Consider the following 63,411-nt stretch of genomic DNA (forward strand, 5'->3'; position numbering starts at 1 on the left):
CGCCCGCGCACCGCGGCCTCACCTGCGCCTTTTCGCGGGGCGCTGCAGGAGCGCAGATGACCTCCTGCAGCCGGCAGTGCTGCACACAGATGTGTGTGTGTGCCAGAGGGGCCCTGTCCGGAGAGGCTGCAGGTGCAGCGAGTAGGAACCCAGGCTGTCGGCCGAAAGGGGGTTTCAGAGAGACGACCGGTAACTTTAGTGAAAGCGTGAGCCGTAGCATCTGGGGCCTGCCTACCGAGAATCTGCAGCTATCCAGCGTGCGACCCCACTGATGGGAAACGTCCAGAACAGGCAGATCCACAGGGACAGGGAGCGGGTTCCTGGTTGTCAGGGGCTGGGGAGGGGGTGGGGGTCACTGCTGATGGGGACACGGTGGGGGGGGGCCTTCCTTTGGGGTGATGGAATGTTCTGGAATTAGATAGAGGTGATAGTTGTACAACAACAAATGCCACTGAACTGTTCACTTGAAAATGGTTACTTTCACTTTATGCAAGTTTCACTTCAATGGAAAAAAAAGAACTTCAGGGACCACTTCACGGGGGGAATTTGTCCCGTAAGCCGGGGCATCCGACGGGCCCTGCTCTGCTGGTCGGAAGATGTTCTCCATAGGCGGGGCCATGACACCCCACCCCGGGCTTCACAGAGACAGGGAACCCCTCCCCAGCCCCCCAGTGGGAACAGCCACCACCTCTCAGCCCAGAAAGCCATTCTGTGTGCAAGCGGGGCCCAGACATCCAGCTTCTCCCCTCCTCCCCCCACCTGCAGCCCCAGTTCCAGGAAATACAGACCCCGGGTGGGGGTGGGGATATATTAGGAGACTGGGACTGACATACACACTCTGCTATGCATAAAATAGATAACCTGCTGTAGAGCACAGGGAACTGTACAGAGTACTCTGTAATGACCTATATGGGGAAAGAATCTTAAAAAGAGTGGATATATGTATATATGTATATAAACTGATTATTTTTGCTGTACACCTGAAACTAACACAACACTGTAAATCAACTATACTCCAATAAAAGTTAATTTTAAAAAAAAAAGGAATACAGACCACACTGAGGAAGCGGGCGCAGCCTGGCCCTGAGGGGGCACGGGGTGGCCAGGTACCTAATGCACACCTCGGACCCCCGGTCCCCGGAGGTGCACCAGAGCAAGGACCAGCCGGCGAGGCAGTCAGCCCTCGGGTGTGAATCACGGCTAGTCGCTGGGGTGCGGCCCCTCCACGCACAGCCCCACGTCCCTGCTGTTTTGCACTGATTATGCATTCACCGGAGGAGAGGAAACGCCAACGCCCGGCCTTGTGTTTTATTCATGGATCCCGGCTCTGTGTAACCATTACAGGTTTTTAGCAGGGAGGCCAGGCCAGCACGAGGAGCTGTGGTCCCCACGCTGCCAGGCTTCTCTGGAGGTCAGGGGAGGAACAGCTGGCACCTCCAGGCTGCAACCCCACCGCGGGTTCTGCCCCGACAGCCGGAGGCTCTGGTTGGAAATGTGCAGTGCCTGCCTGGTAACTTCCGCAACAGGCTGATGGGGGACAGAGGGCTGCTTATTAAGAAAAAATAAGGGCTTCCCTGGTGGCGCAGTGGTTGAGAATCTGCCTGCTAATGCAGGGGACACGGGTTCGAGCCCTGGTCTGGGAAGATCCCACATGCCACGGAGCGGCTGGGCCCGTGAGCCACAACTACTGAGCCTGCGCGTCTGGAGCCTGTGCCCCGCAACGGGAGGGGCCGCGATAGTGAAAGGCCCGCGCACCGCGATGAAGAGCGGTCCCCGCACCGCGATGAAGAGTGGCCCCCACTTGCCGCAACTAGAGAAAGCCCTCGCACAGAAACGAAGACCCAGCACAGCCAAAAATAAATAAATAAATAAATAAATAAATAAATAAATAAATAAATAAAAAAAGAAAAAATAAGACTCACCGCTGCCTGTGAGTCTTTGCTCTCCAAGCGTCTCGGAGGTTGGGTCTGCCCTCATTTCTTTTCAGTGCCTTTCTGTAATTTTGCATTTTTTATAATTTTGCACCAGGCAGCTCAGAGGGTTGGCCTGAGCTGGGCTTGGGGGTTCCAGAGCCCCCCTCCCACCTGGTCACCCAGATCGGAGCCACGATCCTTGGTGGTCAGATAATCGCCCCCCGCCCTCCGCCCAAGCCCACCCTGCTGCCAGCCCCTGTCACAGCTGGTCACTGCCTGCACCGTCCCTGTCACTGTGCGTGGAGGGAGACCCCGTGCCCCCGAGGGAAACACACCAATCAAGGGTCAGGACGCTGCTGGGCAGGGGTGTGGCCGGTACCCGCGGAGCTGGCCGGAGGGGCTGCGAGGACCCCTCCCCCGCTGCTCCCCTGAGAGCCCCCCAGGGCCCGGACGACGAGGGTCTGACTGTGACCGCCATCGGCCAAGAGCTGTCACCCCGCCTAGTTCAGAGGGTGGAAAGGAAGGTGTCCCGTATTGTCTCCCCCAAGGGACACACAGAACAGCGACAAAGACAGCCAGCCAGGAAGGGCCCTCGGTCCCCGCTTTCCACAGCGGCTGCAGGGATGGCAGACAGCAGGCGGGGACGGCAGAAAACTCGGGACGACAGTCCGCATTGTGCGCGCGGCTCCTCACCGCGCCACAGGCCGCGGCTTTCTGCAACCGTGTCCATCCGATTTCGGGAGAACCAGACCCCGGGGGGAGGGTTCAGCGGCCCATTGTGCCCCCACCTCCCCTCCTCCCCACCCCCATGCCTGGGGTCCTGCTGAGCATTGGCCCGCACGGCGTGTCCGGGGTTGGACGCCGAGGCCTGGGCCTTGTCCCCGTGTCGTACGACAAGCCGAGCAGCGGCGGGTCACCCCCTCCCCCGGGCAGGTCACTCGGTCCCTCCGGGCCCACCTCATCCTCTCTCAGCCCACCAGGATCCCCCTCCAGGCACCAGTCTGCCCTCCCTTCCACATCGGATCAGGGAGCTCTGCCTGCTTGCTGTGGGTCAATGTTCAGGGGCTGTTCAGGGAGGATTGAATGTAATCTGCAGGAAAATTTCCAGAAGGTTAAAGGAAGCAACATTCTGCTTGCAGCCAAAGGGAAACAAACTCAGAACACGGCACGGAATTTCCTGCCTGGAGTAGTGGGCAGGGGGGCTGGGGTGGTTGGGGGGGGAGGCGGCTCTCTGGCCTGCACGTGGGGCTTCCTGGGCAGGGGGACGGGGTGCGCAGCCAACCTGCCAGCCCCATTCATTCGTCCCCTCCACTTTGCAGATACAGGCCATCTCTGCCCGCAGGGCCCAGGGCCATCCTGGGGCCATTGAGAAAGAAGACAGAATGTCCTGCCACCCCCAGACCACACCGCTCAGCACCGCCACACCTCTCTCCCACCATCCAAGCCAGATGGGAGAGCTCAGCCCTGGCCAGAAGGAAGGAGACAAAGACCCAGAGGAAAAAATGGACCAGAGACAAGGCAGCAGGTGTCAGAAGACACACAACCACTAAAGATACCCGGGGTGGGGGGAGAAAAAAGGATCGCATCGCCCGTGATCGCACACAAGTTAAGAGTAACCACCTACCTCTGGGGCTTTCTAAATCGACCAAGATGAAAAAGGAGGTCCACCCGGCCTTGCCCGGCCAGCAGGCATGCGGACCTGAGCCGCCCTCCTGGAGGGCAATTAGGTGACATCTGTCCAGAGCCCTCGGGGGGGGCAGGGGCTGCCCCCTGGGAAAAGTCCCAGCGAGCGTCAAGCCACGGCCCTGACCGGAAGGAGGACGGTATAGACACCAAAAATTCTGTCCCAGGAGAACAATCCACGTGGGGAAAGGGCCATGATGGCGAAACATCGTTAAGCTTTAAACGGGTTACGAATCAGCAGGCAAAACACCTCCGATCGGGAAAAGAAAAGTGGATGAGCGTGTGCACACAGGCGCTCAGATACACACACACACACGCACACGCACACACACACACAGACATGGTGGGGCCAGGGGCTCACACCCCACGGTGCCAGTGTGGGTCCTGGGAGGAGAACTTCGGGTGAGTTTGTGGCTTGGTCTGGAGTGCTTTTCTGTGCTTTTCACGCCTTCTCCGACGCTGGTGTCCCACTGTCACAAGCAGTAAGAAGACAAGAAGTGTCTGTAATGGGCAATGAGCCACAGGGAGAGCCGGGAGTTGGCCAGCCCACAGGCGAAAGGGCAGGCATCCAGGAGCCAGCTTTGCGCCCGGCCCGGCACTGACACTAACTCCCTGTCGGAGCAGGGGTTATCACTGCCCTTGCGTGACCCTCCTCTGGGAAACGGTGACAACTGGAAAATCACAGACTGTCGGGTCTGCGGAGACCACGTACAACGACGGCTTCCAGTCACCCATCCGGGCGCTGAAGGACGTGACACACACACACACACACACACAGGCTGCCCAAAATATAGGTGTGTATTTTCCAAAAATTAAAAACTGCTTTTTTTGTTGTTTGTTTGTTTGTATGGTAAAAATACCTCCTTGTGTAAAAACTTTGTAAACATTCAGAAAAAGGAGAAAGGAGACACTCCCCCAGACCGGATGGATGTCACCATCCCAGGAACACCCCATCAGGGAGTCTGTGTGTTTTTACACAAACAGGATCATATTTTTTATGCTGCTTTATTTTTTTTTCTACTGTTTATTTGGAGCTAATGACAGAATCACATCAACATGCACAGACAGCACGGAGAGGCCCGTCTACCCATCACCCAGCTTCCCTCCACGCTCAAAACCAGGAATCTGATGCTAAGGTGCTACATAATGTCGGGCGGGTGTAGACTTCTTTGTATCAGTTGTATCACTGCATCTCCCGTGTAGATTCCTGTAACCATCACCCCAGTCAAGATCCATGCCTCACCGCCCCCCCCACCCCCCCCCGCTCAGCACCACGATTGTTCTCTGTCTCTGTCATCCTGAGAATGTTCTATAGATGCAGCCATGCAGCTTGGAGCCTTTGGAGCTTAGCGCAGTACCCAGGAGAGGCCTGCCCCGTGTCGCCCATCCCCATGGCCGAGGAACATGCCATGGCGTGCACGTCCCAGCCGGCACGGCCAGTCACTTCTTGAGGTCATCTGGGTTGGTTCCCATTGGGGGCTTTCGAAAATAAGCTGCCCTGCACATTTGTACACAGACTGTGTGCAGGACGTGAATGTTCATTTCTCTGGGATGAACGCCAGGGATAAACACGGCAACTGCTGGGGCGCCTCCTACGTGTTTTACATGCTGTTTGGTGAGCTTGACACCAGCATATCAAGGACAATATCCCTCACCGCTGGATACTCTCGTTTACAGTGGCTGCTCGGGATCCCCTCCACACAGAGGTGAGTCCCTGGGTTCCTTGGATATGAACGTGCAGGTCGCTGGCGGGGATGCAGCCCCAGACACACGGCGCCCACTGACTGCTGTGACTCTCAGACTACGCTTTTCTAGAAGTGGAACCACTGGGTCAAGGACTCGTGCTCGTGTTGACATGTGGGGCCACGTGCCCTCCAGCGCATTTAAACTTTTTCTATGTTGCCTTTTTTTTGGTAAATTGAGATATAATTGACATATAACATTGTGCTAATTTCAGACGTACAACCTAATGATTCCATATTTGTGCATATTATGAAATGATCACCACGATGTCTAGTTCACCTCCTTCCACACTTAGCTACAAATTATTTTTTCTTGCTTTTTTTTTGGCCATGCTGTGCCGCATGGAGGATCTTAGTTCCCCCGACCAGGGATTTAACTCTCGCCCCCTGCAGTGGAAGCTTGGAGTCTTAACCACTGGACTACCAGGGAAGTCCCAAATTGTTTTCTTCTTGTGATGAGAACTTTAAATATCTCTATCAACAACTTTCAAACACAGGATACAGTGTTAACTATAGTCAGCAAGCTGTAAGTTACCTATCTTGTAACTGGAAGTTTGTACTCTCTGACCCCCTTCACCCAATTCTCCACCACACCCCCTCGGACACCCACCCATTGGTTCTCTGCATCTATGAGCTTGGTTGTTTTTTTAATTTATTTAATTAATTTATTTATTTATGGCTGGCATGGGCTTTCTCTAGTTGTGGTGAGCTGGGGCTACTCTTTGTTGCGGTGCACAGGCTTCTCATTGCGATGGCTTTTCTTGTCACGGAGCACGGGCTCTAGGCATGTGGGCTTCAGTAGTTGTGGCACGTGGGCTCAGTAGTTGTGGCTCGCGGGCTCTAGAGCGCAGGCTCAGCAGCTGTGGCGCACGGGCTTAGTTGCTCCGCGGCACGTGGGATCTTCCTGGACCAGGGCTTGAACCCATGTCCCCTGCATTGGCAGGCAGATTCTTAACCACTGCGCCACCAGGGAAGCCCTGAGCTTGGTTTTTGTTTCAGATTCCACATTGGAAGTGAGATCGAACAGTATTTGTCTTTCTCTGACTTGTTTCACTGAGCATGTGTTAAACCTTTAAAAATAGATGATTCAGACTATATATAAAATAGATAACTAATAAGGACCTACTGTATAGCACAGAGAACTCTAATCAATACTCTGTAATAACCTATATGGAAAAAGGATCTAAAAAAGAGTGGAGGGCTTCCCTAGTGGCACAGTGGTTGAGATCTGCCTGCTAATGCAGGGGACACGGGTTCGAGCCCTGGTCTGGGAAGATCCCACATGCCGCGGAGCAACTAGGCCCGTGAGCCACAACTACTGAGTCTGCGCGTCTGGAGCCTGTGCTCCGCAACAAGAGAGGCCGCGATAGTGAGAGGCCCACGCACCGCGATGAAGAGTGGCCCCCGCTTGCCACAACTAGAGAAAGCCCTCGCACAGAAACGAAGACTCAACACAGCCAAAAATAAATAAATTAATTTTAAAAAAATTAATCAATAGTCAATCTAAGAAAGAAATAGAAAATTAAAAAAAAAAAGAGTGGATATATGTATATGTGTAATAGATTCACTTTGTTGTACACCTGAAACTAACACAACATTGTAAATCAACTGTGCTCCAATAAAAATGTTAAAAATAGATGACTCAGGACATTGGTAAAAAAAAATGTGTTTTTACCAATATATAACATATATATAATATATGAAGGATACATACAGTGTAGCCAGTTTAAATCTCTATCAGTCATGCAGCCCCGTCCAAAACACACACACACACACACGCGCACACACACACACACACAAAAAGGCACCTCCTTTTGGGTGACGTCTTTGGCTGTTGGGCTGAACATCACTCCCATCGAGAACTGCATTTTCACTGAGTTTGCCCATTTTTCTCCTGGGTTGTTGGTCTTTGTTGATTCACAGCAGAGGTTTGTATATTAAGGATATTAATTGTGTGTCCCAATGGTTACACGTACGTAATTTGTTGTAAACTTTTCAGTGGTCAGATCTCTGAGTGTTTTTTATTGATTGTTTCTGGCATTTAGAGCAGATTTGGACAGGATTCCCTCATCCCAAGACTAAAAAGAAACTTATCTGAAATTTCTTCTGGGACTTTATGGATCTACGAATGACCCAAGGATGTCTTTTTCTTTTTCTTTTTTTTTAAAATAAATTTATTTATTTATTTTTGGCTGCATTGGGTCTTCGCTGCTGCATGCGGGCTTTCTTTAGTTGCGGCGAGCGGGGGCTACTCTTTGTTGCAGTGTGCAGGCTTCTCATTGCGGTGGCTTCTCTTGTTGCGGAGCACGGGCTCTAGGCACACAGGCTTCAGTAGTTGTGGCACGCAGGCTCAGTAGTTGTGGCGCATGGGCTTAGCTGCTCCGTGGCATGTGGGATCTTCCCAGACCAGGGCTTGAACCCGTGTCCCCTGCATTGGCAGGCGGATTCTTAACCACTGCGCCACCAGGGAAGTCCAAGTATGTCTTTTTCAAGTGAACTTTCTACTGTGGAATAATTTGAGATTCTGAGAAAATTTGCAAAGGCAGTGCGTTGTGTTCCGACACCCAGATCCCCATGGGAACCTCTGATGGGGGGAGGGGGTGCATCCCTAACAAGGAAACCAGCCTTTCTTTGATTTCACCCATTTTTCCACTTCTTTCTGCTCCTGGACCCCATCTAGGATTTCACGTTTCAGTTCTCATGTCTCCCCAGGCTTCTCTAGCCAGAAGTTATTGTCATATAAGGATCTGCTTGATTTTCCCCCAGTGGCATTTACACGAAATTTACACAAATTTAGAGTCCATTCTAATCTCTAAAGGTGGGTTTTCTCATCCCTGAGCGTTGTGGGTTGCCTTGTGTTCCCCGGAAAGATAGGTCCACGTCCCAACCCTCGAGACCTGTGAACGGGGCCTTATTTGGAAATCGGGTCTTTGCAGGCGTGATCAAGTTAAGATGAAGTCACACCGGATGAGGGGGGCCCTGATAGCTGGTGTCCTTGTAAGAAGAGGGACACTTGGACACAGATGCACAGGGAGTGGTCACGTGACCACAGAGGCAGAGATCAGGATGATGCAGCTTCAAACCAAGGAACGCCAAGGATTATCAAGAAACCACCAGAGGGGCTTCCCTGGTGGCGCAGTGGTTGAGAATCCGCCTGCCAATGCAGGGGACACGGGTTCGAGCCCTGGTCTGGGAAGATCCCACATGCCGCGGAACAGCTGGGCCCGTGAGCCACAATTACTGAGCCTGCGCGTCTGGAGCCTGTGCCCCGCAACAGGAGAGGCCGCGACAGTGAGAGGCCCGCGCACCGCGATGAAGAGTGGCCCCCGCTTGCCGCAACAAGAGAAAGCCCTCGCACAGAAACGAAGACCCAACACAGCCATAAATAAATAAAAAAAAAAAAAAAAAAAAAGAAACCACCAGACACTGGAAGAGGCGGGAAGGACCATCCCCTGGAGCCTCCAGAGGGGGCATGGCCCTGCCACACCTGGATCTTCACCTTCTGGCCTCCAGACCTGGAAGGAAATAAATCCTATTGGTTTGGGGTTTTTTTTTTATAAATTTATTTATTTATTTATTTATTTTTTGGCTGCATTGGGTCTTTGTTACTGTGTGCAGGTTTTCTCTAGTTGCGGCGAGCGGGGGCTACTCTTTGTTGCAGTGCGCGGGCTTCTCATTGCGGCGGCTTCTCTTGTTGCAGAGCACGGGCTCTAGGCGTGCGGGCTCAGTAGTTGTGGTTCGCGGGCTTTAGAGCACAGGCTCAGTAGTTGTGGTGCACAGGCTTAGTTGCTCCGCGGCATGTGGGATCTTCCCGGACCAGGGCTTGAACCCGTGACCCCTGCATTGGCAGGCGGATTCTCAACCACTGCGCCACCAGGGAAGCCCTACATCCTATTGTTTGAAGCCACCCAGTTTGTGGTCATTTGCCACGGCTGCCCCAGAAAACCGTATACCCAGTCACCCTGCAGAGCTCTGGGCGCACAGCGCAGGAGGACGACCAGGCCAGGGCCAGGGGACGCTGAGTGGCTGCAGCACGTGGGAGCACCCTCCAAAATGCCGCTTCGGAGCTCCCCCTGATGGGGAGCCCGCACGCAGGCCTCTCTCCAAACCGGCTCTCCTACAGAGGGAGACACCACAGAGGCCGGTGCCCCACATCTGCATTTATTATGAAAACAGCAAGTAAAAGCTCAGTGACCAAATATAGCATCTCTGCCACAACGCAGAGCAGCCAGGCTGTCTGGGTGCTGGTTCATGGCTGATGGAGCATGTCACAGGCAGCCGCTGTGCAAAACAGGATGGCGGTCCCCCAAAATTAAACATTGACTCACCATGTGAACCAGCAATCCCACTTCTGGGTCACCTTTGGGTGTATGCCCAATAGAACTGCAAGCAGGGTCTCAAAAAGATATTTGCACACCCATGTTCACAACAGCGTGCTTTACAACAGCCAAGAGGTGGAAAGAACCCAAGTGTTCATCAATGGATGATGGATAAACAAATGTGGTCCATACACACAGTGGAATATTATTCAGCCTTAAAAAGGATGGAGATTCTGGGGACTTCCCTGGTGGTCCAGTGGGTAAGACTCCGTGCGCCCAATGCAGGGGGCCTGGGTTTGATCCCTGGTCAGGGAACTAGATCCCACATGCATGCTGCAACTAAGGAGCCCGCCTGCCACAACTAAAGGAGCTGGTGAGCCACAACTAAGGAGCACGGCTGCCTCGAGTAAGACCTGACACAACTAAATAAATAAAAAAAAAAAAAAAAAAAGGGTATCTTGGAGGTAATTAAAAAAAAAAAAAAAAGGATGGAGATTCTGACACCTGCTACAACGTGGACGGACCCTGAGAACACGATGCTCAGTGACAGAAGCCAGACACAGAAGGACACACAGTGTGTGATTCCATTGATAGGAAACGTCCAGAACAGGCAGATCCACAGAGACAGAGAGGGGGTTTGTGGTTGTCAGGGGCTGGGGAGGGGTTGGGGGGTTGACTGCTCATGAGGACGGGCTTCCTTTTGGGGTGATGGAATGTTCTGGAATTAGAGGTGATGGTTGCACAACCTTGTGAATGTACAAAATCCCACTGAATTTTTTGCCTTAAAATGATTAATTTTATGTTGTGTGAAGTTCATCTCAATTAAAAGGTTACCTTCCTAAATTCTGTTCTTTGTATTGCAGAAGTCAGGCATGGTCACTGCTAACTAAAGCCGTCGTAAAAGTCTGTAGCCCGCCAGGAAGCTCGCACCTGTGTTCAAAGTTCTCTCCGGGGAGAGAGGTCTGTGCAGACAATGCCGTTTTTATGTAACAGTGAAAAAGTAATGTCAGCCACGGCTGTGGTCCCCAAGCTGAGGGCAGCTCACGTCCACCCCTGCTGGCTGCGAAGGACCTCAGAGCCCACAGAGTCAGAAGTGGCTGCTGATGAGGGTCCCAGGCCCACCCATCCTTCTTGGGGGGCCTTCTCCAGCGGGATCGCTGCTCTCGGGTTTGCAAACCTGAGCCTCGCGTCTGCTTCAGACCCAGAGGGGCTGCTGGGTCCCTGCCCCAGGCCCAGGAAGTGGGGAAGGAGACCCCTGGCCTCTCCCAAGCCCCAGCTCATCCCCCCGGGCACTGCCCAGACAGGATGCACTCGTGGGAGACTGGGATGCCAGCCAAGCCCCAGGCCCTGACCGCTGTGTCTGAGCCGATGCAGGGCTCGGGACTCTGCAAGTGACTCCATACCAGCCCAGGCCAGGGGAGGGTCCCACTGCTCCCACTTCACAGCCAAGAACACCGAGGCTCACGGAGGTCTCAGCAGGCCCCAGCCCCAACCAGGGCAGGGCTGGGATCTTCCCTGTCCCCACGTTCCTCCCAGGGCCCCCATGCCCCACCTCGCTGTGCTCCAGCCCCCAGCCTCCCGAGGCCCCCTGCCCCCAGAGCTCACAGCCAGGGCCCTCGCATGGGGCACCTCGGGGAGGGGAATCGTCTGTTCTCCTTAAGCCTCCATCTTTAAGCCGGCCGTTGCCTTGGCAACGGTCTGTGGCTGACCTTTGTGCAGGAAGAAAGGGTGACCCTCCCAATGCAGCCCCCCTCCCTGCCATCCCCACCCCCCGCCCCGCCGCGGTTTAAAGGCATCTGTCTGAACAATACATTATGGATTTCTCTGCCGGTGCTCACGGCCTGAGAATTTCAATCCAGGTGCTCCACCGTGTCCTAAACTTGAGGAGGGAACGGTGTCCTGGGAGAGGGTGTTAGAAATGCATGCTCTGGGCTGGGCGAACGCTGCCCGGACGGCCCAAGACGCAGTCGGGCCAAGATCGGCGCCCCAGCCTCAGTCTCCCCCTCCATACACTGGACACGGCAGGACCCAGCAGGTGGAGGTGACTGGCTGGCCGTGCTGGAGCCCGTAAGGGGCAGTTCCCCAAGCAGAGCCACTGCCACGCCAGGCACAGGGACGCGCTGGTCAGTGTGCAAACCAGGCCCCCCTCTATTGCCCAGGACGGGGAGGAGGCTCCCAGGCTGCAGCCGGTCAAGGCCCGGGGTCATCACTGGGCCCGGTGCTCCCTCAGGGGTCAGACAAGGGCTGAGGGCAGGAAGGGGCGGCTAGCTCAGCTGGGCCACCCCCCCACACAATGGAGAGTGGCTTCGGGCACCAGGACCCTCGCCACCAGGCACAGGAACCCACCCCCAGGCCCTTCCCTCCAATTCCTTAAACAGTGAGGGAAACAAGGAAACGAGGTTGGGGAGGAGAAATTTTCCTCCAAGTTCCTGTTGGCAGGATTTCTGCCCTGGGCTCCTTCCCCCACCTCCAGGCAGCCCTCCGTGCCTGGCCCTCCTGATGGGCCCACCATCGGATCATGTCCTTCCCCTGCTCCAAACTCTGCCATGGTTCCCCAGGGACCTCGGGGGGAAACCACACTCCTCCCTGAGGTCCCCCAAGCCCTCACTGGCCTCCCCACACCAGCCTCCCCCACTGCCCATCACACCAGCTGCCCAGAGGACCTGCAAACACACCTGGCTGTGCCCCACCTCAGGGCCTTTGCACTTGCTGTGTCTTCTGCCTAAAGTCACCTCAAGACACTCCTCTCCTTTCAGCTCAAATGACACTTCCTCTGAGAAGGCCTCCTGTTCCTTCCCTTAGAGCTTGTCGAGACAGACAGGGAGAGATTGAGGCAGAGAGAGATGCAGGCAGCTTTTGGAGCTCACAGACTGCCGGCTCCCTGAGGACAGGCACCAGCTCTGTCTTCATTTTTATTTTATTATCTTTTAAAATTTCATTTCATGTTCAGACACAATGCACGTGGATTCTGTGCCACACACTGTTCCAGGCGCTTGACAAATACAGACTCACTGGACCCATAACCACCCAGTTACCCCGATGTCTGAAGGTGGAAACTGAGGCCAAGGGAACAGGTCTCTCTTTTCCTGCTGCTCCCCTACACCCAGAGCACAAAGTCGGTGCTCAATGAATGCACACGTATTATGTGTTATGATACCAGTCATTGGATGAGGGTTCACTCTATTGACCTCATCTTCACTTGATCACACCTACAAGGACCCTATTTCCATACACGGTTCCATTCCAGGGGTTGGGACTTGGACACATCTCTCTGGGGACACGATTCCACTCATAACAGCACATCAGTAGGTCTGGGCCCTCCCTCCTCTGCCCCCTCTGCACCGAACCCTCAGCCTCTCACCCTTCCCTTCGAGGTCTGGGGAGATGCCGTGAGCGTGCCGAGGGCAGTGCCTGGGGCTCCACCATCTGAAATATTGGGACCTGACATTAAGAGGGGCCCCTCTAGAGGGAAGAGAAATGGGAACATATTGTATATGTATAACTGATTCACTTTGTTATAAAGCAGAAGCTAACACACCATTGTAAGGCAATTATACTTCAATAAAGATGTTTAAAAAAAAAAAAAAAAAAGAGGGGCCCCTCTTAGGGGCTACCCTGGAGGTCCAGTGGTTAGGACTCCTCACTTTCACTGCCGAGGGCACAGGTTCAATCCCTGGTCGGGGAACTAAGATCCCGCATGACGCAGCCCCCCAAAAAAAGAAGGCCCCCTCTTAGATCCAGAGTCAGGCCAGGAGGCCCTTCCTGGGGGCCTGGGGCGCTCAGGCCCAGCAGAGCCCAGTGGTGTCTGAGCCCTTTCCTGAGTCCCTACGGCCACGCCTGGCATACGGCAGATGCTCACAGATGGGGCCACCCCGGAGCTTCGGGACACTGGGAGCGGACATGAGGCAGCCCCTAGGCCCCCGGGGGTCCTGACCTGGCGGCATCAGCTCCCCCTCAACCCCAGACTCAGAGGAGTCATGCGGCTGTCCGTCCAAGGCCACAGAACGGAACCACCCGAACAGCCGGGGCGTGGGGTTCGGGGAGCTGCTGGGCTCAGGGGGCCCGGGAGTGAGGCCGCTGGCCTGGCAACATCGTCCCCGGCCCCGGCTCCTCCTGTGTCCCTCTGTGTCTGTCCCTCTCTGTGTCTCTGTGTCTCCCACCCATTGTGTGGCCTTTGGCCCCCGTCCTCTCTGGCCTCTGTCCAGCAGTCTCCACTCTGTCTCTGAGATCTCCTTCAGGAAAAGAAGGAAATGGATGCAAGGGCTGGGACTTATGCAACCCCTCCTCCTTGAGGACTGGAACACAGGTCACCTGGCACCCCAGGCAGAGTGGGGCAGCTTCCAGGGAGGGCCCGGAAACTGCCAGCTGCCTAGCCAGCGGACAAGGGGGCTTTAGTGCCCCCACCAGGCTGTAGGCATCAGGTGGGTGCTACCCACGCCCAGGCCGGGCTCAGGGACCCCATCCCCTGCCCTCCCCACGTCTGCACAGCAGGTGCGAACTCGCTCCTCTGGGACCACCCCTCCAAGGTCGGGGACCAGAGGAGGAAAGTGGCCTTCGTGGATTTCTGGACAGAAAACCGAGGGGTCGTGGACGCTGGGACACCCCCTCCACATGCCCAGCTTGCCCTCCAACAAGAGCGGTGGTGAGGCCCCCATCTGCGGGAGCATGCAAGCCGGAACCCCCTGCGCAATTGCCTTTAAGTGAAAAGCAGGTCTGGGCACAGGCGCTGTTCCGGTGTGACGTGAACACATTAGGTGCTGTTAAAGCCCTTTGGCCAATGGAGACACCGGGGTCAGGGCAGGGCCACCCGGAGAGACTCGGGGTCCATGCCCCTGACCCCGCATGAGGCTTTTTCCCGGAGCTGCAGACGCCCCAACCCACACTATGCTTTTGGCCTTGGTGGGCCTTGACCTTGTGTGAGGGTTTCATGCACAAGGCAAGGGATGATTAAAGGGTTTTCAAGAACAGCATCCCCTTGGGCTTCCCTGGTGGCGCAGTGGTTAAGAATTCGCCTGCCAATGCAGGGGACACGGGTTCGAGCCCTGCTCTGGGAAGATCCCACATGCCGCGGAGCAACTAAGCCCGTGTGCCACAACTACTGAGCCTGCGCTCTAGAGCCCACGAGACACAACTACTGAGCCCACGTGCCACAACTACTGAAGCCCACGCGCCTAGAGCCCGTGCTCCACAACAAAAGAAGCCACCGCAATGAGAAGCCTGCGCACCGCAAAGAAGAGTAGCCCCCGCTCACCACAACTAGAGAAAAGCCAGTGCACAGCAACGAAGACCCAACGCTGCCAAAAATAAATAAATAAATAGATTTAAAAAAAAAAAAAAAAAGAACAGCATCCCTGTCATAAACTCCAACAAAGTGGGAAACAGCCCAAGTGTCTCTCAGTGGTGAAGAGATAAACACCACGTGGTCCCTCCACACATGGGAACATCACTCAGCCATGTAAAGGAGAGAAGCACTGACACTCGCTACCACGTGGACGGACCTTGAGAACACGATGCTGTGAGAGAAGCCAGACACAGAAGGCCACACAGTGTGTGATACCGCTGATGGGAAACGTCCAGAACAGGCAAATCCACAGAGACAGAGAGTGGGTTCCTGGCTGTCAGGCGTTGGGGTGACTGCTGATGGGGACGGGGCTTCTTTTAGGAAGGACGAAAATGTTCTAGAATCGACTGTGTTGATGGACACATAACCTTGTGAATATAGTAAAACAAGTGAATCATACACTTTAAATGAATGAACTGTAAGGTATGTATCTCAATAATGTTGTTAAAACCATGACATGCCCTCCTGCCCTGTGTCCCATTCCTCCCTGACTTTGGAAGTCCACCCCAGGTAAGGCACAACTTCGCCCTCACCCAGGGCCACATGCAAGGAGGCCTTGTCTAGAAGCCTTGCAAGGTAGTGAGCTTCCCGTCTCCAGAGGCGTGCAAGCAGGGAGCAGCGAGCTGCGGGCAGGTCTCCCTGCCCTTGGTGATGAATGGCCTCTGACTCAGGCCCAGCACTGAAAATCCTGGAACTCCTGGCTGCTAAAACTACATGGTATCTCAGACACTGTGCCTGGTGTAGGGGCCCCAGGGGTGAGCCCTCTGCTGACATGGCACCTCAGGGACGCAGCCTCAGGACCTGGTGGGGCCGCTGCCATTGCACATACATACATGTACGTTCACATGCACACATATAAACGTTTGGGGATTTTTCCCTTCTTTTCTTCAAGTAAAGGAGCCTGTCATGGTCACGGGGCAACGGTGACACCGTGGATTTCACGGTGCTTTCATCATCGCCGGCCTGGCTCACAAAGGCCCCTCTAAGCCCTCTCCTCTATTCTCTACGTGGGAGCCTCCTCGTTTCCTATTAACTTCAAAAGTCTCAATCCCATTAGGGTGGGGGCAGAGGGACAGCAGGCCGGCCGGGGGCCCTGGGGACCCTCATTAGGCCGGCGGTGTTCCCGCAGGTCTGAGGGTCTCTGACAACTCCCCTCCCCACCTCAGCACCTCCGGAAGCAGCGGTAGGATGCTGAGCCACCCACAAGGGCCACTCCTTCCGGGCAGGAATGCCAGGCGGGGGGCAGCAGGTTCTGGGCATCTAGGGGTTCAGCTGACATCATTTTGTGCAGCTGAGAAGTGTCTCTGGACCCCAACTTATGCCGCATCCCCTGAATCTCCGTCTCCTTACCAGGAAAATGGGGCCAATCCCACATCCCCCAGCTGTCGCCCACCCTACCCTTCCTATCTGAGCCGGGACCCTCCTGAAGATCAACCGGCCTCACCGGCCTCACCGTGTGGCCGCGGGAATGTCCAACCATGCCCTGGAATTCGGATTAACCCTGAGGGCAGTGGGGAGCCTTGGATTTAGGCAGGGGAGAGTCACGGTTTGACTTGGGGTTTTGAAAAGTGCCCCGGTTGCCCCAGGAAGCAGGCAGTGTGGGGTAGTTAACCGGCCTGACCCAGAGCAGAGTCGCGGATGAGGAAAGGGGCAGATGCCACGTGTGTTGTACAAGATGGGGACAGATAGGGGGGTCAGGGAGGAGGCGGATCCCTGTGGGACCCGGCCTGGGTGTGCTGGCCCACAGGGAGGAAGGAACGAATCAGGCTGCCTACATACGATATTCAGACATGAATCTCATCAGCACCCTGACCAACACGGAGAAAAGGACAGGACAAAATGGGAATATCCACACACGGGAGCATCACTCAGCCACGAAAAGGGGTGAAGCCCTGACACTCGCTACACCGTGGACGGACCCTGAGAACATGATGCTCAGTGAGAGAAGCCAGACACAGAAGGACACACAGTGTGTGATTCCATTGACGGGAAACGTCCAGAACAGGCCAATCCGCAGACACAGAGCATGGGTTCCTGGTTGTCAGGGGCTGGGAGAGGGTGGGGGGTGACTGCTTATGGGGACAGGGTTTCTTTTGGGGTGATGGAATTTTCTGGAATTAGACAGAAGTCATGGTTGCACCACACTGTGAATGGACTTGAAAACACTGAACTGCACACTTTGAATGGATGAAGTATGTGGTATGTGAATTACACCTCAATTAGAAACAAGAGAATCACTGGGTCTTCTGGGTAAGAATGTACCGCTCACTCCATCAGTGTATGACGTCGTCCTTTTTCAAACACATTTGCCTCCTGTACTTGACCGTGACTTTCTGGAGGCAGTGGGGCACAATCCCCCAGCCTCTTTGTAATAAATATTGTTGAACTGAAAGTGAAAACGGGGTCGGCACATGGGGGAGGGTGTGCCCAGTGGGGCTGCCCTTCGCCTGATTGGCCAAGGGTCATCACACACGGGAAGGGAATGGGCCTGTGCAAAGGCCCTGAGGCAGGGACAAGATTCATTTGTTCCAAAGAAGAACAGGATGGCTGGGTCGGAGTGAGCAAGGAGGAGGGGCGGCCTATGGGGCCAGATTCCTTACTCTCAGTGCCGTGAACCTGTATAGAGAAGCGGCTGGGGAGAAGGTTCAGGGGCGGAGCAGGGCGGCTGAAAGATGCTGGAACCCCAGTGCCACCCCACAGCAGATGGCATGCTGGGGAAGGATAAAAGCCGGTGCTTTGGGGGGGACACCTCCCCACAATGAAAACAAGAATGGCTGCCAGGGCAATGTGGCCTTCCTGGGGCCCAGGACATGGGAAATGGCCACCAGATGGGCTAATCATACCGAAGGAGGGACCCAGGTATGCTCATTACACAGAAGGGGACCACAATGTGCTAAATGCACAGAGGAAGCACCGCAGATGTGGCAATTGTACAGAAGAGGAATCCCAAATGTGCTAATTACACAGAGGGAGCTCCATATGTGCTAATTACACAAAAGGGGACCCACATGTGCTAATTACACAAAAGGGGGTCCCAGATGAGCTAATCACACAGAGGGAGCCCCACAGGTGCTGTGAATGACCAAACCCTCTGTGCCTCAGTTTCCTTTTCTGAGAGATGGGTCTTCCAAGAGGATGAAGCTGTACAGCAGAAACTAACACAACATTGTAAAGCAACTATACTCCAAAAAAAAAAAAGAGGATGAAGCCAGAAGCCACTCCTCAGGTGGCAGGTGGAGCTGGCAGAGCCAGGAGGAGGGCACGGGGCAGTCTTGGGGTTCCAGTCAAGGGTCAGATCCGACCCTGAGGCTCTGGCAAGCAGGGGACAGCCTGGGGCCGGTGGCTGACACCTGAGCCCCCTCTGGTTGTCCACAGCTGGAGCCCTGCGGCTCCGTCCCTGCCCAGGCCCCACCTGGACCCCACCCAGCTTCCCCCCTGGCCCTACTGGGCCCCCACTCCTGCCTGGGCCCAGGCAGCCGGAGGGAGCTGGGAAACAAAGTAACTTAGACCATATCACTCTCCTGCCCTCACCCACCATGGCTCCCCAGTGCTCTCTGCACAAAACTCAAGTCCTCCCTACCCTTCGTGGCCTACAAAGGCCTGGGGTGGAGGCAGCCCTGCTCTGCCTCTGCCGCCCAGCCTGCGGTCCACCTTGGGGCGGGGAGAAGCCGCCCGCTCTGTGCAGGACACTCACTCTGCCCAGTATCCCTCGTGCCCCACGTTTCAGCTGCAACGCCACCTCCTCAGGGAAGCCCACCCGGGTCCTTGCCTGGGGGTGAGGAGGGGGTCCTGAGGACCCGAGAAGACCCACCCAGCCTCAGCAGCGCCCTAACTCAAAAGGACCCTCGCAGCCCCTGCACGCCGGCGGGCACCCAGCCTCAGCCTCCCCAGCCGCCTACTCGCGCCGCTGCCAGGCTGCGGGCGTTCGCTGGGAGCTGCCGAGTCTGAACTGTGCGTCCGGCTCCCACACCGGCATCCGCGCGGCGGCCGGGTCAGGGGGTCGGGGGTCAAGGTCGGACGGGTCCTCACCGCGCGCGCTCTGGACCCCGCCCCTTCTGCTCCCGTGCTTACCCCTCGCAGGCTGTCCGGCCCGCGGGCGGCGCTTCCCTCTCAGGGCCGCTGTTTGCAGGGCAGGGGGCTCGAGCGCGGAGGGGTCGCGGGCGTCCACCCAGCAGCGTCCGCTCAGGGCCTCCGCAGCTCCGGACCGCGTGTCCGCCCGCGCCGCGTCTCCACCGGCCTCCTTGCTCCACCTAGCGGCGGCCGGAGCCGGAGCCACGCGGGGCCCAGGGAGGGCGCGGGCCGCCAGGCGCACAGCCGGGGTCGGAGCCCAGGGGGCGCGCGGGGCCCCGGGCGCACAGCCGGGGAGAGCGCGGGGCCACGAGGCACACAGCCGGGGTCTGGGCCCAGGGAGGGCGTGGGGCCGCCAGATGCACAGCAGGGTCAGGGCCCAGGGGGGGTCCCCAGGGCGCACAGTGGGGGTCGCCCCCTGCCAGGTGCACAGGCCGCAGCAGGGCTGCGAGGGTGGGGGGCGGGGTTCACAGCCAGGAGAGGTGGAGCTTCATACCCCCGCCCTTACTCTGAGAGGGAAGAGTCTCCCACAGTCTCTTGTTACAAGGTGGGGAAACCGAGGCACGAAAGGGACAGGCATGCCCCAAGGTCACCCAGAAGGGAAGGCGAGTTCAAACCAAAGTCCACCGACTCCGGACCCCATTTATGTCCTTCCTCACCTCAGAAATTGTGGGGGGCCTGGAGTCCCCGAATAGTGGGGTGAGGAGAGGGGTACATGGATGGGGGTGGGGAGGTGGTGGCTGAGAGTCCACTGCAGAGGGACGGACGATCCCCACCCCCGTCCTGCCTGGGACTCTAGGACAGATCTGAGCTGGGACCAAACCCCAGCTCTGCGCCGTCAGTAAACTTGGCCAGCAGCCCCCCCGCCCCCCGCATGGCCTCAGTTTCCAGATCATAGGGTAGTTGATCATAGGGTAGTTGTGAGGGAGATGAGGCATATAGTAGGCACTAAATAAGTGTTGGCTGTTGATTAGCATTGAGTCATATTGTCACCAGGCTCATCCACACTCCCTCCGCTCCCCGCTCCTTACCTGCTCCTGCCACACAAGTCTCCTCGTGCTCCTCCAGGGCCCTATGCTCCTGCTGCCTCAGGGCCTTTGCACGTGCTCCCCCCACCCAATGCCTGAGAGTCCCCTTACCCTGATTAACTCCGGCTCAGTTTTGTCTACTTTGGTTCCCACTTTGTCCCCAGCATTCCGCCTGGGATCAGACACACAGTTGGCACTCAAGAAATGCAGGAGGTCCGATGAAACAGGCCTGGCCCCAGGCTCCCTCCCCCCATTTCATTATTCCTGGGAAACCGAGGCCCAGAAAGGGGCAGCAACTGCAGAGCCCTCTTGGCACCAGGCGCAGGTGCTCGGGACCTGGTGGGGCAGGCTGAGGAAGCCACCACGTCCCCCTCCCCAACCCCAGCCCCCGAGGAGGGCCAGGCTGCAGAGGCAGAGACCAGGCCAAATTGAAATTGATCGTGGGGAACAGCTCGGCAGGGTGGAACAGACACGCGGCCACTGGGGAGCCCAGGGGCGCCCGGGCGTGCGAATGCATCCCAGCCACCGGTGGAGAATCGTTTAATCTTCACTGAAGGCTCCTAGCAGCGGCCTCCAAGGAGCCGGAAGGCTAAGTCGCCACAGCTGCCAGAAGCAGGGACACCCCCCTCTCCTCATGCCTTCACCCCGTTCTTCCTCAAGCATTTAACAAGCATCTGGTTATTCAGTGTCTTAGTTTCTCCTCAGCCAGCCCTGCCGGATCAGTAGAAGCAAAAAGAGGCAAAATGCTCCTGCACGGTGGCCCAAGGTCAGGACTGGAGCCAGGGCTGAAGTCAGCACCATCCTGAGCTGCATCTATTGAGTGCCTGCTGTATGCCTAGCCCTGGGCTCAGCCTGATTAGTGCAGTTCCTCATTTTATCTTCACAACAACCCTGGTGTTACTATCCCCTGTAACCACCGGGGGAGGCCCAGAAAGGAAGACGGCTCACCCACACCCACGCCCACGGAGTGGGACTCACCCTGGGTGGGGGGAACTGAGATTTGAACCCAAGTCACAGAGCTCAATGGCCAAAGCGTTTGCCACTGTTTCTGTGGCCCTTGTCCAGGTGGGGAAACTGTCTTGAAGACAGTGGGAGTTATGGAGGAGTCTAGAGCAGGGGAGGGCAGTCTGGTCAGAAAGCCTCTCCCACACTCCAGGCCAGGGTCTCCTGGGGCTTTCCCAGAGGGGACACGGGAGCCATCCTTAGCCATCCCCCAGCCCAGAGGGGTACACTGAGGCACAGAGCCAGTTAGAAGCCCAACACCCAGCATGGCTGTGGGATGCCTTCCAAGACGCCCGGGCTGCCTGTGACCTTCCTATTTTCAGGCTCAGAGAGGGCAGCTGCTGGCCTCTGGTCACCAGCCTGGAGGTGGCAGGGCCTGGGGGCTTCCAAGGGCTCTGCCTGCCCTCAGTTTCTCCCACGGGCCTCTGCAGGATGGTGACCAGACACGTGGCCAATGGGGCAGCCGTGTTCCCTGAAGCCCCTGTGACCCTGACCCGGAAGTCCCCCTTGGTGCCTGGGGCGGGGGTCACACCCTGGCCCATCTCTTAGGGCCCTCCCAGTGAGGGCCTCAACCCCGGGATTAGGGGGCCGGGGTCAGGGGTCAACAGCATGTGCCTCAGCGCCTTTCAGGCCTCGAGCAGATCCGTTCTCCCTGCCACCTCGAATTTCCTGGACAAAGGCTCGGTGGAGGGACTGGCCAGAGGGCCGGGCCGAGCACCCCTGGGAAAACTGCGGCAGCTCAGGGAGGGTGTCTGCCCGCCAGCCGCCACTGCCCACACAGCCCCCGTCAATCCCCAAATGACCCGCGGGCAGCCCCGGTGGGCGCGCCCATGCTACAGATGAGGAAACTGAGGCTGGGAAGGGACTCAGCTGGGCCACTGGGCCGCAAGCCGCTCTGCTGAGGGTCCGGTGGGATTTTGTGCCGGACTCACCCGGCAGGGGCCACAGCTGAATGTGCGGCACTGGAGACGGCGTCCGGGACGGCGCGCGGGCGGGGCCGGTGGTGGACAAAGGCCGGCAGGCCGGGCCCGCGGGGGTGCGTTCCGCTCGTCAGCGTCGGTTCCACTTGAGTCCATCCTGGACAGGCCGGAATAATCCCTCCCGCGACCGCTGCTGGGCCGTGACGACTTGAAGGGGCCCCGCGGGCCTGACTGACGGCCAGGCCGGTGCGGGGGGGGCGCCGGGAGCCCGCCAACAGCCCCCAGTGCTGGGAACAGCACCAAACCACCACTGATGACGACATGGGGAAACTGAGTCACAGGAGGCGCACACGACCTCTCGCATCACACAGCCTCACCAGGACCTCTCCGCCCCCACCAGCAACACAGCCTCACCTGTGACCTGGAGGAATTTGGGGCCCTGGGCCCTGCTGAGTCATGGGAACCACTCACCTCCTGTTCATTCCCCAGCACCTGGGCGGCAGGTACACACAGGTGGCTGGACTGGAGCCAGGCCAGGGTCCCAGGGGAGGCCCCCCTGGCTGCTGCCGAGGCCGGTAGACAAGGCTACCTGCCACGTGCCTCCGTCTGTCTGGCTCAGGCCTGGAAGGGTTTCTGCAGGAGGGGACAGATCCTGGGAGGAGGAAGGCCCAGGGGCAGGATAATTAGCAGACTCGTGGAGCGTGAGGGTCGGATGGGGTCTGCGGGAGAATGGGGAGAAGGCTGGGGAAACTGAGCCCCAGGGGGAGGTGTCCATGGGGGTCAATGTTCCGCAAAGAATGCTGGGAGGGGGACGGGGACCAGTTGGGCTAAAAACCCTCACGGGGCTCCCTTGTCACCCTCAGAAGGAAAGACGAACTCCCTTTCTGCCAACCTCCTGCCACACCACCCTCAGGCCTTCCTGGGCTCCGGCCTTTACTGCTTCCACCCGGAGTGCCCTCCGCATTGACCTCCTCCCCCTTTGGTCCCCAGAGCTGCTCCCCAGTGGGCATTTCTCTCCCACCAGACCCCTGGCTGCACGGGCCCCAGTCTCCCTCCCTCTTGTTCACTCTTTGGCCTCAACACTGGGCTTGGCAAACAGTAGGTGCTCAATAAAGCCATTCTGAAACCACAAAGGAATAGGAGCCGCTTAAAAAGGCCTGGGTTCCAGGGACCCTGGACTCATAGCCCTGGAATCCAGCTCCTTCCCTGAGGGGCTCTCCGTGCTGGCCGGGGCCTGGGCTCCAGGCAGCTTGATCAGGACAAAGACCCCGCCTCTTGTCCCTGCTGTTTGACAGCCATCTAGGCCACCTCGCCCTCTGTGGGAAAACCCACCTCGGTGTGCAGGGGGGAACAGCAGTGGGCCATGCTTGGGCCGGGTCCACTGGGGGTGCCCTGGGGCGCATGCCCTGGGAGGCCCCCTTCACTCGGGGTCTCTGAGTCTATCTGGGCCTCAGTTTCCCTCGCTGAAAATGGGTCCTGGCTTCTGCAGAGGAAGCCCTCTCTCCCTCTGCCTGCCCCCCCCCGCCCCCCGGGGATGGCTCCCTTGCAACCCTCCAGGGGCCTCGCTCCGCTAATCCACCAGCCAGCCTGCGCCTCGGTTTCCCCTCCCGGCTGCCTAATCCCAGGATTGTCGGAGGCCGGTTTTACATACATTTAGAGGCTTTTCATAATAGATTTACTGGGCCCCAGAACGGCCCTCGCTGGGTGATTAGCTTCTCCTTAATTGAAAACTCCCTTCCCACTCCCTCTGCCCCTTTGGGCCGAGCTCAGGCAGAGGGATGGGGCCAGGGAGCACCCACGGCTGTGTGGGCCCCACGGGGGCCTCCCCCTGTGCTCAAATGGGGTCTCCCTGGTATCCACCTTGACGGGGGCTGCCAGTACTGCTGCCACCCCCGCCCAGGAGAGGCTGAGCCTGGATTCAAACCTGTTCTGTCCCAGCCCCACGTCCATTGCTACCATGGCTTGCGGGGGGTGGTCTCCCCAGTGAGGATGGGGGGTCTCACTCAAACCTGGGCCTGTAGGACCAGGTTGTGGGCGCCCACCCTGGGGCTCAGAATTCAGGTCTTGGACCCAGATCTCACTCCCTGAGGTTCCCAGGATGCCCACCCCCCGCCAGGTCCCCAGCAGGCTCCAGGGGCGCCAAAATGTTCGCCGATAGAATGAGGGACGGTCGAGGGGCAAGAGCCAGTGACGCATCCCCACCCCCCCACCCCATCCATCGCGGCCGGGTCCCCAGCTGGGCAACTTAATGCCGCCTGTCACGAGGCTGTGGGCCGGGTTATTTATCTGGTGTATATACGCATTGTAATGTAAAGATCTGCCAGCCAGCACGGCTGACTCCTGCGGTGCCCCCACTGCCCCCCTCATCCGAGAGAGGCTGTTCCCCACCACCTCCCCATACCCGGGCCTCCCCCAAGGAACAAACGCTGGAGAAGGAGGCCAGCACCTCCAGCGCTGTTGGTGAGCAAGAGCACTTGATCTGGAGTCCATGTACAGAACACACTCAGTAAGTCATCCAACAAATGTTCGCTGAGGGCTGGCTGATATTGTGCCAGATGCTGGGGCCATGGGGGGAGGGGAGAACCAAAGGTCCTGCCCTTAAGGGTCATCAAGAACCCCCAGGCAGAGTCCCCTCTGTGTGCCATTATAGCTCCATTTTCCAGACTAGCAAACTGAGGCTCTGAGAACAGCGGTGGTTCATCCGTGGTGGGTGGTGGGCCGCCTCCCTCCCCACCCACCTCGTGCTGACGGCAGGGTCCCAGCTGTAGGGCCTGGGGCTCGCCCGCCCCTCCTCTGGCCTCAGCACCTCATCTGTAGAATGGGTCTCAGCTGGGTCTCATCTGCTCGCAGAGAGGTCAACTGAGGCCCAGAAGGGAAAATGCCCCCTCCCTCGGGGGGTCCCAGCGGAGAGAGAGGCTGAGTGGAGGCTGGGACCCAGACCTTGCACCACACCACACAGCTGGGGAGACTGAGTCCCGGGGGAGGGGGCAGCTTAGCCAAAGCTCTCAAACCGGGCCTGTCCTCCCCACCCCAGACCGGAGCTCACACCCCCACTTTGTAAACGGGGAAACTGAGGCCCAGAGCAGGCCCTCCAGGGTGAGATGAGCGCAGGGAACCGCGCCGCTGGCTGGGGGGCCCATCTGGGCGGCAGGGGAAGGAAAGGAGGGAGGGGGGAGCGCAGTGGGCAGGGCCTCACGGGAGGGGTGGGGCCTTGTCCTGGGTACCTGGGGGCCAAGCAGGGATTTGAGCAGGGGAAGGAGTGCGGGATCCAGGACCTCGGGCTCAGCGGCGTTGGGGGGGTGGTGGAGGGGGCAGACGTGCTGGGATGCACCGCCTGTCTCAGGGGCTAGGGCTTTTCGGGTGGAGGCACCCCGAGCCTCGGCCCCCACTACCCTTCCCCCGCCCGCCCGCCAGCCTGCAGGTCCCAGAGGCCGCAGGAAGCTTTTAAGCACTTAGAGCCGGAAACCGGTGTGAGAGAAGCAGCTGGTCCTCTGGCCCATCCCAGCCTGGCCCGAGGGCCCCCAGGGGCCCAGCACCACCTCTCGCCGCCCCTTCCTCCCCCCAGGAACCCCGCCGGGGCTGGGGCAACGCCCCTGAGGCCTGCCTCAGATTCCCGGGGAGGGATCAGTAGATGGTGCAAACAAATCCTGGAAGCCGCGGAGGAGGGTGGCCCGGCGGGTGCGGGGATCCGGGGGCGCCATAGACAATACCCGCCCTCACCTCCCTGCACTGGGAGGCCACACAGCCTGGTGTTTCCTGCAGGAGGGGCTTGCAGGGCCGCCCCCACCCTGGCTGCTGTCGGGGAACCCAGGCCTCCTCCATCGCCGGCTGCCCTAGGCCCAACTCAGATCCAACTCCTGATCCCACGGAGGCCTGGGGCTCACCCTGGATTCACCCCATTGACATGTGGGGCCTGGTGAGGCCTCAGTTTCCCCCTCTGTGCAGGAGAGGGGGGTCTCCTCCACCACTCGCTGCCCCCCCTTCCCCAGGGACTGCATTGTCCATTAGGGCCCATCGATCACCTCCGGGCCTCAACCTCCGTTTCCGGATCAATGGGGTGGGTGAGGGGCTGTCAGGTGGGCGGCCCCAGAGGAAGGGGTCCCGCCCCCGACACCCCTGCCTCCACCCCAAGTTTCCTGGCTCCCATAAGTGAGCCAGTAGGCATGGAGAGGATGGATGGGGTGGGCTCTCTTCTCCAGCAGAGAAGGCACAGAAGGGTCAGTGGCCTCCTGGACGCCTCCCTGAAGGGAAGCCGGGGTTCTCGGGCTCAGCAGTTCCCCACCCAGAGTCCTCTCCTCCTCCCTGGCCTCCAGTCCTGCCCCACAAGCCTCCCGCGGCCCCCGCTGCCCATCTCCTTTGCTCCTGCCCCCTCCCCACCCAGCCTCAGAAGAAAGGCCTCAATCGCCCAGCAGTCCGTCTCTGTCCTGCACCTGCCCCGTGCCCAGCATTTGAGGCCCCTCCCTGTCCCAGGTCCACACCCAGCCTCAGCCCTAATCATCCTCACAAGTATTGTTCCAGTAAGGACCACCGCCAGCAGCTCCGGGGGTGGGGGGGGGGGAAGTTAACTGAAGGTGGGAGGGGCTCCTGGCTTCCCCCGCCCCCACCTGTCTCAGCCCCACCAGCCACACCAGCCCAGCTGCAGCCACTTAATTTCCGCCTTGTGTGTCATCTCATGTGATTTATGGCTCCTCAGGGGCTCCCGGGCTGTGAACTCGCTTTTTATTTGTCTGTCAGTGGCCGCCTGGCCACCTGCAACCTGGTCCACAGTCCCCATCACCGTGGCCTCCTCCCATGACCCATAAGCCCGCCAAATATGGGGCCCGGGGCCCACTGGGGCAGGCCCCACTGTCCTCGCCCTGACGCCACAGACAGAGGGAGGGCCCTGCTCTGACTGCACACAGTAGGTGCTCACTGTTGGCTGGGGGGCGCTGGCATTGACATGGGAAACGTGGGGGGTGGGGCGGCAGCACCCCAGGGAGGCAGAAGGTCCCCGAGGGAGCCGGTGGCAGGTGGAGGCACCTAGACTGGGGACGTGAGCCCCGGGCCCCTGGGATAGTGGCCTTCCCTCCGTGTGACATGACCCACTGCGTGACTGTGGTCAAGGGACTTGATCGGACCCCTGAAAGCCAGGGTGGTCCCCATCAGTCCAGAGGACGAGGCGTGAGCCCCCTCATCACGGTCACGGGGTGGGGGGTTGGTCGGGGACCCAGGGTGTGGCCTGGGGCTTCTCTTGAGACAGCGCCACAGATTAGAGGGGGACTCAGGGGCCCAGAGGGGAAGGGCTGTGGGGTGCCCTCCTGTGACTGTGGGCATTGATGCCCCCAAGCCAAGGCGGCCATGAATCTGAGGGGGCCCCGACCGGGAGGCCTGGCTCCACCCGAGAGCGACCGTCAGGATGTGGGGGAAACCTCAGGACTCCCCCTCCCCACCTCCCTGACCCCCCGCCCTTGGGGATCCTCTGGGTACGCGCAGGACCCCTTTACCGATGGCCACCCTGGGGGTACCCCGCTGTGCCCAGTGCAGCCCCAGGAGTGAGGGGCCACTCTGCACCTTGGTGGTGGCCCCCGAGGCCGTGGCTGGTGACCAGTGATGGACAGCGTGGTTCCTGAGAGACCCAGGCCCCAAACGCAAGCATCCGTCGGTACAAGGGTGCGCACAGGTGGGCGCGGCCATGGGGTTCCTCCACACACGTGTGTGCGTGCGTGTCTGTGCATGTGGCAGATGACAAGTCCCAGGGGAGACTCCTGACTGTGGGCCCGTCCCCCCCCACCCTCTGGGGACTCCCAGCCGGTGGGGAAGACGGACAAGTAAAGAATCAGAGATTTGTGTTGTATGAAAGGAGAGAAGGTTAGCACTCCCCTCGACCAGGATGAAAGAGGCCCTCGGGCCTGACAACACGCATACGGTTAAGGCATTGCCACCTACTTCGTGGCATCTAACCACTGTTTTTGATGTGTACCATAATGTTCATTGCAGCACTATTTACAATAGCCAGGACGTGGAACCAACCTAAATGTCCATCGACAGATGAATGGATGAAGAAGATGTGCCACATATATACAATGGAATATTACTCAGCCATAAAAAGAAACGAAATGGAGTTATTTGTAGTGAGGTGGCTGGACCTAGAGTCTGTCATACAGAGTGAAGTAAGTCAGAAAGAGAAAAACAAATACCGTATGCTAACACATATATATGGAATCTAAAAAAAAAAAAAAAATGGTACTGATGAACCTAGAGGCAGGACAGGAATAAAGATGCAGACGTAGAGAATGGACTTGAGGACACGGGGTGGGGGGAAGCTGGGGCGAAGTGAGAGAAGCATCGATGTATATACACTACCGAATGTAAAATACTTGGCTGGTGGGAAGCAGACACATAGCACAGGGAGATCAGCTCGGTGCTTTGTGACCGCCTAGAGGGGTGGGATAGGGAGGGTGGGAGGGAGGCTCCAGAGGGAGGGGCTGTGGGGACATGTGTACGCATATGGCGGATTTGCTTTGTTGTACAACAGAAACTAACATAGTATTGTGAAGCAATTATACTCCAATAAAGATCTAATAAAAAAAAAAGATACATGTGGTAAATTAGTTGTAAATAATGCCTGGTAAATAAATACACATTATTGTTTAAAAAAAAAGAAGAAAAGAATCAGAGATTTGACAGCAGGGGGATGGGGTGAGAGCCACTTGGCCAGAGAGGTCTAGAGGGGACATGTACCCCTTATGAAGGGGCTGGGGGAGAGAGTCAAGCAGTGGTCTGCAGAAAGGGCACACCAGACAGGGGGAACAGCACGTGCAAAGGCCCCGAGGTGGGAATAGAGCTATTTTTATACTTACCCATCCAAGGTCACCTTTTTGTGTTAAAATTTTGTCTCAAAAGTCCTCAGAATAGCTAAAAGGAAACAACCCAAATGTCCACAAACTAGTGAATGGACAGAAAGTCATCCCTCCACCCACTGGAACATCACTCAGCCATGAAAAGGACAGAAGCCCTGACACTCGCTACAACGTGGATGGACCTTGAGAACACGATGCTCAGTGAGAGAAGCCAGACACAGAAGGGCACGCAGTGTGTGATTCCATTGATGAGAGACGTCCAGAACAGGCAGATCCACAGGTACAGAGAGTGGGTTCCTGGTTGTCAGGGGCTGGGGAGGGGGATGGGGCTTCTTTTTGGGGTGATAGAATGTTCTGGAATTAGATAGTGGTGATGGTTGCACAACCCTGTGAATGGATAAAAATTGTGGAATCGTACTTTAAACGGATGGATTGTGTGGTATGTGAACTATATCTCAACAACTTTTTTTTAAATAACAAAAGTCAAAGTTAGCTGCTACGATTCTGCCCCACGACCCCTGCATTTAATCCTTGCCCTCCAGTTTCCTCTGTCCCCGTGGCCGAGTTGGGGTGTTCGAGCGAGGGCTCTCAGGGGGGTGGACACAGGGGGGCCTCCTCCCTCTCTGGGCCTCGGGGTCCTCTCCACAGAGCGGGGGGGATCCCTCGGCTCTCCCTCCGTGGTGCTTGGCAGTGGCCACCCTCCGTCCCACTGCTGCTGGGCAGGGCAGGCGGGGCGCACACAGGGGTCTTTGTGCCGCTTCCTGGCCTCATTAAGAGGCAGCCCCCGTCGCTGGACCCAGCACGGCCGAATTAATTAGCTGAGAGCCTTCCCTCTTGGCTAATTGTGCCCAGGACGCCGCAGTCCCTGCGGGTGACACTGAGGCAAGGAGCAGCCCCGAGTCCCCAGTCTCTCCGCCCTGTTCTGTGCCTCTCCGGGGACAGGCTGGGGTGAAGGCCCCCGGGACCCCAGAAGCCTCTGACACATGTCTTTCGGAAAGCCAGGAGGGAATTCAAGATGGCAAACCCCCACCCTTGCCTGGAGCAGTTGGAGAAACTGAGTCACCCCTCCGCAGAGCTTGGCGACCAAGATGGCACCGAATTTGGTTGGATCCTAAAAGACCTGTCATAGAACCCAAGGACCGCCCCCAAGTGAGGACAAGGGTACAGGAGGCCTTGACTGGCCCTGGGGTCCAGGGATTCCCACCTGCTCAGGTGCATCGAGTGACAGACACTTAACAAGCCCCTGCTGTGTATTCAAAGCCAGCTCCGTCTCTTCCCTCCATCCTCCCAGCTGCCCCAGGGGAGAGGGGCTTGTTCCCCTCTCCTAGGGGTGGTATGAAGGGCACAGCACCCCATAAGATGCTCAGTTCGGGGCCAGGCACCCAAACGATACACAAAACCAAAGGATCACAACCGGCCCCGGGGTCTCCAGACATTCCTTAAAGACACCCCTCCCCAGCAGGTTCCAGACCCGACCTGCGGCCCCAACACAGACACACAGCCTGGATGCTTATGCTCATTTTATTATAAAAAAATACAGAATCCAAAGTTGATTGTGACGGGGTTGGGGGGGGGGCCCGTCGCCAGCTCCAGGCGTGGCAATGCCGCCCGCCCATGACCCCTACAAAAGCCCCCCACTGGCGTGCCCGAGCCATCTCCCGGCGGCCGCGCACCATATATATTTATATATAATATATATAAAACACAGATCAGGAAAGGCGGGTAGAAATATGAAATCTGTATAAATGCACTGTTTACTTCATTAGAGTGTTTTTGGGAGGGGGTTTCTCTTTTTTGGTGGTGATGTTCCCCTCCCCCCCATTTTGTTTTGTCCTGTTTTCCCTTTTCTTACAAACATTATTAGTCATACAGTAGAGGGAAGGGGGTCTGACAGACAAAGGAGCTTATCGTGAAGTGCGGCTTCTACGCTAAAAAGTCTACCCCAACCCCCCCATCAAAATAAAAGCCCCCCCCCATGAAGGGGTGAGAGAAAAAGAAACATTCCAGTCCATCCTCAGGAATACAGTAAAAATAAATCACAGTATATACTTGCTGGCTCTATTTACAGAAATATAACGTCTTCTCGGCCTCGGGGACAACTGTGTGAGGCTGGGCAGACAGGTGGGGCCTACATCATCTCTAAGACGTTGTGATGCTATGATTTCGAGGGGGCCGGGGCTCCCTGGTGGCCGCTGGTGAAACCCCGTGGTTTTCTGCTCTAGGAGACAATCACCAGGAGGGAGGAGGGTAGAGCTGGCAGGACAAGGGTCTGAGGGCCCCGGACCAGAATCGGGGGGACTCACCACCCGCCCCTTCTGCCTCAGGCCAGCCTGTCCCGTGGCACCTGGGGTTCCACTCCATGGTTGCCTCCACCCAGGACCCAACAAATGGAGTGACCAGGCCAGGGGTGCCCCAATCCCCCTCCCCTCAAGGGGGCCAGGGACCCCTGCCCCGTCTGTCTGTCCATTCTGTTTCCTTCCCAAAGTCACAGGCGACAGCAAGGAATAAATTAAATTAAAAACTCAAGTCTTTCTGATGCAACCATGAAAAACACACTTAAAAAACAAAAACAAAAACCAACATCACCAAGAGATCCCAGGGTTCAGCAGGTCCCCCGGACAAGACAGCATGGCCAGGAGCTGAGCAGACACCCGGCCCCTCTGGCACAGGGTTGGGGGACCTCGGCTGCCCTCACCCCCCTTCAGCCCTGGGGCGGGTGGACGGCCCCCTGCCCGGCGAAGCAGCACCAGTCGTGGGAGAAGCGGAGTCTCTATTTGGTCTCGGAGGCGGGCCATCAGGGCAGGGCCAACGTCCCACTGGGGACTAGGAGCCCAGGAGGGTCCACAGCACGGGGACGGTGCTGAGGAAGAGCTGGCAGCTGCGCAGGCCGCTGCATGAGTTATTGCTGGTGAAGATGGGCTCGGGGGCCTCATACAGGCTCTCGTCTGGGTAGACAGGGAGACAGGGGGGTCAGTGGCAGGCCTCCCACCCCCCACCCTGCTTCCTAGACCTCACCACGACCTGACATTGTTAAACATCTCCATTACGGGACTTCCCTGGCGGTCCAGTGGTTAAGACTCTGCGCTCCCAATGCAGGGGGCACGGGTTCCACCCTTGGTCAGAGAGCTAAGATCCCATATGCGCTGCGCAGCCAAAAAAAAAAAAAAAAAAAAAATCTCCATTTCGCTGCTCCTCCAAGGGCACAGAGATTTCTGTCCACCTCGGCTGAGGCTGTGCCTCCAATGCAGAGCATGGCAATCAGCAGGCGCCGGGTGAAGTGGCGAGGCTGCAGGATCCCCCTTCCCCATGTTTCAGGAGCTCAGAACACAGACCCGTTGGTCCATCTCAGAGAACTTCCGTGATACCCGCTCACTGGGTGAAGGGGGCTTCGGCCTCAATGAAGCCCAGCCATGGACTTCAACCCTCATTCTTGAAGGTCTGAAATGGCCCCATTTGCAGATGGAAAAACAGAGGCTCAGGCAGGGCCTGTCCCAGCCATCGCTGAGGTTGTGGGACTCCCCAGGCTATGCCATGACCGCCTCCTAACTCCGCTGACGACTCACTGGGTTCTGTGAGTTGAGGAGCCTACATGAACCCCCACTGATAACTTACTGGTCGGTCGCACGTAAACCTTCAGCCGCAGGCAGGGTCGGTCCACAGCATTGGGGGGCGTGGCAGCTGGAAGAAAGGGGTTGGGGGTTAGTAGGGCAGGAGGCTCTTGGTGCCTGAGACCTCTTGAGGCTGTATCCCCTTCCTTATGCCGGTAACCCAACCCTGACCCCAGGTTGGGGAATCCACCCATAAAACTCCTCATCATACATCAAAGCCCCAGACACAATGCCCATGATTTCCCAGAAGTCCTCTTGCGCTCTCCCCCTACCTCTCAGTTTGCTGAATCCTAACCCCAGAGACGGGGGTTAGGTGAGGTGTCTATGTCACCCCAGGGCTCCATCTCACCCCAGGGCATCACAGGGCAAAGTTCAAAGGTGATGAATAAAAATAGGTGTGTTTCCAATCAGCAAAAAAAGGGAATTCCCTGGCGGTCCAGTGGTTAGCTTTCACTGCCAGGGGCACGGCTTCCATCCTTGGTCGGGGAACTAAGATCCCGCATGCCATGCAGCACGGCCAAAAACAAAACAAAACAAAAATCAAACAGCAAAAAAAAAAAATCAGTGTAACCAAATGATTGACCAGGGATCAAATCCCTGCTCTCAGGGTGCCTGTCGGCAAGTCACCCCCTATCTGGACCTCATCTGGCCCATGGGAGGTGCTTTGGAAATCATTCTTTCCATCTGGGTGACGCCGGGAACCCAGTTACCCCTGGGAAGGAGGCAGCTTCCGGCCTCACCTGGAGAGCGACCCACACCGCCGAGTCACGTGCAGGCCGAAGTGCATTGGGTCCTCACACCTAAAATTCCACCATAGGGCTCCCAGCTTCTTGGCCCACTTGGCGGGCGGGGGAGGTACCAGAGCATCAGCCATGAGTCAGGAGGGAGGAGCTCGGGGACCAGGACAGGGGCAGGGAGGGAGGCCTGAGGCCCTGCGGGGGGTGGGGCTCACACACGTGAACAGGCACGGGCACCCACACGGCTGCAGCTGGGCCTGCCCCCGCCTGTGCTCTCGGCCGGTCCTCTCTGTGGCCATCACCTCTGCCCGCCCCCCAGAAGCCCCTCGTGCTGGGAGATGAAGATAAAAAGCACGAAATAAAAGTAACATTCATCACAGAGATAGGACGAATAATTACAATAATTATCTTTATGAAACTCCCGTCTCGGAAAGAAAAATGTAATTTTTCTTATATTATGGAGACTTAATTTAAGCACCTTCTTCCCCTCCCCCACCCCCTTCTTCCCTGAATTAAAAAGAAAAATTCCAAACAGAGCAGAGAAAGGAGGAAATGGGAGCCTTGTAGAGTTTAATTTGACTCAGCAGGAACCAGGGTGGCGAGGCGCTGATTCCCTCTCCGAAGCCCCGGGGGCAGACCCCCCCTCCCACCTGCTCCCCATCAGCCCCCAGGACGCTGAGAAACGGGACTCCACAATCCGTTGAGGTCTCACCGCCTCGGGAGAGGCATCAGTCCGATGCCAAGGTGGGCTCCCTGATACCCCCTCTCGGCAGGGGCGATGCCTGGACCCCAGTATTCCTGGTTTAGGTTCTCAGACTACGGTCTGCCAAGGCCCCACTGAACAGGAACTTGAACCCAGGCCCGACTCTGCCGCCTCCCCAGACCCTGCCCTTGGCACTTGATGGGAAGGAAAAAGGGGCCCCTTGGGAACCCCTGATGCCCAGGACAGGTGGGGGCAGCCTACCCGGCCCCCCCGCAAGGCTCACAGCGGGGCACGCATGCCCAGTGTCCCAAGGCTGCCACCAGCTGACAGGGAAAAGTCCCACGCTCCTCGGGGAATCTGGGCGCGGGTGGGCCGCTGGGAGGTGGGCCCGGGAGACCCCTGCCGGGTCCAGGGTTGGTCGCCCTCACCCCCTCCCTCAAGATTTCGCAGGCCTCAGTTTCCCGCCTCAGTGCAATGGGGGGACGGCACCCCCGGTCTCAGTGTGGGACAGGCTGACCACATGGTCCCAGTCCAGAGGCCCAGAGGCTTATCCAGAGGCCGAGGTCACAGCGGGGCTTGCGGGTAGGATGGCGAGACCACCGGAGCACCCGCCCGGAGACGGAGGCCAGCGCGGAGGAGGGCCCCCCCCCCCCCCCGCGCCCCTGGCCCGCCTCCACTCACAGATGTAGTAGTACTCATGGCCCGGGCGGAACTCGAAGCCCAGCGAGAAGGGCGTGAAGAGCTGGAACTTCTCCGAGAACTTGAGCGGCCCCCCGGGCGCCGCGGGCCGGTTACACTCCCAGCGCTTGAAGCCGCGCTGCCGGTGGTCGCAGGAGGCGTGGCCCTCGCCGTTGACCATGTACAGCACGTAGTGCTCCATGCGCTCGGCCGGCGGCAGTGGCGCCCCGTAGTGCGGGCAGTAGATGTCCAGGTAGTCGTTGATGCTCACCTCCACCGTGTAGCCGCCGCCGTCGTCCGCCGAGCCCGCGTGGAACCTGGGGGCGGGGCCGGCGGTCAGCGCGGGGGGAGGGGCGGGGCCCGAGATGGGGATGACGGATCAGTGCAAGGGAGAAGGGGAGGGTCAGGGATGGGGTAAATGGAGAGGGGTCAGCGGTCAGCGCGTGGGAGGGGACGGGGTAGGGGACAGGAAGCACGAAGGCGGGTGGAGACGGGTCAGTGCAGGTAGAAAGGGGTAGGTCAGAGATGGGGAAGGGGGAGGGGTTAGGGGACCGATGGGCGGGCACCCTACCCACAGACAGGTGCCAGGGTCCGAGCCCACGGCCCCCTGCCTGGCACAACCCTCCCCACCAAGGCCACAGCAGGCTCCTTGACACTGGGACTAGCGCTGAGCCCACGAGGTGGGCGCTGGGGAAGAGGGGCTGCCGCCAGGCATTCTAGATAACCACGTGCAAACGAGCAGGCGCCACGTGACTCGGAGCCCCCCAGTCTCTCCACCCCCTGCAGAATCCACATCTGGGCCCCTCAGCCGCAACAGGCCTGGCACAAGATGTCCCCCACCCCACCAGGAAGTCCCTCTCCAAAAACCTTACTGCTTGACTTCGATGCCCCCTCCTCCAGGCAGCCCCCCACGCCATCCCCAGATGCAGCCTCCTCAGCTTTCCTTTTGCAGATTTGCCTGCCAAGAAGGCCAAGGGCAAGACTATACTTTCAGGGATCATTTCTATAGTTCGTTACTAGAGAGGTTTCAGTATTACTCAGCCATAAAAAAAAATGAAATTGAGTTATCTGTAGTGAGGTGGATGGACCTAGAGTCTGTCATACAGAGTGAAATAAGTCAGAAAGAGAAAAATAAATACCGTATGCTAACACATACATATGGAATCTAAAAAAAAATAAAATGGTTCTGAAGAACCTAGGGCCAGGACAGGAATAAAAACGCGGACACAGAGAATGGACTTGAGGACACGGGGAGGGGGAAGGGTAAGCTGGGACAAAGTGAGAGAGTGGCATGGACTTATATACACTACCAAATGTAAAATAGATAGCTAGTGGGAAGAGGCCGCATAGCACAGGGAGATCAGCTGGGTGCTTTGTGACCACCTAGAGGGGTGCGATAGGGAGGGTGGGAGGGAGACGCAAGAGGGAGGGGATATGGGGGTATATGTATACGTATAGCTGATTCACTTTGTTATAAAGCAGAAACTAACACACCATTGTAAAGCAATTATACTCCAATAAAGATGTAAAAAAAGAAAAAAAAAAGAAGGCCGAGGGCAGTGTGGGACACAGGCCAAGTGTTCCCAGCCTCTCTGGGGCAAGCTCTGCCCCTCCCCTAGCCTCAGTTTCCCCAGAGGGGGCGGGGTTTGGCATAAAGGATGCTCAGGCCCTCCCTCGCTCAGTCCAACTCAGGGGTGCCCTGGGTTCAAGCCCCCCAGCCCCACCCCTTCCATCCTGTGTGACATCCTTCCTTCTTCCTCCAGAGCCTCCAAAATCTGGCAGCCACCCCTCAACTTCCTGGTCACCCCACCAGCTTCCCCACCCCTGACACCTCCACCCCCAAGCCCTGCCTCCCAGGCTTTGCTCTGGAGGTCTCCCCACACTGTCATGCAGCCTGCACCCCTTTCTCTGGGGGGGGGGGCTCCTGACCCAGGCTCATCTGTCAAGGATGGAGGTCAGCTGAGCGAGGGACCAGCAGCTCCCCTTCCATCACCGCCTCGGGCTACAGCGCCAGGAGCCCCTAGACCTCCTGGATGCAGTGCCCCAGGCCCGTCATGTAAACGTGGCCTGGACTGAGGGGGGACAAGGGGGCCTCCCGAGAGGGGCTTATTAGCACATAAAAGGCCTGAGCATCAGAGGGTTGGGGGGCGGGCTCCCCCAGCCTCCTCCACTCTCTGTATCGGCTGGGAAACTGAGGCCCAGTGCGGGTCAGAGGCAGGGAGGGCTGCTAGGATCCCAGCCGCGCCGCTGCCTCCGTGCCCGCCGTGCCAGCCGCCCCGGCCCATGGGAGGGAGCAAGGTGGCCCCCGTGCCGGGTGCGCTAATCCCCACAGCTGGCACCTGAGGGGGCAGCTGGATTATCAGATGGCATCGGCTGGCCCCCCCTCGCCCGTGAGACTGAGCCAGGTGGGGGCGAGGGCTCCTGGGAACCCAGAGCTGGAATGACGGAGACAGGGGACCAGCTCATGGTGCCTCAGTCTCCCCCTCCGTCAGCAGGGACCCAGCGTGATGATTCACGTCTGGGGCTGAGGTCAAGGCTCGCAGAATTTCAGGTTGGGGAGCGGGGGAGTGGATTCACCTCCAGCCCCTTCCCTGCTCCACTGGGTTCGTCCAGGGACGGGGAGGCCACCCCCTCTCGCAGAGGTGGGAAGGCGTTTGCAGAATAAATGTGTCTGGCCTCGGGGGTCAGTTGGGGGCCAAGGAACCTCAAATGTGGGTCAGTCACAGGTTGGAACCCAGCTGGGTCTCAGCTCCTCTTCTCAAAGCCTCAGTTTCCAACTCTGTGCCGTGGGGATGGTCCTCAAGGCTGATGGGAGAACTCCAGCTCTGTACACAGCAGGCACTGCATAGATGCATGCGGGGCGGCCCTGGGTCGGGCTGGGACCCTGCCCGTCCCTCAGGCAGCTCCACGGCTGGCCAGGCACGGGCGTCTCATTGACCGGCCGCGTCCTCCGGCCCCTTGGGCACGATCGATGCAGAAGCTGCTCCAGGCTTTTTGAAAAGTCATTTTCGCTCCTTCCCGGCCCCACTGAAAGCCCCATTGATCAGCCGATCAATGGCAGCTGTGGCCCAGCAGCCGCCCAGGGACCCAGCCTCACCCAGGTGGGCCCTGCAGGGGAGGCTGTGACGGGGAACCACAGGCAGTGGGGGGAGTCCTGGTCCTGGCCTCCGGCCCTCAGTGTTCCCTCTTGCCCTGGCACGATGCCGAGGGATGTATACTCAACCTGAAAGAGAACGTGACTCCACGCATGGTCTTTCTGGAGAGAACGGACTCCAGAAGGTGGGCTCCCCTTTCCTCCTGCCTGTCCCATCAGGCTTGCCTCCCTCCCCCCGTGACACCTGCACCGTCAGGTCCCCCCAGCTCACTTTCTGAAGAACATCAGAGACCGAAGCTGCTTTGCTGCCTCAGAGGCTGGACACCTGGGCCCCACTAGGGCGGCCAGACTCCTGGCATCCCAAAATCCAGGGCTCACTTTTCTGAGTGTATATCAGACCCCGTGACCCACTGTCTCAAAGCCCTCCATTGGCTCCCCCAACACAGAACAAAATCCACAGTCCTCCCAGGCCCATGAGGCCACATGTGGCCCCCGTCCATCCCCAACCTCATCGCCCTCTGGCTCCCCCAGCTCACTCCCCTCCAGGCACACCAGCCTCCGGGCTGCTCCTGGTCCCACCCCAGGGCCTTTTTTTTTTGGCTGCGTTGGGTCTTCGTTGCTGCACGCGGGCTTTCTCTAGTTGCGGCGAGGGGGGGCTACTCTTTGTTGCTGTGCGCAGGCTTCTCTTCTCTTGTTGCAGTTGCAGAGCACGGGCTCTAGTCGCGCGCGGGCTTCAGTAGTTGTGGTGCCTGGGCTCAGTAGTTATGGCTCGTGGGCTCTAGAGCGCAGGCTCAGTAGTTGCGGAGCACGGGCTTAGCTGCTCCACAGCATGTGGGATCTTCCCGGACCAGGGCTCGAACCTGGGTCCCCTGCATTGGCAGGCGGATTCCTAATCACTGTGCCACCAGGGAAGCCCCCACCCCAGGGCCTTTGCACATGCTGTTCCCTCTGCCTGGCACGTTTTTCCCTACTTTTCCCCTACGTTTTTCCCTACTTTTTTTTTTCATCTCGTTTGGACATCATCGTATTTATACCTTTAAGCAGCCCATTGTCTGCCTTCCTTGGATCCTGGGGGTTGGCCTCCTTCTCTGCCCTTTTCCCTGTAGCCCGCACAGGCCCTGTATACAGTGGTGCTCGATACATGTTTGCTAATCAAACAAAGGCCAAAGACTCGAGGTCTTTGAGGTGCTAGAGTCATGGGGAGCAGAAAGCTGCCCCCCAGGTGGGGGAGTGAGGACCCCAGACAGGCGGGTCCCCAGGAGACGCCTACACCCACACACACACCTGAGCTCTGGCCGCCTAAATGGACCATTTTTCTCCCTTCCCTGCTCTAAAATAGTGACGGCCTTGCTGCGTTGGCATTCCTGTTCCAAGTTGGCGCCTGGCCCCTGCTCAGGGTGACGCTTATGCAGGGGAGCAGGCCCCAACCCCAAACGGAGCCTGGTGAGAGCAAGACAAAGCCTTCATTTCCTCCGTTAGTGCCGAAGCCTGATATGCAAATGCTCCACGGGAGCGGCGGATAGAGATCGAAATTCTCACTAAGGGGTTAATGACTGACTTGGGATGGTTCCCAGACAGAGGGCTCCCGAGGCTTTCAGACCTCCCCGCCCCCGCCCCGCCACACCTTCACCCCCAGCTGCTCACCCTGCCGGCCTCCTGCCAATGTCCACCCTGCAGGCAGCACCCCCAAAGCCCAGGTGACCCTTACCCACCACCAACCCACCCACCACCCCTTCCCCAGCAACACCCAGCCCGCAGCTAATCAGCTCCAATCGGGCGACTGTCAAGTCATTAGATGCTAATAGCAAAGCCACTAATTAGGAGTCTCACCCAAAATGGGGGTGGGGTGCTGTGCCACCTTCCCAGACTGGAAACTGAGGCACGGGCAAGGCGGGCAGTGGAGTCTGTGTCCCCCTCACTCCCTGTGGCTCTGCCTCTATCTCCCTGGTCTGAGTCCATGCACAGCTCCTACTAAAGGCACTCAGACATGCCAACAAAGATCCCAGCAAACAGTACGCCCAGGCCGGCCTGAGTGGGCAAAACAGCCCCGAGGCCCAGGGTGGGACGAGCTCGCCCATCCCCGCCTGCCACCCCCAGCAAGACTCCTGAGACCTGTGTCCTCCCCCAGCTTTTCTAGGGGCCAAGAAGACATGTCCCCCATCCAAGGCCTGGCCGCCTTCCTCCTGCTGGTGGGAAGTGGGGAGGACCTCCCAGAAAATTAGGGCCCCAAGGTGGTGCAGGATCAGCTGAGAAAGGACGATTATGGCCTTGTGTGTGGATGGGTAAACTGAGGCACGGGCCCCAGAGCTGAAGCAAGAGGTAAACAAATGGGGCTGGGTGGGCAGGAAAGGTAGGGGGAGGGCCTCAGGGCCACCCCACCCCTCAGGCCTTGGTCTGAGGCAGGAGGAGGCCCAGGTGCACGGTCCACGGGGCACACCTGCCTCGGTCACCGCGCCCTCCTCTGCCCCCCCGGTGTGCATGGCGTCCCTGATGCTCCTCGGCCAGCCGCAGACGTGGCTGCCTCTTGGAGGGGGTCACCCCACTGGACTCGACTTCCTCATGGCCACCGAGGAGTCACTTTCTCTGGGTCCATGAAACGGGGGCTTAAGGGGGAGCCCGACCCATGGGGTGGGCAGGTTAGGGGGTGCATGGCTGGGTTGGGGCGGGCGAGGGGCAACGTGGCCCGGGTGGTGGAACGAGCCCCTCGAAGCCAGGGTCCCTGAGTGGGAGGGGGTGTGGGGACAGGCCCCCCCCCTCCCAGGGCCGGCCGGTGCAGAGCTCGGACTCTGGCTTCTGTGTTCCCAGCCTTCCGCTGCGCGTCCGCCATGGGACAGCCACAGAGGCGGCTCTGCCCTCTCCCCGCATGGCCCACCAGGTGGGGGATGCAGCCAAGCCCCGTCTGGACCCGTTTCCAAAGAGACAATTTCCCCAAAGCAGCACCTGGCGGAGGGGGGCAAGGCTGGCCGAGTGCCGGGTCCTGAGGAGGAGGAAAGGGGAAGGGGGGTGTCCCAGAGAAAACCTGCTGCGAGGTGGGACCCCCCCCAGCAGGCCCGGCTCGGAAGCTGCAGAACCAGCCATCGGCCCTGCAAGAAGCCTGTCTTCCAGACCCCCGTTCACGCACCTGCCGTCCCGAGGAAAACCACCTTTGCACCCATGACCTCGAGGGACCCCTGAACCTCACGGGACGTCTGCTGGGGGGTCCCGAGGTCAGAGACGGCCGCCCCTTCCCCGGCCCAGCTCCCAGGCAGGCTGGAGGCGCCCCCCGCACCGCCCTGTGTCCTGAGCTGGTCCCTAGCCTCGGTTCCTTCCTCTGCAAACTGAGCAGCCTGGGGAGGGGAGAGGTCCACTGCGGGGAGGGACCAAGGCTGGGGACAGGAAGCCTGTGGACCCCAGCTTCAGCGCCCAGGCCCCCGGCAGGGTGGGGGTATCTGAGAAACACCCCGCAGCCCCGGCACTGCGGTTCCCCCCCTAACGTCACGACTGCTGCAGATGTGAGGGCCTGGTCCCCAAGGCTCCCCCGCTTGCCCACAGGAGCTGCATCGGTTTCCTCTCCCCCTCGGGGGCCTCTGATTCCCTGGGGTCACGCCCATGCCTCGCCCGTCCACGCTGCGCCCTGCTGCCATCTGCAGAGTGACAACACCCACCGGCCCACTTCCTGGAGGAGGCGCGGGGGCTCCGAGCAGCCAAGCTGCCCACCCGAGGGCACAGCCGGGCTTCCCAGATCCCCGAGTCCGAGCCCCGGCCCCCCACGGCCCCCCAGACCCATGGATCCTCACTCTCCAAGCCACCCCCCACCCCACCCTGCAAGCCGGGTGGTCGAGCCTCTTCCAAAGGAAACAAAAAAGCCTCATGCGGCAAAATATGGCATCGCCCCCTTCAAAGCCGGTTCCCCGGAGGCCTGGACGAGGCTGGCAGGGACCGGGGCGCCCGACATCCCCCCCCATGGGGAAGATGCTGCCCCAGTCGCCATCTTCCCACCCGGTCGTTTGAGAGGGGAACGTGGCTGCCGCCCACACCCGAGGGTGATCAGAGCCTCCACCCGGGTCTGCACCGCTGGGTCCACCCGGGCTACAGGCCCCCAACCAGGTGGGGGGCCCCGGGGACGGCGGGTGTCCTGCCGGTGCCAGCTCTGAACCTCGATGGCCCCTCTGCACCGAGGGTGGCACGGTGCCCATGGGACCTGGCCACGTCCCCCCAGCAGGAACCCACTGGGCTGGAGGAGGGGGCGGAGGAGGAGCGGCCGGGCGGGCAGGGAGGGCAAGCTGTGCCCCCACTGGTGTGGAGTGTCTGCCCCCTCGCCGGAGCCCCCGGGACGGCCAGGGCCGGGCCGCACACGCAGATACTCTAAAGACATGCATGCACCCCACATACAGATGCCCCTGCTCCCCAGGTGCCAATCTGCACACACAGATACACACACGCACCTCAGACACCACGTACATTCCACACCCAGACACACTGCTGCAAACATGCATGCACCCCGCACACGTGTGTACTCCAGGCACACTCACGTGGGCGCATGCAAACGTCCAGGGCCAGGGTCGCCGTGCACACGTAGGCACACGAGCGTCTGCGTGGCGGGGTGACGCATGTGCTCCACACACACAGTTCTGCACCTCCCAGGGCCCCAGGACCCCCGAACATCATGGGCGAGAACACGCAGCTACACGCAGTGACACGTGCAGACACACCCTGCAGCTCAAAGAGACTCCTGGGTGCCCCCGGGTCCCCCATGTACACAGATGCACCCGCAGCCCCACGCTCGGCCCGTGAGCAGTCGACCAGGACCCCCGGCCCAGTCCCACCAGGGCCGCGGACAGGTCCAGAGACGCCCGGCAGCCAGCCCGGGAGTGCCCGGCCCAGGCAGGGGCCGGCCGGAGAGACGGCTGGGCAGCCGGCTGGTCGGGGTGCCGGGGCCAGGTGGCTGGACTGGGCTCCACCCTTTGGCTGCGGCGGAGGTGGGTGCAGGGCTCCCTGGCAACGTCCGCCAGCCTCACGTGCGCAGGAAATACACGGCACAGCAGGAGAATGCAACTGGGGAGACATAGCCACATACGCATTACCTCGGCGCGGGTACCAGGCCCGGCCGGGCGAGGGTGGCCGGCCTCACTGAGCCCACCTGAGCGCACTCATCCCCTCCCACCCCTGCTCCTCCGCTGGCTGCCCGACCGCCCCCCACCCGAGCCTGCCCAGCCCTGGCTCCGTCCCCGTCCCCACGGTGCCTTTTGTGTGCGCCCCTGTCTCCGGCACGGCCCCTGTCCCCGGCACAGCCCCTGTCTCCGGCACGGCCCCCCCGTCCCTGCGTTCCCCATCTCCTCCTCCTGCCGCCGCCACCAATCTCTCTGTTTCGACCCCATCCTTGTCTCTCCCCGCACAGGCCCGTCTCTGCCCACAGGACTGCCTCCTGCGTGGGGCCCGCTCAATGACTCCACACCTCTCCCCGCACCCCCGGACCCTGGCAGCTGCCCCCGGGACTGGGTGCCCTCAAGAAATCTCCATTCCGGGTGCCCTCGGACCCCGAGGCCGGACAGCACCCCTCCTCCCGTGACTGGCACACACCCTGTCACCGGATGCAGATTCCAGTCCAGACACCCCTGGACACGAAACCTCCTGAGGGGCCCCCGGGCCTCCAAGGCCCCCTTTGGAAGAGCCCCTGAACCTCAGCGATGGATGGAGCCCCAATTCTGGACCCAACCGGGCTTCTTGGGCAAGGGGCTCCCCAGGGTCCCAGACCCCATCGCAAGAGGTCGGGGAGGTCACCTCCCACCCAGGATGCCCCAGGCAGAGAAGGGGGAGGAGAGGTAGGAGAGGAAGGCCCTGACTGCCAGGGTCTGCGCTGGACAGCAAGGCCGTCCCCTCGGGCGGCTGGTCGGAGCGGGGCTATCAGGTCAGCAATAGGAGGCGGCCGAGCGGCCGGCCGGAGCCCGGCCCCAGGGGCTGCCTCCTTCCCGGCCGAGATCCTGCCTGCGGCCCGGTGGCAGGTGGGGCAGCAGGCGGCCCCAACGACCCCCTTCTGTCCCCGTTCGAGGCTCCTCGCGTGTCTGGCGTTTGCTAGAACAAAGGACAGGCCATGCCGGGACGGAGATTCCGGAGCTGAAACCAAAAACTTGGGCCGGGGAAGTGCTGCCCGCTGGGCTCCCTGCTCGGCCGCAAGGAAGAGCCTTAATCAAACCCACATGTGACCAGCGGGGCGGGCCGCGCGGGGGACCAGCTCCATGGTGGCCCGGCCAACCCTCCTAGGCCCGGGGTCTCTGCCCTCGGCCCCGGGGCCCAACCCCACAGCCAGGCAACGGAGGGGGGTGTCTGGGCGTGCTCCCTGCCTCCACCCAGGACCCTGACTGCCCTGGTCCCAGGCCTGCCTCAAAGATGGCCCTTTATGCAACTTTCCAGCGGAGGATGGAGAACGGTGGGGGACAGTGAGGGGACGGCGGGCTGTGGAAGGCGCTGCGGCTGGTGCTTGAAAACCGAGAGAAAGTGACTGGTAGCAGAGGGTCAGGGGGCGGGGAGGCCAGCGCCTCTACCCCCACGTGCAGCCCGGCTGGCCTCGATACAACGGTGACCGTGACCGTGGGGCTGACCGGGAGCAGCAGGACCCCGAAGCCCCATCTCCCACGGATCCCCAGCCCGCTCCAGCCTCCCAGACCCTGGATGGCCCGAAGTGTCTGCTGCTGTCCAGGATGTGGTCAGTCACCAGCAAACTTTTCTCACTCGACAAACAAGGGCTTCTGCTGCCCCCCAGATGGCACTCAGCGCCTGACACCGAGGAGGACTGCAGGCAGGCGGGCGGGGCAACTCGGCCGGGCGTGGCAGGCTGGGCACAAGGCCACCTGGGTCCCTGCCCCAGCTCTGCTCCCCTGGCCGTGACCTTGAGCCAGCCGCTCGGCCCCTCTGTGCCTCAGTTTCCCCACCAGCGCCAGACCAGGAGAGGACGCCACCTGGTCAGGACTCCCGGGACAGACCAGCAGCCCCCTTGGTGCCTCAGTCTCTCTGTCCCTGCAAAGCAGGGGCCAGGGACCCCCTGCAGCGAATGTGGACGCCGGCCCGTAGGGAGGGACATTCTAACTTCCCCAAGTTCATCTGGGGACCCGCCGGCAGAACGCACCCCTGGACTCCTCCCCCGAGGGGCCACGGTCCCCCACCTCCGGGCGCGGCTCAGTGACAAGGTTCCCGGGAATCCCCACCAACTCTAAAGCCAGCGGGGGTCCCTGGAGAAGCCAGAAGATGGGGTGCCCCAAGTCCGGGGAGGGAACTCAGGGCCGCACTGCATCTGAGGGTGCCAGAGGGGATCCCCAAACTCCAGGGCCGGCGGCGCGCCGGGGCATGCAGGGCGCCCAAATCTGCAGGCGGCGGGGCGCCCTGGGGGTAGATGCACACGGAGCGTGAGTCCCCCAAACTCTGGGGGCCGGAACTCCCTGGGGGCGCCCTTGGGAAGCGGGCGCCCCCACTCCGGGGGCAGCGCGCAGGGCCGCCCCGAGCCCGGGGCGGGAGACCAGGCTGGGATGGGGGCGTCCGGAGTCTCCCGGCGCCCGGTCCCCGCCCGCGGCCACGCTCACCTGGGGTTGCTGCGGTTCCAGTAGACGGCGTAGCGGTCCGAGTTGGCGCGGGCGGCGTCCTCGGCGCGCGCGAAGGGCGGCGGCGGCGGCAGCGGCAGCAGCAGCAGCAGCAGCGGCAGCAGCGGGCGCTGCGCGGGCGCCATGGCCCCGGTCCGGCCGCCGCGCTCGCCTGGCCGCCGCCTGCCAGCCGTCTCCGCCTCCTCCGCCGTCGCCGCCGAGCGGGCGGGCGCGGGGCGGGCGGGAGGAGGGAGCGCCGGCGCTTGGAGATCCCCGGCCGCCCCCGCCTGAGCGCGCGCGACCTCGGGCGCCGGAGAAGTCAGGCGGCGGCGGGCGGGGCGCCGGGGCGCCGGCCCGGCCGCTCGGACTCTGAGAGCACGGGCCGTCGCCGCCGCACCGCCGGGGAGGGGCCGGGACTCCGGCCTTTGTCCCGCCCGAGCGCCGGGAGGGCCGCGGGCGCCCCCTCCTGCCGTGCCCCAGCCGCGCGGGGGCTGGGCGGGGGGCTCCAGCCCCCGCCGCGCCCCTACCTCTCCACCCCCCGCCCCGCCCCGACTTTCCGGGACGCGTCCCTCCCGTCGGGCTGCCTGCACCCCCGGGGTCCTGCCCCCCCAGCTCCCCGGCCACCCCAACTCTGAGGGGCCCTGCATCCGCCCCTGTCATCACGGGGACAGGCTGGGGTCGCTGAGTTGCTCTCAGTCACCTCCATTCAAGCCACCAAGCGGGTTTCCAGAGCCTGGCCCGGCGCCAGAAGCAGAAGACACAGAGATTGCTCACCCCCATCTCCCCTTCCTCATTCAAACCCAGACCCCGAAATCCTAAACCAGGCCCAGCCAATGCCATACCACCCTGTCCAGCCTGGTGAAGAGTTTTACAGTCAGGCTGACCAAAGTCCAAAGCCAGTGTCCACTGCTGCCACCCAGGGGGACCCCAGGGCAGTCACTTCTCCTCTCTGAGTCTGTTTGTTCATCTAGGAAACAAAATAGGAATCCTGACCTCAGCCCCTAAGGGTGCTAAGCACAGTAGGTGCCCAATACTCCCAGCAACCCGGAGTTGGGTCCAGGCCAACGCGGGTGGGAGCACGGGGAGTCTGACCGGGGCGGAAGATAGGAAGGGCGTCAGGCGGAGGGTGCAGCTTCAGCAAGGGGCTAGAGTGCCTGATGGGTTCGGGGCACTCAGTGACCACTCCCGGAGGAAGGGGGCAAATTGCTGACTGTGGAACTGGGAGACTGTCCTTCATTTCTGTCCTTATTCATGTCATAGTCTCCCTCACCAGGCTCTGAGTTTGTGGAGGTACGCTGTCACCAAGTGCTGGCAGGAAAGTGCCAGAGGTGCCCAGCCAGATTCCACCTCTCTGGCTTTGTTTCACTCTCCCAGGCCTGGTGCAGGGTCTGGGAGCCAAGAGCTGGAAGGTCCCCATGTGAGGGATTATCGAAACTCCTCGCAAGAACCTTGAGAGGCCAGAGACCGGCAAACTAAGCTTTGCCCCAGCCAGGCGGGGATGGTAAATGCACCCGCCCCAGCTACACATTTCCGATATGCTGTGGCCATGTTCCACATGTGCCCTGAGCTTCCTGCTCTCCTCCCGGCACTTACCCCTCTTTGCTTGGGCTGCACCGTGCCTGGGAGGCCTTCCCCTCTCTTCCTGTAAAATTCTGGTTCCTCCTTCAAGGCCTGTCGTCCTCCCTGTACTTCAGCTACCCCCCACACCCCGCCCACAAGGTTCTCTGTTCTCTGCCCTCCAGGGAACTCTGCCCATCTGTTTGGGGTGTTCTGGCTTCTGGGTCTTGTCCATTGACTGCAGGTGCCCAAGTTTGAAGTCCCAGGGCTGGCTGAGGTGGCTCCACAGAGGAGGGTGGGAACCTGCCCCCAGGTGGTGGGTGGGGCAGGCCCGGGAGGCCGAGAGAGGACCAGAACTGGCCCAGGGTCACCTGGCAAGGCCCCAAACAGACCATCTGGACACCACTGGAGTGAGGGCCTGGGGCTCCAGCCACACAGGCCAGGCTCGGCCCGGGCTGGCTGGTCTGGCTCTTTGGGAAGTGATGGGGCCACCACTCTGGAAGGCGTGGGGCCTGAGCCCAGGAAGAGGGGCTGCGAGCCCAGGGGTGCCAGGCCTGGCCGGCAAAGGGGTCCACCCAGAAGCTCTCTCTGCCCTGGGATGAGAGCACCCTCCATGGCATGGGACTTCATGGATGGGCGAGGGTCTCTTCTGTCACACCCAGCAGGACTTGGACCCGCAGGGTTGCAGGGGTGTGGGAGACAGAAGGGCACAGCAGGTGAGGGGACATCCGGCAAAGGCCCGGATGGGTCGGCTCATTTGCATGCAGGGACCACCGAGGCGAGAGCCGCTGCCGCTGAGCGGATTTGAGCAGAAGCTCCGTTTTCCTTCTGTTCTTGTCTCTCTCTCAAGGTCAGAGCCCGAGCAGGGACAGGAACAAAGGCGCACGTCCCCCATTCAACCTCCCTGCGCCCGCCGCGCTCCCGGAGGAGGGGCCCCCGGGGAGGGGAGGGGAGGGCAGGGCTGCTCCACGGTCCGGCCCCGGGTAAGGCGGGGACGGGGGCGCGGGAACAGCTGCCCATCTGCCCTTGCGGACCCCTGCCCGGTGGGTCCCGCTGTGGGCCCCCAAGAGGCTCTGTCGGCCTCCCAGAGTGGGTGGCCATCCCAGCCTCCAGGCTCTACCGGCAGGGGGGGTCAGCTAAGGTCAGGGGTCATTCTGGAGTAAGCTTCTGCTGGAATCAAGGGTCAGTGGTCAGGCTCACTTTGGGGACCGTGGTCAGTCTTAGGTTCAAGGCTCAATCAGGGTCAGGGGTCACTCAGGGTTGACTGTCAGCCCCAGGCCCAGACCCAGGGCAGGGTTTTTGATGGGGTCTGTCCCCGTCCACTGCAGTCTGCACTCCTGGGCTCGAAGGTCCACCTCAGACTCAGGGAGGGTCTTGTCCGAGCCAGGCCCAGACCTGCCCCTAGTCTGTGCCCAGCACCCCTGCTCCAGCACCCACTGCCCACCGCCCACCAACCCTGACCGATCACCCCCTACCCACTGTCCCCTGCCCACCCCCACTGGCTCCTGACCCACCATTGGTCACCCGCCGCCCACGAGCCCCAACACATCACACACCACCCATCACCCTCTGCCCACTGACCCCCGGCCCAGGGCCCACCACCCATTACCTGTCGCCCCAGCCCACAGGGTGAATTCCCAGGGCTTGGCATCAGCGACCAGCGCCCCCTCAACCTTCAAAGGCCACAGCGCCTTGAAGAAAGCTAAAAATATGCGGGCAAAAATTTCTCATTACAGAAAATATTGGACCCAGTCCGCCGCCCGCTCCGGCTCGAGCGCTTTTCAAGAGGCGGGAAGGGGTCGCCGGGGAGGGCAGGGGGTCTTGGCGGGTCTGGGGCTTCACTGAACCAGGTCAGAGCGGGCCTCAAGAAGAGTTCTCCAGGCTGTGACTGAGCATAAACAAACCAACGGGTCCCTTTCTCTTGCTGGTAAATTAAAATTCCCACCCTCATGTCCAGTGACCAGTCAGGCCCTTGAAACCTCAGCCCGGACCTCAGATTCCTGCAAGCTCCACAGCCAGGCCAGCGCCGGACCAAGCAGGCGTCATCCCAGCTATTACCCCCTCCCCCTCCCCCTCCCCCTCCTCCTCCTCCTCCCCCCTCCCCTCCCTCCTCTCCACCCTCCTCCCTCCTCCCCCTCCCAGCCCCAGGGCCCTGGACACAGACCCCCTCCTCCCAGTGGCCACCTGACAGTCTGGGGGCTAGACCACCACTGTCCAAAAGAACTACCCACAAGGATGGACAAGTCCAACACAGGCACCACCAGCAGTTCCACATGGCTACTGGGCACATGAAATGTGGTCAGTACGATGAGGAACAGGACTTTAGACTTCACCTACGTTTAATTAACGTGGATATAAATAGCTAGTCACGGTCACCATACTGGGTGGCACGGCTCTGGGTGGAGCCGTGCCTGGGTGGCCACCTGGACCGCCACTCTTGTCCGGGACCAGGACCTCAAGGCCTGCGTAGAGAAGGGAGGTGGCGGCTCAGCGCAGAGAGGAGATGGGGGAGGCGGGGCTGAGCCCCCGGGTAGGATGGGGGATCAGGGGAGGGGTCCTGGGAACCCCAGGGAGGGCACAGCTCCCTCGCCTGCTGACCCCAGGGGAGCGGGGGCCACGTCCGAGGGAGACCACGTCAGAACCAGCAGAAGGGCTCCCACCTACAGGGAAGACGCCTGGCCTTGACCAGCTTCCCCGCCCCCTCCCGGCCCCAGTCCCCAGACGGAGAACCGAGGTTGGGGGCGGGGCCGTCTAGCCTCACAGCGAGCCTCCCGGGAGCCAGAGACCCCAACGTGGCCCCCGGGCCGAGGGGGCTGCTTTGCTGCGTGTCCAGTGGGCACTCCCAGGGTGGGGGCTGGGGGACGGAGGTGGTGGGAGGGGCCTCGAGGGCGCCGGGCTGTGGGTCTGCGCACCCTCACCCGGCGCGGGCTTGGGACCCGCTGCGGGCGACACCCGTGTGTGCGCGCGTGTGGGCTTGTGCCCTGTGTCCGTCCCGCACGCCTGGCGGCCGTGTCGCCTGTCCTCGCAGCCGTGTCATGCCTGTGCCCGTGTGTGAGTGCGGGGAAGGTGCTGGAACGCCTCCCGAGCCGGCAGGCACACGCACACGCGGCCCTCCAGCCACCCGGGCCCAGGGGCCTTTCATCTCGCGCTGACAGGCCCCTCTCCCGGCTCTTAGCCGCAGAGAACTTCCCGCTAATAGTGCATTAACCTTGGCGGGGGCTGCCAATTACTCGGCACTAACGCCGGGGGCGCGGTGCGCGCGCGGACGGCGCTGACAGGCGCAGGGGCCCGGGAAGCGGGCGGGGCTCCCCCCCACCCGAGGGGGGCGGGCAGGAGGCGCGGGGCTGCGGGGGCACGCGGTGTGTTCCCGGCTCCGGATGGCAGAGCGCGGGGTCTCTCCTGACCTCATTAGAGTAATTAATGTGCCTTTTGAAGCTCGAGAAATCGCTCAGAGCTGTGGGAAAGGGGCGCAGATCACGGGGTGGGGGGTGGGGGCTGGGGGCGGGCCGTGGACGGTGTCTGAGCGCCTGTTAAAAGCGTGTCCCAGCGGATCAGACACGGAGAGAGACGGAGTGACAGCGAGGGACAGACAGAAACCCAGGGAGGCTGAGTGAGAGACAGTGCAGATGGAGACACCAACAGGGAGACAAGCAGAGGCTCAAAGACAGAGACACAGAGACAAAAAGACAGAGATGCGTGGAGAGAGACCCACAGGGAGAACAGATGGGGGAGAAAGAGTGGCCAGAGCCCGGGGGTCAGGGGGCGTGACATCTCAGGGCCTCCCAGGGACTCTGGCCTCACTTCCTCAACCCTCCCTGGCTGCTGGGGACCGGCTCGCCACTCCGTACAGGACCCTCCCGAAGAATGGGGGTGGCGGGGGCAGTTAGGACTTCCTGGAGGCAGCAGCTGGGCACCAGAGGGGCTAGAGGAAGTGTGAGCAGACTTGGGGCAGGGTCGGGGGCTGCCAACAGAGATGACCAAGGAAGCCAACTGGGGGCCAATGCGGAGGACCCCGGCTGGAGAGAGGGGTGGCCAGCTGACCATGACAGCTCTTCTGCAGGAAGTCAGGCTCAGGCTGGGCCAGGAGGATCAACAGGACTGCAAGGTAGACGGGCCCCAGAGGCTGATGGGTCTTGAGTGGGCAGCAGGCTGGGACCATCCCATGGTGGACATGGCAACAAGGTGGGGTTGAGAAGGTGTGCGAAACAGGCCCCCGACTTCGAGGTACTTCCCCACCTGTACAACGGTTTGCCTCAGGCCAGCCCGGGACCACAGGCCAGCATGGTAGAGGCCGGGCAGCACAAGGCTGCCACCTGGTGGCAGCTCCTCCTAACGACACAGCCTCGGTGCCTCCAGCCAGCGGCCCGGGGAGACCTCAGGCTGTGGGCAGCCACAGGCCAGCCCCACCTCTCCCACTCTCCAGGACCACAATGACAGGGGGCGGGCGGGGGTGCTGGGGGGGAGCAGGCCAGAGCTGGACTCCGCCTAGAAACAAGGCCCACAGAGGAACTCATCAAGCCCCTCACCAGGGATGGGGACTGAGGTACCCCGATGGGACTCAGGTGCCCAGTATGGATCTCAGATGGCCAGGATGGGGATTGAGGCACCCCAATGGGGTGCAGGTGCCCGGGATGGGGCTCAGGTGGGAAAGGAGGTCAGGTGCCCAGGATGGGGGTCAGTTGCCCCAGTGGGACTCAGGTACACAGGATGGATTGCAGGTGGCCAGGATGGGCAGTCAGGTACCCCAGTGGGGGTCGGGTGCCCAAAATGGGGCTCAGGTGGGAAAGGGGTTAGGTGCCCAGGGTGGGGGTCGATTGCCCCAAGGGGATTATGGTGCCTGAAAGGGGTTCAAGTTCCAGGGATGGGGCTGAGGTGACCAGGATGGGGGCTGAGGTACCCCCCATGGGACTGGGGTGCCTGGGATGAGGGTCAGGTGCCCCAGTGGGACTCAGCTAGGTACCCACGATGGATCTCAAGTGACCAGAACGGAGGCCTGAGTGCCAGAATAGGTTTCCTGGGATGGGGGATCAGGTTTATCAGTGATTCCACAAGAGGCTGATGGGGGAGAGGCAGGGTGGGCACAGGGAGCCTCAGGCTGCAGAAAGCTCCAGACCCGTACACTACAGCCTGGGGTTCCTTAAGAAACACCCCCAAAATAGTGGTGTGAGTGTGGTGAGGCAGACAGCATGGCCCTTAGGGGCCCCAGGCTGAAGGCATTATGGACAGGGGAGCCCTGAGCAGGAGCTTTGCTGGATGAATAGGAGTTCTCCCTAGGCTCAAAAACAATGACTGGCAGGGTCTTTTTCCAGGCAGGTAGGAGTAGTTCTCCCCCATCTCTTTGTCTCCTTTGTGGGATTCCTCACGGGACCCTCTGGACACCTGAGGATGGGACCAAATGGTCACAGGTGGGAGAACTAAGGCCCACATGGAGCCCAGGTCTGCTGCCCACCACCCACCTGTGAGCCAGAGCGCTGGGTCTGGCCCACTGTGGAGCTGGGTACCAGCTACAGAACCACTGGCTGCCTTTATTGTCCTCAGCCCAGGCATATGGTGCTCCCAGACAGGCACCCCAGCCCACCCGCCTACCAGGCCTCAGCTTAGGGCTGACGCATCCCCACCAGGAAGGGTGATCAGCACAAGTCACAACGTGGCCAGGGGACCTCAGAGTTCTGCGTGCTGCTGCCGGGGCCCCTCTGGCTTCCAGCCGGTATCCTGGGCGGTCTTGTCCGGGGGCAGGGCTGAGGCGGCTTCTGGAAGGCCGGGCAGGCCCCACACAAGCTCTTTGGTGGCAGGAGAATCAGCAGGGCGTTCCAAGCACTGGGAGGGGCCCTGTCTCTTGTCCTTCCCACAGGGCCGCTGGAAACGCTGCCTTCCCAACCTGTACATCTACAAACGAGGGGTAGGAGATGAGAAGTGTGGGGTGGGGAGCCCGTCCCGCCCCCACCCCGCTGTGCCTGTGCCTCTAACCTGCCCAGCCCCCACCCCCAGCCTGCAGGCCCTGCCGACTCCCTACCTGGGGGAAAGGGGTGTCCCAGCCAGGAGACGCCAAGACCAGAGGGATTCTCAGGCCATACCCACACCTCCCTCGGGGGGCTTGTAAAGTCAGAATCGTCCTGTGGTCTCTCAGCTTCTGTGCCTGAGCCCCCAACAAGCTGGGGTTAAACAGGCCATCCCTCCCCGCTCAGGTCCTGTCGCTGGCCCTGTCGCTGGCCCTGCGCCCAGTGGCCACTGGGTCACCTCCGTCGTCAGCCCTCTTTGTCTCTGCCATTGCCTCTGCCTGGGATGCTCTACCCCGGGCTGGGGCCGTGGAGAGGCCGTCTCTGATCCACCCCCCCCAGCTTTGGTAGCACCTCGCAGTTCATTCTCCATCTCTGACACTGATCTTGGCCTTTGGGGTCAGGCCCAGAGCAAGTGCCCACTGACTCAAGCGCTGCAGCCCGTTCCCATCTTAAAGAAATGAGAAACTGAGGCTGGGAGATGGACGTGCCTGGGACGAGACCACACAGCCTGTGACGGCAAAGCCAGGCCCGGCCACTGTTGTGTGCTGACTGCACTGAGGACCTCACCGACCGACAGTCTTCCTAACTCTCTGGCTTTCTGACCCCACCCCCCAACCCAAGGAGCCCCTGAAGATGTGTGGAGGGCTGCCCTACCATCTCAGGTTCCTTGTTTCAAAGACCGTCTCCTCGTCGCTGTCCAGCGATGCCATCTCAGTCAGGTCCTCGGTGTTGGCCAGGAGCCCGTACCTCCTCCGCTGCGGCTTTTTCAATCTGGAAGCAGACCCAGGCTCGCTCAGCGGCCCTCTCATGGCCCTTCGGTGGAGCTGCTGACACTCTGCCCTGCTTCCCACCTTCTCCGATAATGCTCGTCTGCTCGACTCCTAGAGTCTTGCTGTGAACTTTCCGGCTCCAACTGTGTTTCTTCTCCTAATGGTCACAATCATTATCAGTTGCTGTGGACATCTCCCTTGGCAGGCCCCCAGGGCGTAGGCCCTTGGGCGAGGACCCCTGGGAGGGGGGCGCCGTAATTCCATTTTACTAATGAGACGACTGAGCCTTAGAGAGAGTTTGCTAAAGACATCAAGTGGAAGGCTGTCACGGGCAAAAGCCCCGGCTCCTGACCACCACCAGGGAAAGCATGGGACCCTCTGTGGTGGATGTGGCACGTATTCAGATGGGAGACGAACATTGTGTACCCACAGCAGTGTCAATGCAAGACAGAAAAGGCCCCTTCAGAGGATCTGGATATGATCAGCTCTGCGTGACAAAGGCCCTCTGGAGATCAGCCCCAGAGAGGAAGCCAAACGGAGAGGACAGGGGCCTGAGGAGGGGGTCACGGGCCTGCAGGAGGCAGGGCGTACGCCGCGGGGAAGGCAAGGGGGTCCTCAACTCTTGGGGAGAGCGTGGGCAGAACCTAAACACTGACGATCACGGCCAGCTCTGGGCTGAAGAAGCAGGAGGAGCAAGGTGCCGGGGCAGGCTCCCGCCCGGCCCTGGTCAGGCTGTGGGCGTTAACTACAAGGAAGGATGCAGCCAGGCCCGCGTGGCAGATGCAAGTTGGGTTAGTGGGCGCTGCGCTCGTCGTCGCCGGGCTGGGGGAGCCGCAGAGGGTCCCGGGAATTCCCGGTGCCCTCATCATCCCGCAACCTCTAGTCTCGGTGGCTGCGTCTAGAAAACCGACCCCAACATCCCGAAGGAGCGGTGCGTCACGTGATTGCCTGACCCCACCCACTCACCCACCCACGTCCCCACCCACTCACCCACTCACGTGACGATGGCGCACCGCGCTGGAGAGGCGGGGCTCTCGCGCCGCAATACTTGGGGCGCGAGGCGCGCGCGGATTGGCCGCGCCAGGGCGGCGGCGGCGGCGTGCGCCTGACGCACCTGAATGCCCGGATGAGGAAGTAGAGCACGGCCAAGAAGATGAGGCCCGTGACCACGTAGAGGGAACGCAGAAGCGGCGAGTCCGGCGAGCCCAGCGGCCAAGGGTGTGTGCTGTTGTGCGGCGCCCCCGGCTGGCTCCCGTTCGTCACGGCGGGCTGCAGCAAGAGCGTGGCCTGCGTGCGGCGCAGCGACGGGGGCGCGGCACCCTCGGCTCCGCACAGCAGCGCCGGCAGCAGCAGCGCCGGCAGCAGCAGGAGCCGCGGCGGCAGCACACGCGGCCCCATAGCCCGGCGGAAGCGGTAGCCGCGCCCCGCCCCCGCGAGGAGCAGTCACTCACTGGCGCGGGGGCGGGGCCAGCCAATGGCCCGCGGGGGCGGGGCCTGGCTCCCGGAAACGCCCGGCCCGCCCCCGCCCCCGGCCGCTCACCTCGCTTCACCCGAGCCGGGGAGGTACCCCGCGCCCCAGCGGCTCCGCGCGCACCCCGCCCCGAAGGCTCGGAGCCGCAGTTCTGTGTCCCCGGCCCAGAGCGTGAGCACCGCGGCCGCCCCGCAGGGGGGCTATGATAAGGGACAGGCGCGACCGTGCTCTGCGGGCCTCCCTCCCACCTGGGCCCTGGAACTCTCGCGTCCCCGCCCCCAGTCGCCCTGGGCTTCGGTGACACCAGCACAGTGGCCCGCTGTCCCTGGCCCTCCCGGAGAGGAGACCTGTCCCGGCTGTGAGCCTGGGCATCCCGCCTTTGGCAGGGGCCAGGAGGGACCAGACACACCCCGTGGGAGAAGGGGGGGTACCGGTGACCCGGACCTCACCCGGCCGCACCCTGCTGGGAGTTGAGGTAATCCGCCCAGAGCCCAAGGCAGCTGGAACTGGGGCTCAGCCCCAACGTTCTGTACCCCAAGACCAAGGCTGGAGGCAAACAGCCTGGCAAGGCAGGCCGGCTCCGGGGGCGGCCAAGCTGAAGGTGCCCGGGGTTACTCTGACAAGGCCTCCGCCTAGCCCTGGGGGACGCGCCGCCAAGGGACCACCTCCTCCACCTCCTCCTTGGCTCCCTCGGCGGCCCCGAGAGAACTGCCCCGGGGGGGCAATGAACTGCTGCGTGGCCTACGGGTCTGGATCCAGCTCGTGGCCAGAACGAAGGCCCCAAGAGGAGGCTATCTCTAGTGGACTCCCCGCCACAGCCCCTCCGGCCGGGCCTCAGCCTGAAGCTCAGTGTCCGCCCTCCACGACGCACCCCACACCAGACTCAGATTTGTGGGTGGACACACCATCCCTTTATTCAAATGCACCTTCCACATTTGTCTTGTCACATCGCGAGTGAGGACTGGCCGCCGTGCCAGCGCCACACGCCCATCCTCCTGGAGCACCTTGAAGCCCCGCACCCCAACCTCGCCAGTGAAGCACCTGCTGGAAAGACGGGAGAGGTGAGAGGGGGACACGAGGGCTGCTCCAGCAGGAGATGAAGACGCTGCCCCCGACAGGGGTCACACAGCCAGGACGGGGGAGAACCCACCGCAAGGGCCAGGGCCACAGGGCCACGTGTCTCCCACCCCGAGAAGCACTTACAGGTGACGGGCTGCAAGGGCAGGCAGCTGTGCCGCTGGCTCTTGCTCCCAGATGAAGTTCCTCCTGGGGCAGTGACCCCAGGTCACTTGCTCTCGGGTCACCCTTCCGGGTCGCACTGGCTTCCATTCAACCTGCCAAAGCAAAGGAGTGTTAACCCAGACACCCTGGCTGAGCTCACAGCCGCCCCTCCCCGACTCCCCCGAAACCATCCACAGCTCCTAGGAGGGTGTCAAGCTAGTCATCGGGGCCAACCCAAGAGGCCCCTCCACGGGCCAGCGTGCCCAGGGCGGGCCTGCGCCTTTCAGATGGGCCAGGCCACTTTGTACTCTTAAGCAGAGCCAGCTACCCACTTGGGATGGAGCTGCTTAGAAATCGGCGCGGGCTCTGAGAAAAAACTCATGGCAGCAACAGACATCAGAGAGAGCTAGTTAGGAGTGTGACTCAAAGAGGTCTGGAAAAGACAGTCAATTGATGAACAAAAAATTCCAAAAGGCGGGGCGTTTGGTGGTCTCCAATCCTGCTCAACTGCCCGGGCCGCTCGCCTGGCTGCAGGCGGGGAAGGGCAAACGGCCGGGGTCTGCCTTTAGTTCTAGCTTGATTTTTTTTTTTTTTTTTTTTTTTAAAAAAAGGAAAAAGAAAAATCGAAAAGCAAAAAAGTCAAAGGAACATTCCCCGGGTACACGACTTTACTTTCAAATGAGCTCTCAACAAGAGGAGGGATGCGGACGAGCAAAAGGAGTTACCTCGAATTACAGGACTATCTCCACATATGAGCTAGCCCAGGGAGCAGCTTGCGTCTCAGAGGTTTCTGTTGGGCGCACAACACTTCTGTCCTCCGAGGGGCTGCAGCTTCCATAGGCTAGCAGAGAACGCTCAGAACTTGTAAAGCAACAGCAGAGCTAGCTAATGAGCCGGTCAGTCTGTGGTCACCCGGGGACCCTGCCTGTGTCTGCTCTCTGGCCTGCTTCTAGACTAAGGGGTTCAGGGTCAGCGTCGGGCGCCCGCGTGTCCACCGTCCCTGCTAGGCTGCCCGCCCATCGAGCCTTCCGGCTGCCATGGCCAGAAGCGCCCCGGGGCTGCCCTGCGGTCCGAGAGCCCGCTCCCGTCACCCACCTGCTTGCCTAACCGGGGCCGGTGGCCGTCAGCTGTCACAGGGGCCCAGCCAGCGTCACTGACCCTGCCTTTCTCCTCTAGCTGTGGCAGCCTCGGGCGGGACTGCGGACCTAGTTCTCTAGCTGCCCTCTCTGCTCAGGTCTGCCTGCCTCGAGCCCCTGCAGGGCGCGTGTGGTGCAATCAAAGGGAGATGGTCAGAGCGAGGTTCATTCAGATGGTCTTTTAATCGGCTTCGTGAAGCCAAAGAAAACTGCGTACAAGAATTCCTTCACCACTTCAGATACAACATTGACGGGATATGCGTACGTCTTCCGGCAAAAAAGGACAATATAAATACACATTTTCAAGAACCTCTCGGGGATGTCTGCAAGTCTACTGTGGGTCCCACAGGACAGGTGGGCGCCCGGGCCGGGCCAGGGCAGCCCGGGTGCTCTGCTGCCACCCGCACGGTTCTACCACGCTACACTCAGAAACGTGACACCGAGTTGGAAAAAAGCTACAACTTGCTCAGCTTCCGACAAAGAGCAGATTCAGAGTCTGTTCAATCTCAAAGAGAAGTGACTCGGGGCACCCAACTTCACGGGGCTGACCCCACTGAAAAGAAAAAGAAAAAAAGCAACACAACCGAAAACAAAAAACAAAACTCTCACAACCCCTGGTGATTTTCTAAAAAAAAAAAACTCTTGGCTCACGGTAAAAAGGTAAAAGTAAAACTGGAAGTGCTCTTCAAAACGTTTTTAAGACTCTTAAAAACGGACAGCGCTTCCTTAAAAAGCAAAGTGTAGTAACGAGGCCATCTGAGGGCCAGAAGCAGTCAGGCTGTGTTTGACAAGATCAGAACCAATAAGACTACAAAAGTGGGTACAAGGAGGTGTGATCACTACACATTAACGATTCAGCGGAGCTCCCAAAATCTTTAAATATACGGCCATTGGAAGGACGATCTCGAGCAGGAAGGATTTTTACTCGTTGTGTGTAGCTGAGAACAAGAAGCAGGCACAGTGTAAAGGCGCTGAAGCACGCGACGAGAGGCAGCATTCCACTCCCGGCCCAAACCTGGGGGCTCAGCCCTGGGGGCTCGGGAGCGACCAACCCCCCCCATGGCCGAGGGTGGCGGGCACGGCCGACATGCACGGATGCGGCCTGCTCTGCTCGGTGGGCCCTCGCTCTCCCTTTTCTCCTTGGTCAGCCTGGTTTTGCCTTTACGTTCTGTGGCAGAAGTGGCTGCTGGCACCGAGACCCATGAGGGCAGTCTCGTCCCTTACGGGGCAAACATAGTGACTGGGTCTGAGCACAGCCCAGAGGGCACCGAGGCTCACTGAGCTCCCACCACAGGCCCTTGGAGCGCCGCTTACCGTAACTGTCGTAGCTGTCTCTGTAGGACCCGCCCGAGCTTCGGTCACCGCAGCTGCCACCCTGACTCCGGCTGCAGGAAGGACACAGGTGAGCGCCGGGGGCCACCTCAGGGGACTCTCACCGGTCCCCGTGCCAACGTCCCCACAGAGCCTCCCAGGCCCCCTGCGCAGGACCACCGCCCGTACCTGCTGTAGTAGTCTCTGGAGCCTCCATAGCCCCCACTCCTGGACTCGAACCGGCTCCCCCCGTAGCCGCGGTCCCCTCCTCCTACAGACGGGACGGGAAGGAGAAGTGAGTGTCAGCTCCTGCAGCAATGCCCCCACCTTGTCCCTGCAAGTGGCACTCACCTCTGGAGAACCCACGGCCCCGGCCTCGGCCCCCGCGGAAGAAGCCCCGGCCCCCGGCAGAGCCACCTCGGTACCCGCGGGATCGGTTATCAGACGACTTGCCAGCCTGGTCGACCCGGATCTGCCGCCCATCCACAGACTGGAGACCAGAAGTGGACACGGTTAGCCTCTGCACCTCCCGCCCTCGGTCTGCAGCCCGGACCCACTGGACCCCAGAGCAGCCGGCCCTCACCTTCCCGTTCATGGCCATCATGGCGTCCTTGGCATCATCGATGTTCTCAAAGGTGACAAACCCAAAGCCCCTCGATCGCTGGGTCTCCCTGTCCTTCACGACCACCACTGTGCAGGGGAGAGGTCCGTGGTCAGCACCCAGCCCTCCCCGTGAGCAACCCCACTCAGCCACCAGTCTGGCACCAGCCTCACCTTCTGAGATCTGTCCATATTTTGAGAAGACCTGCTCCAGTGACTGCTCGTTGGTGTCAAAACTCAGCCCTCCGACGAAAAGCTTGCCCTCATCTGATGCCATGGCGGCCTGTGACAAACATCATCAAAAGCCTCAGAGGTCCTGCAGAGGCTTCGAGACTCAACGCCCACCCCCCACTTTACTTTATACAAATAACATATGTTTCGGAGGGAAGCGCTAGGAAACTATTTTTCTTCCCTTTAACCATCCCAAGCCCACACCCAGGACTTAATTCAAACAAACCCTTAATTTCTTTATCACTTTGGGTCCCTGGCCGCTTTTCTATGTTTGGGCCAACTCCGCTCCCCAGACTGGGGACTCCCTGAAAGCTGGGGCCACACCGCGGTTCTGCAGTACTCCTCAGTGCTGCCTGGCTGTGGGGGTCCAAAACTCCAGCCAGGGGACGCCCTCACGGGACGCTTAGGGCTGTACCCTGAAGGCAGGCATCAGCCACCATCGTCACGGGCTGAGTGCACCTTGGTTTCTGCCCGTTGCAAACAGCGGGGTACTAACTCCTAACCCGACCGTCGCGGGGCGGGCGGAGTGGCAACGTGCTTGGTCCACTGCAGGGCGCTGTGCAGGCGGGGCGGGGACTCTGCGCCGGGATATCAAAGCGGGGCGGTGCTTATACCGACCCTTTACAGGCTGGTAGCCTCCGCTGAATGGCTCCGAAACACTGGCCAGAAGGCGCCCTGCAGCCACGCAACTAGGACCCAAACTTGGGGCGTTGGGGGTGGCACCGGGGCTGTGTCGCCCTCGCACTACTCCAACGGGAAATCGGGGAGGAGCCCCAGCCCGGCCCCACCCACGCGCGCATGCGCCCCGCGCCACTCCATCCGGGCACTCGGCGCTCCCGCCATTTCGCTGGGCGCAGCTTCGCGCTCGCGGCCGCCATTTTGCGGCGGTGTCCCGCTCGCGAATACCCTGGCCCACGGGGGATGCCCTCCGACCGCGGTTCGGCCCGGTCTCCGCTGCCCCTCGCCGCCGGCGGGGCGGACTACACCCCGGGCCCGCCCCGGCACCGCCCCCGCCCAGGGGCGTGCCGCCGCCGCCCCGCCTCCTCCGGCCGGCCACAGGCCGCCCGCCGCCCCGGGCCCGTGGAGCCGGTGCCGCCAGGGCCCTCACCACTGAGTCGGGCAGGTCCCTGGCGCAGGCGGGAAGACGGCACAGCAAAACGACCCGAGCCTCCTAACGCGCGAAGTGACTGGGGGGGCGCCCTGCGCCCGCCTTATGTACGTCGTCGCCAGGCCCCGCCCCCGAGCCCGCCCCTCCGCCCCGCGCCGGCCAATCCGAAGCCCTGGAGGCCGTGGCTGTGCCTCATATTCATGAGCTGGGGGCCGGGCCTGTACCGGCCCCGCCCCCTCCCGCGAGCGGGCGCGGGACACTGTGAACAGCGGGGACGCGCATGGTCCGCAGTCCCCCGCCCGCGCGCGGGAGGCGGGGCCAGTGCGCGGCGGGGCGGAGCTGACCCACTTCCGCGCGCCCGGCCCCCCACCCCCCCCCCCGGCCTGTGGCGGAGAACAAAGGGGTTCGGGCGGCTTCTGCCAGTGGCCCAAGCCTCCTGGGAACCTTCTGGGGGTCGCTGGAACCCAGACCTTTGCGGTGCTCCCGCAGTCGGCGACTTACCGACCTCACCCAGGTCCCCACACCCACCCGAGATTCAGTTCTCGGACACTCCAACTTCATATGAACCCCGATATCAGTCCTTATGTACTTGCCAACATAACCGACACCCCAGAACTCTCAGAACCCGAACGCTCCACTTCGTGTGATCCGCCCCAAGGCCCGCCCAAACCCTAAAACTGAGGCAACTCCATTTATGTGGACCCCAATATTCTCCACGATCCCAATTCTTCCTGCTTCCCAACTTTGGGTCACCCCAACTTCACCCAACCCACTTTGCCTACGAATCCCAACCTGCAACCACACCTAACTCCCACCCCAATCCGGACTTGACCCAGTGTGGTGCAGCACCCACACCCCACAGTCACCTGGCCGGACACTTTTTACATCCCAGCTTTAGACCTCAGGCTGACCTCGACTTGGGCTCTCAAACCCACCATTGTGCCCAACTCTCGAGTCTCCACTGCACCCCAAAATTCAGCTCAGCCCCCCGTCTCCCTTTCACCGCTGTGCTCCAGCCGCCCACCAGCACGCTGTTCTGCACACCCAGAACCCTCTTGGCTCCTCCCCCTGCATCTTTTTTCTGTCTGGGGGTCCCGAGACCTCTGCTATCAGAAGAACCAGATTTGCAGAGATTTTCACCCGCAAGGCTGTTCCTGGGAGCCCCTCTTGTGGTCACCCCTTTCCCCCTGCCCAGGCCTTGGCTCACGTTACCTTCTGTGGCCCTGGACCCTTCCATGGGTGGAAGAAGCTAGTGCAGACCCCTGCCTGCCCAGACCAGAGGCCCAAGCTATACCCCTGCCCCAGAAAGTCTTCAAAGGGCATACCTTCTGCATAAAAGTTAGGGGGAATTTGAGGGACTTCCCTGGCTGTACAGTGGTTAAGACTCCGCGCTTCCAATACAGGGGGCGTGGGTTCGATCCCTGGTTGGGGAACTAGGACTCCGCATGCCGCACGGCGCGGCCAGAAAAGTTAGGGCGATTTGACAACAGAGACCCCTGCTTTGCTGCCTACCCCAGGAAAGTTCCAGCCCCACTCCAGGCCCCAGACTCATGGCAGCCGTGTCCGCACCTCGTCCCCCCACGCCACAGCCCCCCCATACAACTCCCTGTCAGCCGCAGCCCGCTGCTGCGTCAGCCACTCACGCAGGGCGGTTACTAAAAGGAGCAGAGAGAATCAGCACTCAGCTCTCACCCTCCCGCCGCGGCCCATGGAGGGGACCTGGGGCCAGGCATGCCCAGCCCAGGAGTAGTCCACCCCCTTCTGATCTGCTCCCCCAGCAAAGTCAGGTCGGCGGCTCCTGACCCCAGACCAGGCGAAGGGGTCCTTGCAGTCACCGGGGCCCCTCATCACTCTTTGCCGCCCCCCCGCCCCCGCCCTCCCTGTTCTGTGGTTCCTAGTCTGCCTTCTCCTGGTTTTGTGAAGTTCCCTGGTTCATTCATTCATTCCACCAGCAGTTATCAAGCGTGTACTTACTACGAGACTGTTGCTGGGTACGGGGCTCCATGCGTACCCACGACTGTCCTGGGTTCCCATCACGGTGTGGACCTTTACCTATGGATACCTGTTCCCAGGTGCGCCTGTACCGGACATTGTGTGGGAACTGTGTGCTTGCGTCTCAGGTGTGTTACCTGTCTGCGCACCTGTGTTTCTGCGGCTACCGACGTCGGCGTGTCCCTGTGACTCGGTGTGTACCTAGGACCTTGTGAACCCGTGAGGGGCGAGATGGGGGGGTGGTCTCAGGGGGCTGGCACCACCTTCCTCCCTGCCTCGGCCGCGACTCCACGCTCTCCCCGCGGACACAAGGGGGAGCTACGGCCTCGCTGTCAGCCTGGCCGGGGGCTCCCGGTCCCGCCCCGCCGTCCGGCCGACGGCCGCGAGCACCAGCGTGGGAGAGGGTTCCCGTCCCGCCCTCAGGCCCGAGCGCTGGGGGTGGTCGGCGAGGAGGGGACTTAAAATAGCCGCGGGCGGGGGCGCGGCTGCTATTCACGGCCGGGACGCGCGGTGCTCACCGCCTGCCCGGCGAGACGGGGCTTAGGCCGGAGGTCCCTGTCTGCACACTCACAAGACGCCCCTCCCCGGCCGCCCGCCGAAGACCACCCCCGGGGCTGCGCCGGCGTTGCCACGGAGACGGGGGCGGGGCCTCCTTGCTCCCGCACTGCCCCCTCTGTCCTCCCCGCGGGGTCGGGCCCGCCGGACGTCGGGTCTTCCCCCGACCCCGGCTAATGACCGGGCGGGAGGCAGTAATGAGCGTCTGGGCTCGGGTCGGGCGTGGACGGGATGA

At 60.7% G+C, this 63,411-nt stretch overlaps 3 protein-coding genes, 1 non-coding gene and 1 pseudogene across 9 annotated transcripts; 2 read left to right on the forward strand and 3 right to left on the reverse strand.

The window, feature by feature from the left end:
- The first annotated feature begins 27,841 nt into the window (after positions 1–27,841).
- LOC118893733 lies at positions 27,842–27,967 on the forward strand. The gene has a single exon (XR_005019581.1). It is a non-coding gene; the product is annotated as a U6atac minor spliceosomal RNA (small nuclear RNA).
- A 2,393-nt stretch (positions 27,968–30,360) lies between these two features.
- On the reverse strand, positions 30,361–45,394 carry EFNA2 (ephrin A2). The gene is made up of 4 exons (XM_036847892.1): positions 45,229–45,394; positions 34,585–34,898; positions 32,468–32,533; positions 30,361–31,800 (listed from the first exon to the last, which is right to left on the reverse strand). Exons 1-4 carry the CDS (start codon positions 45,369–45,371, stop codon positions 31,679–31,681), a joined length of 645 nt encoding a protein of 214 aa, XP_036703787.1. The 5' UTR covers positions 45,372–45,394; the 3' UTR covers positions 30,361–31,678.
- On the forward strand, positions 35,560–35,688 carry LOC118893745 (annotated as a pseudogene).
- Positions 45,395–52,287: 6,893 nt separating the features above from the next.
- Positions 52,288–54,972, reverse strand: FAM174C (family with sequence similarity 174 member C). 5 transcript variants are annotated; one of them, XM_036845503.1, is made up of 4 exons: positions 54,550–54,972; positions 53,633–53,708; positions 53,436–53,552; positions 52,288–52,668 (listed from the first exon to the last, which is right to left on the reverse strand). In XM_036845503.1, coding segments are annotated over exons 1-4 (594 nt in total). In that variant the 5' UTR covers positions 54,950–54,972; the 3' UTR covers positions 52,288–52,667. The 5 variants fall into 5 exon arrangements, 3 of the variants coding, with proteins under 3 accessions (XP_036701398.1, XP_036701399.1, XP_036701401.1); XR_005019170.1 differs by lacking the exon at positions 53,633–53,708; XR_005019169.1 differs by lacking the exon at positions 53,633–53,708 and having other exon boundaries at positions 54,542–54,972.
- Positions 54,973–55,905: 933 nt separating this feature from the next.
- On the reverse strand, positions 55,906–60,743 carry LOC118892476 (cold inducible RNA binding protein). Of its 2 annotated transcripts, none has more exons than XM_036847263.1 (7): positions 60,630–60,743; positions 59,465–59,573; positions 59,274–59,380; positions 59,042–59,180; positions 58,880–58,961; positions 58,694–58,764; positions 55,906–56,356 (listed from the first exon to the last, which is right to left on the reverse strand). In XM_036847263.1, the coding sequence occupies exons 2-7, from the start codon at positions 59,565–59,567 to the stop codon at positions 56,352–56,354; spliced, it is 507 nt and encodes a 168-aa protein (XP_036703158.1). In that variant the 5' UTR covers positions 59,568–59,573; positions 60,630–60,743; the 3' UTR covers positions 55,906–56,351. The 2 variants fall into 2 exon arrangements, with proteins under 2 accessions (XP_036703158.1, XP_036703157.1); XM_036847262.1 differs by lacking the exon at positions 55,906–56,356 and adding an exon at positions 56,856–58,317.
- Positions 60,744–63,411: the final 2,668 nt, after the last annotated feature.

The sequence above is a fragment of the Balaenoptera musculus genome, chromosome 3 (genome assembly GCF_009873245.2).
Source record: "Balaenoptera musculus isolate JJ_BM4_2016_0621 chromosome 3, mBalMus1.pri.v3, whole genome shotgun sequence".
NCBI classification, from domain to species: Eukaryota; Metazoa; Chordata; class Mammalia; order Artiodactyla; family Balaenopteridae; genus Balaenoptera; species Balaenoptera musculus.

Excerpts from the sequence above, each read along its gene's own strand:
- EFNA2 (XM_036847892.1), bottom strand. The coding sequence starts at position 45,371 with ATGGCGCCCGCGCAGCGCCCGCTGCTGCCGCTGCTGCTGCTGCTGCTG. Across the intron at positions 32,534-34,584 it reads CCATGAGTACTACTACATCT|CTGCCACGCCCCCCAATGCT; the intron begins GTGAGTGGAGGC and ends CCTTTCTTCCAG. Across the intron at positions 31,801-32,467 it reads GGTTTACGTGCGACCGACCA|ACGAGAGCCTGTATGAGGCC; the intron begins GTAAGTTATCAG and ends CTGTCTACCCAG.
- FAM174C (XM_036845503.1), bottom strand. The coding sequence starts at position 54,949 with ATGGGGCCGCGTGTGCTGCCGCCGCGGCTCCTGCTGCTGCCGGCGCTG. Across the intron at positions 53,709-54,549 it reads GCGCGGTGCGCCATCGTCAC|GAGAAGAAACACAGTTGGAG; the intron begins GTGAGTGGGTGA and ends TGTGACCATTAG. Across the intron at positions 53,553-53,632 it reads GACGAGCATTATCGGAGAAG|ATTGAAAAAGCCGCAGCGGA; the intron begins GTGGGAAGCAGG and ends GTCTGCTTCCAG.
- LOC118892476 (XM_036847262.1), bottom strand. The coding sequence starts at position 59,567 with ATGGCATCAGATGAGGGCAAGCTTTTCGTCGGAGGGCTGAGTTTTGAC. Across the intron at positions 59,381-59,464 it reads ATATGGACAGATCTCAGAAG|TGGTGGTCGTGAAGGACAGG; the intron begins GTGAGGCTGGTG and ends TCCCCTGCACAG. Across the intron at positions 59,181-59,273 it reads TGATGGCCATGAACGGGAAG|TCTGTGGATGGGCGGCAGAT; the intron begins GTGAGGGCCGGC and ends TCTGGTCTCCAG.